At 43.2% G+C, this 72,089-nt stretch overlaps 2 protein-coding genes and 1 pseudogene across 9 annotated transcripts; 2 read left to right on the forward strand and 1 right to left on the reverse strand.

Moving 5' to 3' along the window:
* Window positions 1–13,076: 13,076 nt before the first annotated feature.
* On the forward strand, window positions 13,077–18,774 carry LOC124702091. 8 transcript variants are annotated; one of them, XR_007002330.1, is made up of 9 exons: window positions 14,680–14,726; window positions 14,954–15,073; window positions 15,156–15,260; window positions 15,364–15,415; window positions 15,488–15,580; window positions 17,141–17,635; window positions 17,834–17,901; window positions 17,994–18,095; window positions 18,523–18,774. XR_007002330.1 is itself a non-coding variant. In XM_047234200.1 (6 exons), the coding sequence occupies exons 1-5, from the start codon at window positions 13,224–13,226 to the stop codon at window positions 14,983–14,985; spliced, it is 360 nt and encodes a 119-aa protein (XP_047090156.1). In that variant the 5' UTR covers window positions 13,077–13,223; the 3' UTR covers window positions 14,986–15,073; window positions 15,156–15,278. The 8 variants fall into 8 exon arrangements, 1 of the variants encoding a protein (XP_047090156.1); XR_007002347.1 differs by having other exon boundaries at window positions 17,200–17,635; XR_007002325.1 differs by having other exon boundaries at window positions 15,502–15,580.
* A 3,888-nt stretch (window positions 18,775–22,662) lies between these two features.
* Window positions 22,663–24,457, forward strand: LOC124665407 (annotated as a pseudogene).
* Window positions 24,458–26,300: 1,843 nt separating this feature from the next.
* Window positions 26,301–29,097, reverse strand: LOC124684641 (oral-facial-digital syndrome 1 protein homolog). The gene is made up of 5 exons (XM_047218912.1): window positions 28,779–29,097; window positions 27,982–28,201; window positions 27,535–27,884; window positions 27,231–27,291; window positions 26,301–26,509 (listed from the first exon to the last, which is right to left on the reverse strand). Exons 2-4 carry the CDS (start codon window positions 28,187–28,189, stop codon window positions 27,241–27,243), a joined length of 609 nt encoding a protein of 202 aa, XP_047074868.1. The 5' UTR covers window positions 28,190–28,201; window positions 28,779–29,097; the 3' UTR covers window positions 26,301–26,509; window positions 27,231–27,240.
* Window positions 29,098–72,089: the final 42,992 nt, after the last annotated feature.

Consider the following 72,089-nt stretch of genomic DNA (forward strand, 5'->3'; position numbering starts at 1 on the left):
ATTTGTCCTTACAGATCTGAATCCGACCATCTCAAGTGCTACATGCAAATCGTGAACAAAAAGAATTCATAACTGAAAAATACTGAATCCATTTGTATTGCAATGAGCGAATCTTTTACATGGCCAGCCAAAATTTGAAAAGTTCAACCGTCATCTATGAGCTAAACCTGTCAGGGAATAATTCACTATGCAGTATAGCTTCACTTTTCATTGATAGACTTTGGTTATACATCTGAGGATCATCCACAGACTAAACGAAAAAATAATGTCATCAGAAGATTTATTTGTGCGGTTTGCTTTGAGAAAACAAACTCCATGCACCGCGTCTTAGATCCCTGCGGTGTGGTTTACTGCGTCCATGAGTTTGTATCTCTTCTCTTCAACGCCAGTGACGCCCATTTTTATCTCGATAATTGTATGAAGAGGTATCTACAAGAACAAATGATTTCAGTCACGATGAACAAATGCAGCAATGATATCATAAGATACACCACACGGCTTACCCGGTTAGCCAATTTTTAGATTCTCAAAATTCCAAATGAAAATACGAAAGCGAGGAAGATTTTAGTTTTTGCTATAAATTATGGATTTTATATTTTTTAAATTTTCCAAAAAAATAAAATTAATAATTGCATCGAGCATAAAGATTACTATTACTTTAACCCAAATTTTAGATTTTCAAATTTTTAGGTTTTGGCAAAAAAAAATATTTAAAAAAATAAAAAAAATAAAAATTGAAAAGTTAATGTTTATTTATTTATTCACGATTATTATTACATCATTATTTTTGTTTATGAAAAAAATTATTTGAAATTCAAACAATAAAAAATGTGACATCGACCAACATGTTAATAGGATTGATATGATACTAGTATCACATACATGTGCGCGTAGCACTTGGATGCGGGACGGAATGGAACTCGGAAGTTAAGCGTGCTAGAGGTGGAGTAGTGGGAGGATGGGTGACCGAGCGGGAAGTTTAACCACGAGTAAGTAATTTGACTAGAGATAAGTGTAGTTAGAGATAGAGACTAAGCTATGCAAATAACTGAAATAATAGAAATTCTGAAAAAAAAATAGAAAAAAAAACGGAGTGAAAAAAAATTAGAAACCCAAATGAATTAAAAAAAATTAACGAAATAGCCTTTAGTCGCGGTTGGGGACACCATTGCAAGCGGGGTGTGAGGCAAGGCGATCCTCTTTCGCCCTTACTTTTTGTGGCAGGTGCTGAGCTCTTGCAGAAAGTGATTAACCAAGAATATCAAAATGGCAGACTCAATTTACCTATACCTTGTGGTGGATACTTCCCGGTGATTCAATATGCCGATGACACAATTTTGGTTATGCAAGCATGTGGAAATCAACTAGCACATCTTAAGAATATTTTGGTCGACTATGCTATTTCTATCGGACTGAAGATAAATTTCCATAAGTCTAACTTAGTCCCAATTAATATCTCTCGCACAAAGAGCACAAGAATTGGCAGATATTTTTGGTTGTTCAAGTAGCTCAAATGCCATTTACCTATCTTGGTTTACCCATGGGAACAACAAAACCAACGATTACAGGATCTGATGCCGCTTGTAGATCGAATTGAAAGGAAAGTTACCACTTCAACTTTACTGCTATCTTATGCAGGGAAACTTGCTTATGTTAATGCCATTTTATCGTCAATAGCTATGTATACAATGTGCTCAATAGAAATTAATCCAAAGACAATGGAGCAGATTGAAAAAATAAGAAGAAGATGTTTATGGGCAAAAAAGTCAGATGATGGTGCCGACAAGTGCTTTTCATTAGCAGCCTGGGACATGGTCTGTAAGCCAAAAGACAAAGGTGGACTTGGGATAATTCATATGAAAACACAAAATCAAGCATTGCTTCTGAAATATTTGGACAAATTTTATAATAAGAAAGATTTGCAGTGGGTTGATTTGATTTGGTCTTCATACTATCAAAATTCTATTCCGCATGCCTCTGATAAATGTGGTTCTTTCTGGTGGAGGTCTATTATGAAGTTGTCACCACTGTACAGGGGAGTAGCCAAATGCACAGTTGGTCAAGGAACCTCAGCTCTATTCTGGAAAGATGATTGGAATCATGGTATCATGCAAAATAACTATCCCTGCTTATATTCATATGCTGTGAAGGAGGACAGTTCAGTGACGGAGTTTTGTTCAACTACAGATCTTATGGAATTATTTCATTTGCCTCTTTCACTCGAAGCATATAATGACTGGGAGCAATTACAAGATGTGATGAATGAAAACTTGCAGATTACTACCGAGAATGACACATGGAAATATAAATGGGGAGAAAAATTTACATCAAAAAAATTCTACAGATATTGTTTCCGAAACATAACACCACCAGTTCCTTTCTTGTGGATATGGAAATCAAAAATTTGGCCAAAACTAAAGTTTTTTGCATGGTTGCTACTAGCAGACAGATTGAATACTAGGAATATGCTAAGAAGGAGAGGTATTAATATTGATAATAATTTCTCATGCCCATTGTGTAATTCTGGAGAGGAAGAAACGTTGGTTCATCTATTCTTCAAATGTCCATTCAGCTCTAGTTGTTGGCCCAGATTAAACATTATTTGGCCTGCTGCAAATACCTCAATTGACATCATATCACAGGCTAGCTCGATGCATCAAGGAAAACTCTTTTTTGAAAAATTCATTATTGGTGCATGGGGAATCTGGAAAGAGAGAAACAATCTTATTTTTAGAGATATTAGACCAACCAGAGCTTCGTGGAGAGAAAGAGTTTGCTCTGACTTATTATTGCTTAGGTTCAGGGTTCCTCAAAACCTGGTAGAACACATCTTTACTGTTATAGACTCAGTTTAATTTTATTTTCTTGGTCTATGTAAAGGGTGCTTGCACCATCTTTGTAAATACTTGTGATAATGAATGAAAAACCACGGTAGGAGCCTCTCCTACTGTGTCTTGGTTCAAAAAAAACCGCGACTAAAGGTCCTTCGCCCAGGCGCACGCTAGCCGGAGTGGACATGGCCGCGAAGACGGCGGGGCACTGGGCCGAACTGGCGACCGAGAGGCTGCTTTGTCTGGTGTTCAGTGAAAAGAGGCTGCTTTGTTTGTGTACTGTGTTGTGGAGTGCCATGACGAACGGCTGCGCTTATAATGGAACTACGTACTGAACCCAGCTAGTCACTCAACTACAGCATCAACACATGTTTTCTAGTAAGAAACCATCTGTCATCTGTGGATGACCGACGATTATTCTACTAGTTCTGATGTGAAGGCCGTTTTGTGAGTAGCGTTCGGCTCCCGGCGTTGAGTGGAGAAGATTGGCATGCATATGGCATCCGAAATAAACTCCGCCTAGAAGAACCAGCCGACGACAAACAAAATTGCTAGTACCACATGATGTAATCTTACCACAAGTAACAAGATCATACACTACGGGTAGGGTATAACCTACAAGAATGCACGAGCCCCTCATGCCGTCTTTTTCAACCAAAATAGTAGAGATAAGAGTATCACTTGTTACACCGACTTCCCGATGTTCAGCGGTAAGATGCTTGCCGTTCGAGAGAATGACATGTGTTAGCTTTGATATCACCACCTATCTACACATGAACCAAGATTTATTGCCATACTCTCGGTAGGTGCCAACCTCTCAAACTTCCCATGCATATGATACATTCCATGTAAGACATTTTACATGCAACCAACTATTTTTAAAGGAATGCTCATTTGTCCTTACGGACTCGAATCCGACCATCTCAAGTGCTACATGCAAATCGTGAACAAAAAGAATTCATAACTCGAAAAATACTCGAATCCATTTGTATTGCAATGAGCGAATCTTTTACATGGCCAGCCAAAATTTGAAAAGTTCAACCGTCATCTATGAGCTAAACCTGTCGGGGAATAATTCACTATGCACTATAGCTTCACTTTTCATTGACGAGACTTTGGTTATACATCCGAGGATCATCCACAGACTAAACGAAAAAATAATGTCATCAGAAGATTTATTTGTGCGGTTTGCTTTGAGAAAACAAACTCCATGCACCGCGTCTTAGATCCCTGCGGTGTGGTTTACTGCGTCCATGAGTTTGTATCTCTTCTCTTCAACGCCAGTGACGCCCATTTTTATCTCGATAATTGTATGAAGAGGTATCTACAATAACAAATGATTTCAGTCACGATGAACAAATGCAGCAATGATATCATAAGATACACCACACGGCCTACCCGGTTAGCCAATTTTTAGATTCTCAAAATTCCAAATGAAAATACGAAAGCACGAAGATTTTAGTTTTTGCTATAAATTATGGATTTTATATTTTTTAAATTTTCCGAAAAAATAAAATTAATAATTGCATCGAGCATAAAGATTACTATTACTTTTACCCAAATTTTAGATTTTCAAATTTTTAGGTTTTGGCAAAAAAAAATATTTTAAAAAATAAAAAAAAATAAAAATTGAAAAGTTAATGTTTATTTATTTATTCACGATTATTATTACATCATTATTTTTGTTTATGAAAAAAATTATTTGAAATTCAAACAATAAAAAAATGTGACATCGACCAACATGTTAATAGGATTGATATGATACTAGTATCACATACATGTGCGCGTAGCACTTGGATGCGGGACGGAATGGAACTCGGAAGTTAAGCGTGCTAGAGGTGGAGTAGTGGGAGGATGGGTGACCGAGCGGGAAGTTTGAGCACGAGTAAGTAATTTGACTAGAGATAAGTGTAGTTAGAGATAGAGACTAAGCTATGCAAATAACTGAAATAATAGAAATTCTGAAAAAAAATAGAAAAAAACGGAGTGAAAAAAATTAGAAACCCAAATGAATTAAAAAAATTAACGAAATAGCCTTTAGTCGCGGTTGGGGACACCAACCGCGACTAAAGGTCCTTCGCCCAGGCGCACGCTAGCCGGAGTGGACATGGCCGCGAAGACGGCGGGGCACTGGGCCGAACTGGCGACCGAGAGGCTGCTTTGTCTGGTGTTCAGTGAAAAGAGGCTGCTTTGTTTGTGTACTGTGTTGTGGAGTGTCATGACGAACGGCCGCGCTTACAATGGAACTACGTACTGAACCCAGCTAGTCACTCAACTACAGCATCAACACATGTTTTCTAGTAAGAAACCATCTCGCCATCCGTGGATGACCGACGATTATTCTACTAGTTCTGATGTGAAGGCCGTTTTGTGAGTAGCGTTCTGACTCCCTAGCCTTGAGTGGAGAAGATTGGCATGCATATGGCATCTGAAATAAACTCCGCCTAGAAGAACCAGCCGACAGCAAACAAATTTGCTAGTACCACATGATGTAATCTTACCACAAGTAACAAGATCATACACTACAGGTAGGGTATAACCTACAAGAATGCACGAGCCCCTCATGCCGTCTTTTTCAACCAAAATAGTAGAGATAAGAGTATCACTTGTTACACCGACTTCCCGATGTTCGGCGGTAAGATGCTTGCCGTTCGAGAGAATGACATGTGTTAGCTTTGATATCACCACCTATCTACACATGAACCAAGATTTATTGCCATACTCTCAGTAGGTGCCAACCTCTCAAACTTCCCATGCATATGATACATTCCATGTAAGACATTTTACATGCAACCAACTATTTTTAAAGAATGCTCATTTGTCCTTACAGACTGAATCCGACCATCTCAAGTGCTACATGCAAATCGTGAACAAAAAGAATTCATAACTGAAAAATACTGAATCCATTTGTATTGCAATGAGCGAATCTTTTACATGGCCAGCCAAAATTTGAAAAGTTCAACCGTCATCTATGAGCTAAACCTGTCGGGGAATAATTCACTATGCAAGTATAGCTTCACTTTTCATTGATAGACTTTGGTTATACATCCGAGGATCATCCACAGACTAAACGAAAAATAATGTCATCGGAAGATTTATTTGTGCGGTTTGCTTTGAGAAAACAAACTCCATGCACCGCGTCTTAGATCCTCGCGGTGTGGTTTACTGCGTCCATGAGTTTGTATCTCTTCTCTTCAACGCCAGTGACGCCCATTTTTATCTCGATAATTGTATGAAGAGGTATCTACAAGAACAAATGATTTCAGTCACGATGAACAAATGCAGCAATGATATCATAAGATACACCACACGGCTTACCCGGTTAGCCAATTTTTAGATTCTCAAAATTCCAAATGAAAATACGAAAGCAGGAAGATTTTAGTTTTTGCTATAAATTATGGATTTTATATTTTTTAAATTTTCCAAAAAAATAAAATTAATAATTGCATCGAGCATAAAGATTACTATTACTTTAACCCAAATTTTAGATTTTCAAATTTTTAGGTTTTGGCAAAAAAAAATATTTAAAAAAATAAAAAAATAAAAATTAAAAAGTTAATGTTTATTTATTTATTCACGATTATTATTACATCATTATTTTTGTTTATGAAAAAAATTATTTGAAATTCAAACAATAAAAAATGTGACATCGACCAACATGTTAATAGGATTGATATGATACTAGTATCACATACATGTGCGCGTAGCACTTGGATGCGGGACGGAATGGAACTCGGAAGTTAAGCGTGTTAGAGGTGGAGTAGTGGGAGGATGGGTGATCGAGCGGGAAGTTTAACCACGAGTAAGTAATTTGACTAGACATAAGTGTAGTTAGAGATAGAGACTAAGCTATGCAAATAACTGAAATAATAGAAATTCTGAAAAAAAATAGAAAAAAAAACGGAGTGAAAAAAAATTAGAAACCCAAATGAATTAAAAAAAATTAACGAAATAGCCTTTAGTCGCGGTTGGGGACACCAACCGCGACTAAAGGTCCTTCGCCCAGGCGCACGCTAGCCGGAGTGGACATGGCCGCGAAGACGGCGGGGCACTGGGCCGAACTGGCGACCGAGAGGCTGCTTTGTCTGGTGTTCAGTGAAAAGAGGCTGCTTTGTTTGTGTACTGTGTTGTGGAGTGTCATGACGAACGGCTGCGCTTATAATGGAACTACGTATCGAACCCGACTAGTCACTCAACTACAGCATCAACACATGTTTTTTAGTAAGAAACCATCCGTCATCCGTGGATGACCGACGATTATTCTACTAGTTCGATGTGAAGGCCGTTTTGTGAGTAGCGTTCTGGCTCCCTGGCGTTGAGTGGAGAAGATTGGCATGCATATGGCATCTGAAATAAACTCCGCCTAGAAGAACCAGCCGACAGCAAACAAAATTGCTAGTACCACATGATGTAATCTTACCACAAGTAACAAGATCATACACTACAGGTAGGGTATAACCTACAAGAATGCACGAGCCCCTCATGCCGTCTTTTTCAACCAAAATAGTAGAGATAAGAGTATCACTTGTTACACAGACTTCCTGATGTTCAGCGGTAAGATGCTTGCCGTTCAGAGAATGACATGTGTTAGCTTTGATATCACCACCTATCTACACATGAACCAAGATTTATTGCCATACTCTCAGTAGGTGCCAACCTCTCAAACTTCCCATGCATATGATACATTCCATGTAAGACATTTTACATGCAACCAACTATTTTTAAAGGAATGCTCATTTGTCCTTACAGACTGAATCCGACCATCTCAAGTGCTACATGCAAATCGTGAACAAAAAGAATTCATAACTGAAAAATATTGAATCCATTTGTATTGCAATGAGCGAATCTTTTACATGGCCAGCCAAAATTTGAAAAGTTCAACCGTCATCTATGAGCTAAACCTGTCAGGGAATAATTCACTATGCACTATAGCTTCACTTTTCATTGACAGACTTTGGTTATACATCTGAGGATCATCCACAGACTAAACGAAAAATAATGTCATCGGAAGATTTATTTGTGCGGTTTTCTTTGAGAAAACAAACTCCATGCACCGCGTCTTAGATCCTCGCGGTGTGGTTTACTCGCGTCCATGAGTTTGTATCTCTTCTCTTCAACGCCAGTTACGCCCATTTTTATCTCGATAATTGTATGAAGAGGTATCTACAAGAACAAATGATTTCAGTCACGATGAACAAATGCAGCAATGATATCATAAGATACACCACACGGCCTACCCGGTTAGCCAATTTTTAGATTCTCAAAATTCCAAATGAAAATACGAAAGCACGAAGATTTTAGTTTTTGCTATAAATTATGGATTTTATATTTTTAAAATTTTCCGAAAAAATAAAATTAATAATTGCATCGAGCATAAAGATTACTATTACTTTTACCCAAATTTTAGATTTTCAAATTTTTAGGTTTTGGCAAAAAAAAAATATTTTAAAAAATAAAAAAAATAAAAATTGAAAAGTTAATGTTTATTTATTTATTCACGATTATTATTACATCATTATTTTTTTATGAAAAAAATTATTTGAAATTCAAACAATAAAAAAATGTGACATCGACCAACATGTTAATAGGATTGATATGATACTAGTATCACATACATGTGCGCGTAGCACTTGGATGCGGGACAGAATGGAACTCGGAAGTTAAGCGTGCTAGAGGTGGAGTAGTGGGAGGATGGGTGACCGAGCGGGAAGTTTGACCACGAGTAAGTAATTTGACTAGAGATAAGTGTAGTTAGAGATAGAGACTAAGCTATGCAAATAACTGAAATAATAGAAATTCTGAAAAAAAATAGAAAAAAAACGGAGTGAAAAAAATTAGAAACCCAAATGAATTAAAAAAATTAACGAAATAGCCTTTAGTCGCGGTTGGGGACACCAACCGCGACTAAAGGTCCTTCGCCCAGGCGCACGCTAGCCGGAGTGGACATGGCCGCGAAGACGGCGGGGCACTGGGCCGAACTGGCGACCGAGAGGCTGCTTTGTCTGGTGTTCAGTGAAAAGAGGCTGCTTTGTTTGTGTACTGTGTTGTGGAGTGTCATGACGAACGGCCGCGCTTATAATGGAACTACGTACTGAACCCAGCTAGTCACTCAACTACAGCATCAACACATGTTTTCTAGTAAGAAACCATCTGCCATCTGTGGATGACCGACGATTATTCTACTAGTTCTGATGTGAAGGCCGTTTTGTGAGTAGCGTTCTGACTCCCTAGCGTTGAGTGGAGAAGATTGGCATGCATATGGCATCTGAAATAAACTCCGCCTAGAAGAACCAGCCGACAACAAACAAATTTGCTAGTACCACATGATGTAATCTTACCACAAGTAACAAGATCATACACTACAGGTAGGGTATAACCTACAAGAATGCACAGGCCCCTCATGCCGTCTTTTTCAACCAAAATAGTAGAGATAAGAGTATCACTTGTTACACTGACTTCCTGATGTTCAGCGGTAAGATGCTTGCCGTTCAGAGAATGACATGTGTTAGCTTTGATATCACCACCTATCTACACATGAACCAAGATTTATTGCCATACTCTCAGTAGGTGCCAACCTCTCAAACTTCCCATGCATATGATACATTCCATGTAAGACATTTTACATGCAACCAACTATTTTTAAAGAATGCTCATTTATCCTTACAGACTGAATCCGACCATCTCAAGTGCTACATGCAAATCGTGAACAAAAAGAATTCATAACTGAAAAATACTGAATCCATTTGTATTGCAATGAGCGAATCTTTTACATGGCCAGCCAAAATTTGAAAAGTTCAACCGTCATCTATGAGCTAAACCTGTCAGGGAATAATTCACTATGCAGTATAGCTTCACTTTTCATTGATAGACTTTGGTTATACATCTGAGGATCATCCACAGACTAAACGAAAAAATAATGTCATCAGAAGATTTATTTGTGCGGTTTGCTTTGAGAAAACAAACTCCATGCACCGCGTCTTAGATCCCTGCGGTGTGGTTTACTGCGTCCATGAGTTTGTATCTCTTCTCTTCAACGCCAGTGACGCCCATTTTTATCTCGATAATTGTATGAAGAGGTATCTACAAGAAAAAATGATTTCAGTCACGATGAACAAATGCAGCAATGATATCATAAGATACACCACACGGTTTACCCGGTTAGCCAATTTTTAGATTCTCAAAATTCCAAATGAAAATACGAAAGCAGGAAGATTTTAGTTTTTGCTATAAATTATGGATTTTATATTTTTTAAATTTTCCAAAAAAATAAAATTAATAATTGCATCGAGCATAAAGATTACTATTACTTTTACCCAAATTTTAGATTTTCAAATTTTTAGGTTTTGGCAAAAAAAATATTTAAAAAAATAAAAAAAATAAAAATTGAAAAGTTAATGTTTATTTATTTATTCACGATTATTATTACATCATTATTTTTGTTTATGAAAAAAATTATTTGAAATTCAAACAATAAAAAAATGTGACATCGACCAACATGTTAATAGGATTGATATGATACTAGTATCACATACATGTGCGCGTAGCACTTGGATGCGGGACGGAATGGAACTCGGAAGTTAAGCGTGCTAGAGGTGGAGTAGTGGGAGGATGGGTGACCGAGCGGGAAGTTTGACCACGAGTAAGTAATTTGACTAGAGATATGTGTAGTTAGAGATAGAGACTAAGCTATGCAAATAACTGAAATAATAGAAATTCTGAAAAAAAATAGAAAAAAAACGGAGTGAAAAAAAAATTAGAAACCCAAATGAATTAAAAAAATTAACGAAATAGCCTTTAGTCGCGGTTGGGGACACCAACCACGACTAAAGGTCCTTCGCCCAGGCGCACGCTAGCCGGAGTGGACATGGCCGCGAAGACGGCGGGGCACTGGGCCGAACTGGCGACCGAGAGGCTGCTTTGTCTGGTGTTCAGTGAAAAGAGGCTGCTTTGTTTGTGTACTGTGTTGTGGAGTGTCATGACAAACGGCCGCGCTTATAATGGAACTACGTACTGAACCCAGCTAGTCACTCAACTACAGCATCAACACATGTTTTCTAGTAAGAAACCATCTGTCATCTGTGGATGACCGACGATTATTCTACTAGTTCTGATGTGAAGGCCGTTTTGTGAGTAGCGTTCTGGCTCCCTGGCGTTGAGTGGAGAAGATTGGCATGCATATGGCATCTGAAATAAACTCCGTCTAGAAGAACCAGCCGACAGCAAACAAAATTGCTAGTACCACATGATGTAATCTTACCACAAGTAACAAGATCATACACTATAGGTAGGGTATAACCTACAAGAATGCACAGGCCCCTCATGCCGTCTTTTCAACCAAAATAGTAGAGATAAGAGTATCACTTGTTACACTGACTTCCTGATGTTCAGCGGTAAGATGCTTGCCGTTCAGAGAATGACATGTGTTAGCTTTGATATCACCACCTATCTACACATGAACCAAGATTTATTGCCATACTCTCAGTAGGTGCCAACCTCTCAAACTTCCCATGCATATGATACATTCCATGTAAGACATTTTACATGCAACCAACTATTTTTAAAGAATGCTCATTTGTCCTTACAGACTGAATCCGACCATCTCAAGCGCTACATGCAAATCGTGAACAAAAAGAATTCATAACTGAAAAATACTAAATCCATTTGTATTGCAATGAGCGAATCTTTTACATGGCCAGCCAAAATTTGAAAAGTTCAACCGTCATCTATGAGCTAAACCTGTCAGGGAATAATTCACTATGCACTATAGCTTCACTTTTCATTGATAGACTTTGGTTATACATCTGAGGATCATCCACAGACTAAACGAAAAAATAATGTCATCAGAAGATTTATTTGTGCGGTTTGCTTTGAGAAAACAAACTCCATGCACCGCGTCTTAGATCCCTGCGGTGTGGTTTACTCGCGTCCATGAGTTTGTATCTCTTCTCTTCAACGCCGGTGACGCCCATTTTTATCTCGATAATTGTATGAAGAGGTATCTACAAGAACAAATGATTTCAATCACGATGAACAAATGCAGCAATGATATCATAAGATACACCACACGGCTTACCCGGTTAGCCAATTTTTAGATTCTCAAAATTCCAAATGAAAATACGAAAGCAGGAAGATTTTAGTTTTTGCTATAAATTATGGATTTTATATTTTTTAAATTTTCCAAAAAAATAAAATTAATAATTGCATCGAGCATAAAGATTACTATTACTTTTACCCAAATTTTAGATTTTTAAATTTTTAGGTTTTGGCAAAAAAAAAAATTTAAAAAAATAAAAAAAATAAAAATTGAAAAGTTAATGTTTATTTATTTATTCACGATTATTATTACATCATTATTTTTGTTTATGAAAAAAATTATTTGAAATTCAAACAATAAAAAAATGTGACATCGACCAACATGTTAATAGGATTGATATGATACTAGTATCACATACATGTGCGCGTAGCACTTGGATGCGGGACGGAATGGAACTCGGAAGTTAAGCGTGCTAGAGGTGGAGTAGTGGGAGGATGGGTGACCGAGCGGGAAGTTTGACCACGAGTAAGTAATTTGACTAGAGATAAGTGTAGTTAGAGATAGAGACTAAGCTATGCAAATAACTGAAATAATAGAAATTCTGAAAAAAAAAATAAAAAAAAACGGAGTGAAAAAAATTAGAAACCCAAATGAATTAAAAAAAATTAACGAAATAGCCTTTAGTCGCGGTTGGGGACACCAACCGCGACTAAAGGTCCTTCGCCCAGGCGCACGCTAGCCGCCCACGTGGTTGGGCCTTTAGTCGCGGTTCGTAAGCAACCGCGACTAAAGGGGGGCCTTTAGTCGCGGTTGCGCAACCGCGACTAATGGCAGTTGCGAACCGCGACTAAAGGCCATTTTTCTACCAGTGATATATACTTGTCGAAGAAACATAAGTAACTCGGGAACGGATACATGGTGGATCTTGCACATTTCATATTTTCTCTTGAAGAAAAACGGCTATAGCTATTTTCATGTGAAATATCAAAGCTATTGACAAGCAATCATATTATGCCAAGTGTTACATGATACACTTTGAGAACAAGCAAGTGCGTGGGTGTTTGCCCTATGCCTGGGCGCTCCACGATAGTCCCCTGGCGCGCGTCGACTGGGCCTCGCTTGGTCTCCACCGTCTGGCGAAAGATGAGCCCCGTCTGGCGGAAAACGCGTCGCTCTTGTTTCTCTCTCACACAGCCCACGCATCCTCCGAAACCCTACCCTCTCGCTACACATGTTTTGGCGGCGGCGGCGGCTCCCCACGCGCTCCTCTTCCCCACGTTCTCACCAAGCCTCTCCAGGCCACTAGCGGATCGGAGTCTCTCCAATACATGGCGTCTCTCCCCGCGAAGAAACCCTAGATGCGGCGGCGGTCTGATGCGGGAGGTGGGACAGGGATTCAGTGACATTCAAACAGCATGGCACGCTGTGCCATGATCTCCTATCCACCATACACTCTTCATCTAACGGCTGCTATCAACCGATCTGAAAATTTTGCCAAATTTATCTTTTTTGCTGCGCCCAAAATACAAAATATTTTTGATTGAAACTTTCCGTACTTACAACATGATTGGTTGGCAACATGTATATTTTTATTTTGAATTTTTTTGATGATTTTTTGTTTAAAAAAAAACATCATCAAAAAATTCAAAACAAAAAATGTAAGTATTACCAACGAATCATGTTGTAACTAGGGAAAGTTTCAATCAAAAATACTTTGTATTTTGGGCGTAGCAAAAAAGATAAATTTAGCAAAATTTTCAGATCGGTTGATTGCAGCCGTTAGATGAAGAATGTATGGTGGATAGGAGATCATGGCACAACGTGCCATGCTGTTTGAATGTCACTGAATCCCTGTCCCGGGAGGTGCTACGCCCGCCATGGTCATTGGCGGACGGAGCTCTAGAGGCAGCGGTAGCTCGACATCGACGGCGACGGCGGCCGGACAGGTAGGAACTCTCTCCTCCCTCTCTCCAGCTACTCAAACCCTAGCGTCGCCCCTCTTGGTCGTCTCCTCCGGCGCCGGTGACCGGGACTCGGTCAACGCCGTCCATCTCATCCCACTGGTGACCTCTCCCTGCTCCTTCTCCCCTCATAGCTTTTTCTTGAACAGGGAAGAAGGACGCGACCGAACTTAGAGAACGACCGGCGGAGAGAACATGCTCCATCCCATGACCCGCGCCGCTGCTCCAACCACTGCTTCGGCAGCTCCTGCTGGTTCATCTACTTGACCGGGCCGCTGCAGCTCCAACCCATGAAAACAAGGTAGATTTCTGCCCTCCTTTCCGTTCTTTGCTGTTTTTTCCTCATTAGCTATGGAATACAGCTAACTGAAGTTAATTTCTAGAAAAGGTTGAGATGATCTACATGACAGTCAGGCCTGCCAGTTCAACTTATTTTGTTATGCACTTTTTTTTGTCTTCTCTCACTGTTTTAGTTCCAGTTTAATTCGGTTCAGACCAAAGTAATAGTGACTCTTCTACATATATAGGTTAAAGTTATTATTTTTTGCTTCAAAAAAGTACTTTTTGCTGAAGGAAATAAAGCTTCTTCGGAGCCCATGAACTTGCCGCTGGTTGGCTTCTGAAGGTGCATCAAATTTTAAACGTACTGCGGTTCATGGAAGTTAATAGCGAAGTAAAATGTTTTGACATTATAAGCAATACAAATTCATCCTTGCTCACCAACGTCAGATCTTAATGCTCACATTAATCTATGCAATATGCACATAATTTAGAGTTCAGAACCTTATTAGACATTATTTTGAACACAAGGTATAATTTCTAACAATTACAGTGAACTATTATGCATTTACGGCGAAGTCAAAGGAGAAAGAAAAATCAGAGAAGGAGGCATCATTGCAGGTAAAATTATGTCATGTGTTTATTTTCTTCTTTTCAGAGATATTTTTTCTTGTCTGAGTCGACTATTCAGCAAGGTCAAATTACATAATACTATCTGAATTTTTAACATGTGGTGGTGTTTGCCTGCGCATAACATCGTTTATAATAATAAAGCTACTAAATTGATAAACAGATGTATGTTTTATCTTTCTCCTTTTCCTTCTGTCACTGATCTTTAGTTACTGCAGGTGGAGCAAGGAGGAACAATCAGCAGATCTAGCATTTATTTTGCTCAAGCTACAGGTTATTGTTATAATAAACAGTGTGCCTTCATTCAACAGGCTATCATGGAGCTCTTATTGGACATGGTACAGTAGCCTATTTAGCATTTAGTTATCTGGGTTGATGCATTTGAAATTGTTATCCAAAACTGGCTTCATGTATTTGCAGTTGCAGCTAGATGATGACAAAGTGGATCCTCAACAACACCCCATTGTATAGAGGTTTTTTGACGGCAAGAGCATTTGTGTATTTTGAAATGCTTGGTCATGACCTGTAAGCAACTTCCATCAGGCGTGTATTCACTAATACTTCTACAACTATTCCCTTTGTTAGTTGAATAATGAATAACGTGGTAACTTAAACTCCCACTTTATAGGTATGTGCTAGAGAAAGAATGGCTTCACAAGTTCACGACAAAACTTTGACAGGTTAGGTCTCATTTCCAGATGATGTTAAATTGCGTATGTATATGTCACCAACTTACGATATTATATCCACAGCGCACTCTGTTTAGATATTAGTGTATTGGTTGTCCATGAAGATGTTGGCATTGTTCACAGAAGCTAAAACCAAAATTATCCCGTGATTCCAAAGTGAGTTTCTTCCCCTCAAAATAAGCACTTGCTATGATTACCATTAGTATGCTATTACTTCTGGCCATGGTTATGCTTGATGGGTGAGGTGCTCATCATTTATTTGGTTTTAATTGGTTGTAACAATCAGTCGATGGTATTATGCATCACCATCATGTTTCTGGCTTATTGAAATATGCTTCATGTAGTTATCATTGTTCCTATAATTTCTCTTGATTTCTTGAACCATCATGTACTGGTAACTGGTGTGGTACTGGTATGTTCGTGTTTTCCCATAGCACATAGTTTCCTTCGTGCGGGATTTTCCTCTATTACCACTTGCCATTTCTCATAGAAAGAAATTCAAGGTTGATGCATTCCGTGTCAACTAAGCACCATGTTTTCCTCTTTTTGAGATAATTGGCTTGTTTGGTAGTCCTACTCTTGAGCCCTACTGATGGTTAGAAGTGATTTGTACATACAGAATGGTTCGAATGGTTAGGTAAATATCGTATTGTTGGTTAGAATCATGGGCATATGAATCAAAATTGTTGTTTCGGAAATGATACTTCATTGTATCCTATATGGTGATCCTTTTTACGAGATTATGTTGATTCTTTGGTTGGGGTAGTTTCTTCGGTTCCCTGTGGTTCAGCCGGTCTGCAATAGTGTTGATCATGGCTACAATAGCTCAAGGGAACTTCTTGGGCAAATATCTTTTTTGGCAGCTTGAGTTGTTCCAGGCTGTGGGGTTTCTCATGGCTTACTTGTAGCTACAATTTTGCTCCATCGTGTTGTATGGCTCAAGTTGGACGCTTAGCCTGGTTACCATTTTTTTGTGCACCAAATTGTAGCTCCATTTTGGTCTTCTTGTATCTTGAATGACTGACAAACTTATACCCGGAAGATATATGCACTTGACAGTGTAAGCTGAGATCTTACGAGTTGCTATAGTCTGGGTCCTAGAAGTTGTACATGTGTTCTAATTTATTTTGGATTTTTTTTGAGTGCTAAGATTACGTACTAAATATCGCTAGCCTTTTCTCTTCTCAAGTTACATATATAGTTGAATATAGAGGTGGTTATTCTGCAGATCAGCAATATAGTGGTTCTTCATGAATATGAGTTTCTCACAAGCAGTGTGAATTAACTACTGGTGTCGTAGCATTTTGTGTAGGATTATAGGTACAATGGTTCATGTTCTACATAAATTAGCATTTTGTGTAGCATTTTTTCATATTGTTCATGAATATGAGTTTCTCACAAGCAGGGTGAGTTCCTCACAATGCCCACTGGTTCCATACTTCGTATTTCCTGTCTCCATCAAATTTATGTATATCTTTCTCTGAATTCAATCTCTGTTTGCCTATATTGTTGACTCTATAGATACAATGTACATACATGATTGTGCAGTTTTACCTATTTAATATATTATTGGAAATCATGGATCTAAATAAAGGTTACATTGGCGATTGATCATTTGTAGAATGCTTCCACTGAGATAATGTGACTACATATTTACTTGTGGTTTTGTTGTTAATGCTAAGTAATCGATATAACAAACTTGCATTCATTCTTCAGTTGTGGTATCACTCACACCTTGGTTATGGATGGTGGTTGGCATACATGATGGACGACAGTCGGAGTGAGGCAAACTGCATACTGGAAAACAGCCGGAGCAAGGCCTCGAGGACTAGGCCAACTGCCATGGACTACAATCAGGACAGCACCGCCGCCAAGCAGCCACTGACACATGCTGAAGCATCTCTGCAGTACACTACAATTGCCTGCGAAGCATGAGATATTTAAGCTAACAAATGGTTAATTGGTTTCAGCGCATAGGGTGACCTTGGTGAGGGCATACAGGAGGAACACCTTCCATGCAGCAGTAGCAGCCAAGAAGGCTGAGAAGCTATTTCTGAAGGTGAGGATTGATGGGGTGCCATACATTAGTAAGGTCGCCCTCCGGATGTACAAGGGGTATAGGGAGCTTAGAGAGGCGCTAGATTTGCTCTTCTCTGCCCAGTCCTTCTGACCAGCTCGCCGTTGCTTGCTTGTGGAAAATGTGCCATGTGAGTAAGTACCATATCTCCCCCATCTTGTCCTGCTTGAGTGCTCAGTGATATTTCTGCTTATTATAGTCTTGAATGGGTGTATTATTTTCACCTGATCTCTGAATTGTAGGTTGTTAATGCACTTCTTTGGAGAGAGGAAACTGTTGCTTCTGTTGGTTAATTTATAAGCGTTACATCTTTCATGTTGGTCATTTTACAGGTTTTGCCAAGTTGATGAGATTTGGAGACATGAGCTCTATAAGAACTCTGTAGGAACTCAAAGTCCATGTAAGGAACAATGCCTGAATAATTTGAAGCATGCCACTTCTTTTGATATCCATTTTAAAATTTACTGTTATATTGGTTCTTTTGCTGTGCAGGGTTAAGCTGTACTTGCTTCCAGAAATCTTCAATCAATTCAAAAATCACATTCGAAGCAAAGCACCAAAGTCACTTGATGACTCCCATCAGATAAAGTCAAGGTAAACATCCTACTTTAGGTGATATATATATTCTCTTATAGTTGGCAGAAAGTTTTGATATAAAGGAGATTAACTTGACAGTTTCCCTTGCAATTAACTAATTCAAATATGTGATGTGATATATATTCTCTCACTACCATCATTCTCAGAATATATATGTAGCTCCTGCTAATCAGGTTAATGTATATATCAAGGATCTGTGAAGATATATGTAACTCTTGCTAATCAGAATATTGTATATAACAAGAAGATAACCTTTCCTGCTTAGACTGTGAGTCAATTGGATTTCCTTTATGGACAACATACTGTATATTCCTTTTTGCTACAAAATCTATTATTTTTCTAGGGCATGTAAAAACAAGTTAGGTATGTATTTCCAAAGTTCTCACGAGGTTAGTTTGCCCACTGTTTTTTTTTTGGTTTCCAGATATTGAGCAAAGGATCGAACCATGCATTGGTCAAATTCCCTAATATTTGTTCAGATTGTATGATTGTGTGGATCTACCATTTGTAATAATCAAATTCCCTAATATTTGTTCAGATTGTATGATTGTGTGGATCTACCATTTGTAATAATGTATTATATTCCACATCGGTGGGACTACCTTTGCGAGATGCATGTATCCGTGCTCTGATGTAATCTTGGATCCTATATAAATGCAATTACAACTATTTTTTATGTCCCCATGTTTCATTTATCCAAGTGACCAACACGATAGTACTATATTTTATTATAAGTTTGTTTTAGTTGACCATCACAATATTCAGATTGGGTTGCCCCTGACTGGCGAGGAGGCGCCCCATGGGGCACCCCAACCACTAGTGACATTAATTTGCATGAGTAGTTCGTGGCATTGAAGAATATCTAGAAAAAACATTTAATACGTATATTTCTTTTAATGGGAGAAGATTTGGAAAAATCATATAGTGAAATTAATGAGTGAATCAAACAAATCAACTTTATTTGGCAGCATATCAGTAAATCTTTGAGATATCAAATATACATTTGAGCCAGCTATTACTTAATGCAACTCATTAAATCGCGCTCATCATATAGGATTGTATGTGGCTGGAAGCACGAGTGACATTTTTTTTTCTTGGGCAATTTTTTTTCCTTAAAAACAAAATTGAAAAAAATGGAGATGCATGTAGGCGTGTACCTAGTTTGATATTTTCTTAAGAAAGAAAGGAAGTTCCGTATAAGAAAGAACAAGACGGAATTTAGCAAGCGACCACAGATAATATATGTACGTGATGTCTATATGGAAAGTTTGGGGTTACATTTATATGAGATATATGTTTGTATGTGTGTTTGTAAACTCATTGGGTCAGATCCACAAAGTGCAAAATATATATATGTCAATTTATTGATCGGACAATCTCGGTATAACACCTTGAATCTATTCAAGTAATAGTTTCGTTTGGAAAAAGGAAAAAAAATATTTTAACCAATCAGAGTGGCGTATGTTGAACACCTAGCTGTTTTCAAATTCGTGAACACACATTTTCGTAGCTAAAAATAATATGGGAGCTATATGACTCAGAACAAATAAAAAAGAGTGCGAAAAACTATTTGTTCTCAAATTAGAAAATAGAAACATTTCCGTCAGCCCCAAAAACATTGAGTTCTAACACCTCTTTTTGTCTCTCATTCTGACTCCAATGTTGAGTTACCATCCTACACCAAATGAGAAACCACACTAAAACACCGACACAAAAACCTTAACAAAAAATTAGACCATCTTCAAAAGCAAAAACCTGAAGCCATCCTCCAACTCCGCCCAAGCCGGCGTTGAGCCCATAGTGGGATAGACCAAAAAAAAAGGGAAAAGAGAGTCAGAATTAGCGAGAAATAAGGACGAACAAGTTCAAGGAGCTAACCTGTTTGAAATTAGAGAAATTCTGCAGTCCCAAGTAGACCGCTGAACTTTATGTAACCTGTAGCATGAAGGGTGTCATATCAAGGTATTATCATATATAAACTAGTGTAGAAAGATGTAATGAAAAATTACCTTCAGAGAGGGGGTTATACCTAGGGATGATCATTCAATCCATCCACAACCAAGAAAAGGAAAAGAAACCTCACAACAATGATCACTTAGAGAAGAACATAAAGAAAACAGTAGTGCTTCAGGACCTACATCATCCATTGATAAATCAAATCAAAGTTCGCAAACCACTGCAGGGAAATAATAAGAATTACAAGTGAACATGTTTTTTCTTTTGGTGAAGATATCAATTAAATCCAACCTCTGCAACAACGCAATACCCTAATGGTAGAACGGATGCACATAACCAAAAAAAAAGAAACAAAAAAAAGTCTCACTACAGTGTTAGAACCCTTGTAGCAGCAGCACTAACACCACCAATACAATACCCGAAGTCCAAGTTCTCCAAAAGCGACGCATGAAGGAAACAATGCACAAACGCCATCGTCCCCTGATCATAGATCAAAGGTTTCGTCCTAATAAATGTCCCCGCTCTCAAAATAATGCCTTCAACAAGAACATTGCTAGACTACCCAGGTTTAGAGGTTAGAAACGAGATGAATAGATGTGTGCATTGCATTCATGAATAGAAAATCCTGGTAATTCCACGCTTATGGAATTGAAGTAGACCGACGCCATAAACTTCATTGTGACCTTTACTAAAACCTTGTTTTGGTAGATGTGAATTGATCTATGGGTTAGATGAAATGGAACTAGAACAATTACAACAACAATTTAAGTGAGGATCAAATACCAGATCATATAAAGGACCAGAATATGGTATTCCTTGCAACAACATGTGTATACCTATTTATCTACAAATCAAAGAACACGAAAATGGAGAAACTATTTTCGACTTATGTTTTCCATGCCTTTAACTAATCCATGTTCCTACCATGATCTTCATGGTATATCTTCAACTAAATTCTTGAATTCGTGAGAAGAAAACCAACAATACTTGTCTTATCGAACCTTGATCATTGCATTCTTCTTTATCTCAATTCCTCTACACTAAACCCTAGAGAAGGGGGTGCATCAGACAAAAAGATCAACACTTGAGATAAAACCTTAGGATATTATTAAAGTCATTGCCAAGTGAGAGAAGTCATTGGTACTAACCTAGCCATGTGCATCCAAGAAAGTACAAGAGAAAAGTTATAACCCTAGTTGTCCAAGCCAGGTGATAACCCTATTTCACTAGTGATACCTAGGAAGCCAATACCATGATACTCATAATTTGGTAATGATCATAAAACCTAAGAACTTGAAGAAAAGTATCTACTGAGGAATAAGTTGATAATGTTCAATGCATGATTATGCTTTGAGAGGTAAAGGAGAATAAGTTAAACCCTAATATGATAAGAAAATATCATCCATCACAGAGAATCAAGGGAGACCACTAGTAAGCAACCCTAGACCATTCTTAAACATTTTAAATAGTAAAGCAATTGAAGGAAACAAAATCTTGCCTAGTCCAGCCGTTATGGTAATCCTAACCATATTTTGATGTAACCATCATCGATGGTTAAAAAGAACAAGCCTAGTCCACTCAACCTATATTCTACACACCTAAAATCCAATACCATATCTCAACCTAGACTTGTGTAATACTTAGCTGCCACAAGTAAATGTCAAGTTTAAATAAAAATATAACAGTATGTAACCTACACAAAAAAAAGTCTAAATGCACTATTCACAATATAAAGGAGCAGACGATAGTATGACAAAGTTCAGTTTTCTCTTTATTTTGTAGATCAGATACGACCATAGTTTTTCTTGAAAATTTGCACGAGTAAGTATGAAGGTGATAGGTACGTGCGTGAATTGTCTAATTTTTTTCCAAAACATTTGAATAAAGTTGTTCGATTTTTAAAATATCAGGTACAACTACATCTAGATGCTCCATCGTAATACTCGACCAATAGGCCATACCAAGTAACACCTGAACCCGGAATACAAATTTTGCCATCGAGCTAATAGTTTCTGTCAAGCCCATTTTAAAGAACATCTTTTGCTTAGTCCTACTTAGGTTAAAACAGAAAATAGTTTCAAAATAAGTTTCTTGTTAAAACTTAAAATATAACCACATTTTACATATATTTACCATATAATACCTCTTACATAAAATTCCAACACACTTGCATAACATTCTGCATATATTCTCCTTCATTTCTTTCTCATCTTACGGTCTTCTATTGATGAACAAATTAATCTGTCAAAAATGTTTCACCGTTGTGCTACTTATCATCATCATTTCTCTCAAGAGCTTACCTCACAGCCAGCCATTTATGCAGAATCTGCCACCACCAATCAACCATTGCCTTTTTCATCTCTTCTCACTAACACGAGCAATTCAACAAATTAAATTGCAAAGATTGATTGATTTGGGAGCTGAGCTCATCACAAGTTGATTTAATTCCCTGATGCATGAGTCTTGTTTCTATGAGAGACACTTCCGGGCAAGCTGAATCAAAGAGTTGGCCTTCCTCTGCGCTCTAATTGTGCCTCTATTAGAATCAAGATAATGTAAATATTTTCATATTATATGAATTCAGTATTATAGATATTAATATTTGGAGATGGTGTTTTGGCTTGTAGGTCTAAATGCACATATTAAGAAAAATGCATTTTAAATTTATTCTAAAATGTTGAAAAATTATGAAAACAAATCTCCGATGTACATTTGGATATTCTACGTTCACTCACAAAAGTTTGTAGAAAAAAGATATTTTGTGTGGCCTATGTAGAAAAGATAAAAAGTAAAAATGCTCATTTGTGGTTGCTTTTTCAGGAGTCTACAGAGGTTGCTCAGGAGGTAGTAGTTCCACATGGAACCCAGGAATTCATGTTCGCGGAGATAATGGCTTCCACCAATAACTTTTCACGTGACAACCTGATTGCTCATTGTGGCTTTGGAAAAGTGTACCGTGGCAGGCTTCACGATGGGCGAGAGGTGGCTGTGAAGCGCATGGATTACATACAGACGACCAGTTTACAGGAGGAATTCGACGCGGAGCTTGCCATCCTGTCACGGCTGCGACACAAACACATCATCCGCCTCCTTGGATCGTGTGTGACTCTGAGCAAGGACAAGCGCCTGCAAGCCCCCACACTAAAGAAGAAAAAGGGCCTGCTAAAAAGGTGGAGAAAGGAACCGGATGAGTCGGAAGAGCCGGATGAGCCGGAAGTGCTGGAGAGGCATATATCGTCTATGAGTACATGGAGAACAGGACGTTCTTCGACCACCTGCACTCTGACCATGGCTCATCCGACCTGTCTCCTGTGACTTTGTCGTGGAAGATGCGCATCGATGTGCTCCTCGGCATGTCACGTGCCATGGAGCACCTACAGTGTCATGCCAACCCACCTATCATCCACCGTGATATCAAATCGGATAACATCCTTTTCGATGCCAATTGGGTTCCGCATTTGTCAGACTTTGGCTTGTCGGTCGCCTGGGACATAGCGAGTCATGAGTCAGACATGGAAGTCTCCCACATTGCAGGCACATATGGGTACATGGCCCCTGAGTACGTAATGAATGGTCGTCTAAGTCTGGCGAGCGACGTGTACAGCTTAGGCATGGTGATGCTCGAGGTTCTTACAGGGAAGAAGGCATATTCTGAAGAGGTGACATTTGCAGATCTCCCCACCGTACCGTGTCATTTGGACATGCGACCTGTACCGGAGCCAACACCATGGCAGCTGCAGGCGCTGAAGCGTGTGGCATGGACTGCACGATGTTGTGTGAAGTTGGATGCAAAGGACCGGATGGCCATTTCAGAGGTCGTTGCCAACCTTGAGAAGGCACATGAGTTGATCTGCAGAGACGAGCCAGGTTCAGTAGATGAACCAGATTTGTTTGACGAGTTGCCAGACTCACCACGTGCCAGCAGCGTGTCATCGGAAGGCTACCGGTCCGATCTGGTACACTATAAACCAATTCATGTCTATTCATATTAATGAATTCGATACTGTTCGTAGACTGATGAAGGGGCTCACTACTCATCTTGTGATAGGAACCTGAGGTGTTGGAGGAGGAGCGTTGACACCAATCCTTGAAGGCGGTCTCTGGCTTCAATCACCTGATGAGCATCCACATTTTGGTAATCAACATGCGCTTGTTGGCATGGGCGGTTTAGCACATCCACATAACAAGCAAGGCACCGTTTATAGCACATATTTGTATGGAAGATAGCAGGACAATATGTATGTACTTCAGAACTGAGATAGGAGAAGTAAACCTAAATAAATTCAGAGAGTGCACTTAGAAGACAACATATCAAGATGAGAATATGAACAATTTGAGCAAGACAACATGACAGTTCATCATGTCTAGTGTTTGAGCAAGATAGTAAAGAATGCAGCTCATAACACACTGTCTTTCTTTAGCAGATGATGTTGCCATACACAATCACACAGAGCACAAGACTATGCATAGGCTAGAGTATAATAGTTATGCACACGATGATTAAAGCATAAAAATAGGAGAAGCTAAATAAATTCAGAGGTGACATGGATAACAGTATGCATAGGAGAAAAAATAAACTAATCGAATGTACTCAGAATGAAACAAATCTGAGACATTCTCACATGCTAATGCAACACTAATTCCAACAAATTCTCATTTCCTGCTATATAACAAGCATGTCACGATTTATGTATGGCTAGTACATACCTTCTAATCCGATTCGAGAAATTGATCTCCCAAACTTGTGACAGGCTGTCAAATAATTTAGTTCTTTCCTCTGCGAACATAGCCACTCTCCTCTCCTTTATTGCTTTTTATGCAAGTCGATTAGCTTCTAGTACCAATGATAACTTAAAGAAATAACGATGTAAAAACATGCTAAAATGCACTCATCAGTTGGCTTGGCCATATAAGTTGGAAACGCATGAAGAAGCTCCGTGATGATGGTCTTGTAAGTTCGTTCGACTTGGAGTCAATCGAGACGCGAGTCGTGCCTTCTTGGGAAGATGACCAAGACACCTTTTGCACAGAGTTGCGAGAGGTCGTCTGACTTACTTGAGCTGGTACATAGTTATGTATGTGGCCCAATTAGCACGATATCTATAGGTGGTTATGAGTTTTTCATTACCTTCACTGATGATTTGAGTAGATATGAATATATCTACTTGATGAAACATTAATCGAAAGCCTTTCAAAAGTTCAAAGAATTCAAAAATAAAATACAAAATCAACTCGGCAAGAATATAAAGCTTCTGCGGTTGGACCGTGGAGGTGAGTACATGAGCCATGTGTTTGATGACCATCTAAAGAGTTGTGGAATAGTTTCTCAACTCACACCGATAGGAACTCCACGGAGAAATGGTGTGTCAGAGAGGCCGAATCGGATCTTGTTGGAATGGTACGATCGATCTTTAGTCAGACAGATCTACCTTTGTCATTTTAGGGTTATTGTATGGAAGCTGCAGCTTTCACGCTAAACAGATTACCATCAAAGTCAGTAGAGAAGACATGAGCTGTGGACTGACAAGAAGCTAAGTTTGTCTTTTTTAAAGATTCGAGGTTATGAAGCATTTGTTAAGGGACTTCAATAGGACAAGCTTACACCCAAGTCGGATTGGTTTTCCAAACCTACAATGCAAGTCTAGCTTGTGCAGACTTGGTGTTCCACCGTTCCGTCACTGAACATTTGGAGGTACGTCAGGATACGAATGATGAATGTGTAGACGCTGACTTCAGTCTTGATGCAGCTTTTGATTTTATTGAGAATATTTGATGTTTATGCTCGTTTATATTACTTACATATATTGTACTTTTGGCAATGGATCAATTAACTAGGGTCCTTCTTTTAGAACTATTTCAAACATGTATTCATTCGAAACTGATGAATCCCAGATTAAACCTCGTTGACCTCATTCTTCAGATAGCTACAAGAACATTGACGTGTCCCTAGTTCCTTGCTGAAACCATCCATTGGGCAGTATGAACCTACTGAAATCTGTAGCTACAGCAGTTGCCAGTCTAAAGACAACCAAAAGAACAGGTCGATCTATCAGGCATCTGCAATCTAACACGAGAACGGCATACCACTACATGCAAATAAAGCAATAAAGCTAATGATCTTCATTCTTCTGGCATCAAACAGATAGATAAGTGAGGCGAGCACTGGATAACCGAATTATGAGAGTTAAATGAAGGTAGCATATAAAGTCATAGCGTACTCATGGGACTGCTTGTTAGAAGCACGAATCAAAGTGAGATCATATCTTTACACCAGGGTTCTAAATAGATGCACGAAATGGTTGCTTAAAGATGTGGCTAAATGGAGGTAACATCAGTTTCATAACACAATTCGACAAGAGTGTCATAGCCTGCTAATGCTAGTGTCAGACTCAGACATCATGATCATAGACAGCTAAGATGATGACTTCCTTCCTTGCTACTGTCAGACTGTCAATCTGCGCAACAACAAAGCATAAGCATGAGTTCAAAACAAAAAAACTCGTTTGAAAAAGGCCTAATATGTTGTCTTGTTTAGATAATGAAAGAGAAACCCCACCTGGCCTCCGCATAAGGCTAAATCTGTAGCAACATAAGGGATTTAACATATAAAGGTAATCGCAGCATACACAGATACACTAAGTAGATGCATCAGTTTCCCAGGGCATTTTGGAATTATCTTCTCTCGGTCTCAGGGTTAATTTACAATACAAGGCTATAGGGAAAACAAAGTTCAAATACATAAACAGGCGCTGGCAGTCCGTTTTTTCATGGAGATAATCATTACTACTACTGTACATGGGATATAGCTAGAAAGAGACAACGGGATTTTTTAGCTAGAAAAAGGAATATCTGGGGCTATAGAAATGAGTAAAGTTTCAAATGAATTTTGAAAAGTCTGTACAGATTCCGTGGAACTTTCAAAGAGGAATTGGAATTTGTATTCTCCTGAGGCAACAGAAAATCATATAGTTTTTCTTTAACTGTCACCGGGGGAAGGGAGGGGAGAACACCCCTCCACCTGAGTTTTGGAAATCATATAGTGGGCTACTGGCTGAGAAGTTTTAGGGTACCGTAAAAGAACATTGATTTTCTTTCTCATGCTTTCTAGATTATTATTTTTTAATAAATTGCGTTAGGTCTGTAACCTACTGGTTTAAATAAAGTTGCAAACAGTACCTCTGTTTATTTAGATGATTTCTGTCAGCAGCTTTTCCCGTTGATAAGTTGATCTTGTTACCTGCATACACACATAGAGACTTCTATAATCACAATACAGCCCAACAAGAAAACAAAAAAATACTGATGATAAATTAATGGTTTTAAAGGAAGAGAATCAGGTCAGAAGTTTGGTATGTAAAGATAGATAAGAATTTCATTATATGACACAAAGAATTAAGTTTGAAGCTCCAAAATGTAGATATTTTTCATTTTGACTGGGTGATAATGTTGAAAGCAAAAGGCTGCATGCAATAGTTTTTACCCGTATGGATTGTGCAGGCTCAGGACCAGGAGCACTTCTTTTCTGCTGCTGAATCTGAGTGTGCATAGCTTCACTCTCCTCAAGCCTCTTCCTAAGAACCTCCAGCTCTTCGTTTCTTTGAGCAAGTTCCGCATTTGCCACCACAAGCTTCTCCTTTGTAATAACATGTTCATGTTTTTCCGCAACATTTTCATGTTTCGCCGCCATAAGCTCCTCATTTGCCACCACATGTTCATGTTTTGTCGCCTCATTTTCATGTTTCGCTGCCACAAGTTGCTCTTTTGCCAAGGCCAGCTCCTTCTTTACAGTTTCAAGCTGCTCCTCCATTGGTGCCACTTGCTCTTTGATTTCTGGGTTACCAAATAGATGAGTACAGCATTGCAAATCAGGATCCAAATTAAGAAAATAACTTAGGTACAAAATTATGCAATATAAAAGATCAGGAACCTTCATAATCATGCTGCAAATTCTCCTTCTCTTCTATGACAGCGTTAATCATATCCAGGTATTGCCTTTTCTCAGCCCTTAACTCTTTGTTCTCTTCTACCAGTTTATCAACCATATCCTTGATTTCCAAGTAGTCGATATTAGCATCCCTATGGTAGCATATCTTTGACTGAAGCTTTAAAGCCAGTGCATCAATAATGTTAGCCATATAGCCTGCACCCTGAAGGTTCAGTGCTAACAGGATATGAGAAACATAGAATAGGCTATTTAGAACTGAAAATTAGCAGAATGGACATGAAGCATATACAATTATTTTTATCGACAGAAATGGAAACATACATACTAATAATAGAATTGGGGACTAGTTGTGTTTATCTATTTACTTATAGTGGAAACACAGTAATCAATGTCATATGATGTTCCCAAAGTTACGTGTACAAAAACTCATAGTAGCCGGGACAACAACACTGATCAGAACAATTGTAGGGCTACAAGCTAAAATTATTGTTGCCACAGAAACAGAGCTGCCCATTTATTCCATCCAAGTAATGCGACCCAACAACCATCCGCATCAAGACTAAATGGTGGAGAAGTACCCAGAAGAAACCCACGAATCAAAGCAAGAACACATTTGCTCCAACATCTTTAATTTTGCAAAAAAACAAAAAGCTGCCGAGCAATGAAACAAAACGAGAGTCGCAAGATCTGAAGTTGCTATTTCTGAGGAGCATGCCAAAAACAAAGCCTAGGGTTTCTAGAAGAAAAAACACAAGTTAGAACAAATATTTCCTACTGACCTTCAAAGAGCAACCCAAATTGCACAGGAGAAGAAATCGTGGATGGAGAATTCTTCCTTTTTTGGCCGCTGAAGAAAGGGAAATAGCAGAAGAATGGGGATAAATTTCACAAACCGAAAGCACAGGCTGAAACACAAACAAGAACGCTCTCTTTTACCCTGTCTAAAAACAGAGGCCAATCTATGCCCTCTAGGATCGGAACAGCTTACTAGTGAAAGTATTAATTATCTAGAAAACACTCTCAAGAATCGGGGGCTGTCATGGTCCCCTAACCAACACAATAGTCAGAAACTAGCACAAAATAGCATTAGCGTAGTGAGAAATCTGAACCTTTGGCGACCCGCAAGAACTCTGCTGCAAGAACAAATGCACGAGACAAGAACGGCAAAAGAAGAGGTACTAAATGTGGCACTAGAGCTCAGTGGTTTCTCGCAGGCAGGAGGAAGATGAAGAGAGCACTCACCGAGCAGGACAGCCAGTAGAAGCACTGCATGTCTAAGGTGTGATGGCTACTTTATTTGTGTGAATAATGGTGTCAACAACCGTGAGATTGACACAGTGGCATGTTTTCTTTTGAGATCCAACCGTGTGAATAACCGTGTAATAGTTTTAGATTTAGTCTTTTCGTTTTATAAAACTAGGAAATATGCCCGTGCGTTGCACCGGGTTATTCCATTTTCATGAGTGACTGAAATCCGGCTCTCGGTCTAAAATCTTGTTTTATCCATAATATTTTGGACAGTTTCATGATAAGAATTTGTTTTCTATGTGCTAGAAATTGTTTTTCAATGTTTGAGTAGCATCCATCTCTGCTAATTATAGTTGGTTCATACTTCCGCTTATCACCTTGTGGTCATTCTTTTATTTTGAAGAGGCAAATATTTTTTAAATATTATATAATTTTAGGGTGCCCATAAACATGAGAGTGATTTAGATTAACAGTACAAGCAAAAAAACAGGAGTATCATGCAATAGTAAATAAACAACAACAACAACACCAAGCAGATAGGAACATAAACTAATTTGGATGCGTGTGTGTGGGCAGGGGGAGGGGTGGGAGGAGGGGGCACCTCCCTTTAATTGAAAATAATTGTTGACAATAACATCGAGAAATATTACCAATAACGAAGTTCATAAATCCACGCATAAAGGTAAAAAAAATAATCTACTTTTAGTTCACATTTGCTAGCACAATCTCTGTTCCATAAGTAGGTCGGTACATGTGAATCTTGATAAATGTGCGATATTTAATATGAAATAATCTGCTTTTAGTTCACATTTGCTAGATCTCACGAGGCTGATATCAAGCATGTCTCATGATGCGAAGTTGCATGCCGGCAATCCCATCGAGAGTTTGGGAGATTATTTTTTTCTGGCCCCGATTGACAGGCTCGAGATGAGCTCGTTGTATATAAGCTGGCAATCCCACCCAGATTCGGGAGCGTTCAGGTTGAATTTTGTCATAGCGAGCCACCAGGCAAGCCCCACTCTGGCACGCAGCCCATCCCAATTCCCATTAGCAGCTAGCTGGTCTCTGCTGCGTCGAGGTCCTCCCACCGATCGACTCTTTGCTTCCTTTCATCTCTTAGATATCTGATGCTTCCCTCTCGCTGTCCTTCATCAGCTTGTTGACATCCAAGGAACCTGCGTATATAAACATGAGAGTTTCTGTGTAATAAAGCGAGGTGGGACTAATTAAGCCATACATTTCACGTAGCTAGCTCGTACTGGTACGGAGCTGACCCAGTAACGGCCCACAATGACTCGTACTGAGGCCCATGCCTACCGATCGTCAAGGAAAGATCATGGGTCGTGCTTTCTCGTCGCCGGCGCTGCTAGCTCTGCTTCCGGCCAACTCCACTGACCCGCGCTCCGCCGTTCGTCGACGTACCTATCGATCTAGCGCTACATCTAACGTATCCTGCTCCGCCCTGGCCGCGCCCGACCCTCGCCGCTATGCTCCATAGGTCGCGCCGCCACGGCCCTACCGGCTGCTCTTTTACCCGGCATCTCTCCGACGTCCTCCTCGACGTCTCTATCCCTGCGGATGTGCTCCCACGCCTGAGCATGTACTAACGGGGGGTTTGGGGATAGCCTACCTGAAGAATTGCGGGACACCCGACAGGGTAGGGGAGGATAAAATGAACCAGCTAGCAGCCGCTTTGCCCCGGCGGAGAAAGGGTGAGCAGTGTGAGGTCTCAGGCGTTGGGAGAAGGTGGCGAGAGGTCAGGCGGCGCTGTAATAGGGGCCTAAAATGGGGTGTCACGTCGGTCAACAAACAAGACCGAGCATAGAGATGAACACGATGGGGCAGACGAAAATACGGTTGCACGGGTGCGTTATATGTGATTTTGTGGAAAGGTAAATCGGTCCCAAAAAATATAATTTTGCAGAAATGAAATGAAGCAACATATTAGTAATGGTCTTAATCCATGCTCCATAGGTCACGCCGCCACTGCCCTACCGGCTGCTCTTTTACCCGGCGTCTCTCCGACGTCCTCCTCGACATCTCTATCCCTGCGGATGTGCTCCCACGCCTGAGCATGTACTAACGGGGGGTTTGGGGATAGCCTACCTGAAGAATTGCGAGACACCCGACAGGGTAGGGGAGGATAAAATGAACCAGCTAGCAGCTGCTTTGCCCCGGCGGCGAAAGGGTGAGCAGTGTGAGGTCTCAGGCGTTGGGAGAAGGTGGCGAGAGGTCAGGCGGCGCTGTAATAGGGGCCCAAAATGGGGTGTCGCGTCGGTCAACAAACAAGACCGGACGTAGAGATGAACTCGATGGGGCAGACGAAAAAACGGTGGCACGGGTGCGTTATATGTGATTTTGTGGAAAGGTAAATCGGTCCCAAAAAAATATAATTTTGCAGAAATGAAATGAAGCAATATATTAGTAATGGTCTTAATTTCTGAATTGGAACATAATTGCCATATGTATTATTTTAGAATTTGCACTGACCATTTCATAATGTAACAACTAATGGTATGAGTTATTGTACTAAATTGCTTGAAGAAATCTCGGAAAACATTTTGCAGCAATACATGCCCATGTACGAATCTGGACCCTGATGCATGAAGAGAGAGAGATGGCTCCAAGAAAAAAAATCAGTAGCGATATCAAATTCCCCAGATCTGCCAACGAATTGCTAACTCCACTACTGATTCGTTAATTCACCGCCTGCAGCGGCTCGCGGCCAGAGGATGGCAGCCTCAAGAGCTAGCTCTAGCCTCTAGCTCGCGCCTCTAGGAGAAGGCGACCCAGCTAGCGCCATCCTGAGCTGCTCCTCGACAAGCCGCGGAGGAGATCGTGCTGTGGCAGGAGGTGAGCATCAACGACCCGGCCAGCTATAACGATGAGCTTGAGATCCTCGAGCGAGAGATGGGCTGGAGGAGGTAGGCATGACGGCCATGTGCGTCCTCTTCACTGCGAAAGAGATTGGAGCAGGCGGACGAAAGAACCGTAGCAGGCGCGTCAGGGAAAACAGGCAGCGGCCGCACGCGATGTAGAGCAGCGGATGCGGCGGCCGCGCGCGATATGCAGCCGGAGGCCGGCATGGAAGGGGAAGAAGGCTGGGCATCACGATGGGGAAAACAGGTCGGGCTCGGAGCGAGGGGCGGACGCGGTCTCCTCGCTCCCTCGCGGAGTTTGGGCATAGGCTCGGGGGTTCGGCAGAGAAAAGAAAAAGAACTAAACGAAACGGTATTGTGGCATTCTGTGTACTATGCGATTTTGTGGGAGGGCAAAACGGTCCTAAAATTTGTTGGACGAAAATTTTGGCAGCACCTTAGCTCCTTTATTATTAGGTATAGAAATAGACTCCGTTAAGATCTTGCTAAAGGGCGATCTTCACAAAGGAAAAAAACCAACGTAAATTTTCTTATGAAATATAGTTTAAATTTAACGCAATGTAACTGACTTTTAACAATGACCGACATTGCACTTTATAACGAATTACATTGCACTTGCTAATTAGCAATGTTGTTTATGATATAAAATATATACCCATTAAAAGTTTATGCGTAGAGAATTTGTATTATTAAATTGGGTCCAGTTGATAGTGCGATTTTTCCTATGAGTCAAACCTATAAAAAGAACGTCTTGAAAGTGCCTTGCTTCAAGTTTTCTGGTATGCAAGATTCACTTGATTCTTCAAGTTGGAATCCACCACACCTTTGTTGGATAATTAGGCACAATTTTCATGATTAATTTTAGAATATTAAACATGACCAGAGCAACTACTAACATGTGAAACTCAAACATACTAGATGCATTAATCAACATGAATAGTAGCAGGACAAACAGCAGAACATCCATCGTGCAGTCGCGCAGAGCGCTTCCCAAAAACCTAATTCGTCCTCTCCCGTACAGGATCGCAAAGGCGAGCGGTTCCGGAGACCTGCTCTCCCGTTCACCGGTGCACGCCGGCGGGCGGGATGGAGTAGACTACGATGGTGGCGCAAGCAGAGAGAGGTGGAAACCCTAACTCGTGTATTAGTTGTCTTTCTGGGGTAGCCAGGCAAGGGATTATATAGGCTCAGGAAACCCTAGGCAACATGGGGCACGCCCACGGCGCGCGCACGTTTCGAGTCGGTTACAGATAGCCACGGTCCGGGAACAACCCGAACCGACTAACTGTGACGCGTCCGTCTAGGACTCTATTCATTTTTCTGAACTGCAAAAGGAAAGGAAAGTCTCTTCTCGAGACTCAATCCACTCACCACGAGCGCGGCGTGCGTCGTAACGTGTCGAGTCGAGTCGAACAGCTTACTAGTGAAAGTATTAATATCTAGAAGGTATGATGGCTACTTTATTTAAGTGAATAATGGCGTAAAAAACCGTGAGATTGACACAGTGGCATGTTTTCTTTTGAGATCCAACCGTGTGAATAACCATGCAATAGTTTTAGATTTACTCTTTTCGTCTTATAAAATGGACTCCGTTAAGATCTTGCTAAAGGGCGATCTTCACAAAGGAAAAACCAATTTAGATTTTCTTATGAAATATAGTTTAAATTTAACGCAATGTAACTGACTTTTAACAATGACCGACATTGCACTTTGTAACGAATTACATTGCACTAGCTATTTAGCAATGTTGTTTATGATATAAAATATATACCCATTAAAATTTTATGCGCGGAAAATTTGTATTATTAAATTGGAACCCGTTGATAGTGCGGTTTTTTCCTATGAGTGAAACCTATAAAAAAAACCGTCTTGAAAGTGCTGGGTTGAGGAACGCTGAGCTCTTGGAGGTCTTCGGCCCTTGCTCGCATGTCTGCCGTCCATGCGACTCCTCTCCTCTTCGCTTCGACGTCTTTCGCATGCCTCCTGAGTGTTGCTCCAGTCTTGCTCCTTTGCTGCCGGATGTGATTGTTCAAAAGATTGCTTCCTATAAGGGTCTACAGAGCCCAATCTCTGATGATGTCGAGGGCTTTGGCCGGGTTGGTTGAGCTTTTTGTTGAAGCTCATGTCACTCTTTCGGTTGAGCTCTCGAGGCTTGAGGCGTCTGTGGTTGAACATGATGATGTGGTTGATGTGGTGGCTGCACCCTTGGTGCCTTTTGTTGAAGATTCTGAGGTGGCCGACTCCACCAAGCTTTGCGATTTCTTAACCAACTTGGGATTGAAAAAGCTGGCGCTCATGGTGCCCTTGTGTGATCCTTTGGAGGAGATCCCTGCTGCCAGCCAGTGTCGTTGCTCCTGAAACCGTGCCTGCGGAGGACATCCAAGTTGATCTCGGGTATCCCGCTACCAACAAGCTCAATGCCTTCTTGTCATCGGTTTTTCGGCCAGTGTCTCCGCCTATCCTTGCTTCGCCGCCCTGTAGGCGGGCCCGTGCTCCTAAGGAGGTGACCACCACGTCTCGCCGGAGTGGTCGCATCAAGAAGAAACAAACGCGAAAGGATGCTTCAACTCAAGAGTTGCTTGCGCGTGTTTTGGATGTCTTGAAAGAGAACGCTGAGTTCGTGTTGCGGTCAGAAACCCACCGGCGAGCAGCGACGGGCAACACAGTAGAGCCGGGAGGCTCCCAGGATTGCGGTGGACCCTGGTCCCTCGGGCGACGGCCCGCAATGCCTTCTGGCACACGTCCTGGTGCTTACGAGGGTGTGCCACCTGACCTATACCTGGTCAGGAAGGTGATGGTTTGCTTCAACTAGTTTCCTGCGTGGCAAACACGTAAACATTAAATACGAGCCCCGATCGGCTCTTAAGTTGTTCTGTGGATCGGCTCAAAGAGCCGATTGCCCCATGGTTCATGTTAGATTTATAAGGACATGGGGATCATGTTTTATCAATATCAAGCTAAACTAATCTACGATAGTCTAGGGTTTTCACCGTATAATCGGAACATCCTATGCGTAATTGAGCCTAGCAGATACGTAAGATGATGGAAAACCAGCCCTAAAGAGGCCTAAAAACCAACGTGAAGTTGATCCCCGGAACAATCCCTCTAGAGCATAATGAACCACACCTTACGCACTACCGGATCCTTCAACCCGTTTATAAGGCCTAACCATACGGATATCAAACCAATCCTTGAAGAACAAGGAGCAACTATAACGGATTAGATCTACTAAATAAAGAATCAAGCAAGATGCTACCCTTACACCTAAAATAGGTGTAAGGGCAGCTAGATATCGAGGGGTAGCGTAGATAAACAAGTGCATCGTGAAAGCATTGTCATCAACCCCAAAACACCTAAGATAAGGGTGTTGCTCGCCATCAAAAAGGCTTCAGCACGAGCAACACCAACAACGAATAAACTGATACTGCCTAGATCGCAAGATGCGATCTAGGCAGCATGTTGCTTACCCGGAAGAAACCCTCGAAACAAGGGGTGGCGATGCGCCTAGATTGATTTGTTGTGAACGTGATCGTCCTCCTTCTCAATAACCCTAGATACATATTTATAGTCCGTAGACTCTCTAACTTGAGAATAAACCCAACCGTGTACGAGCTAAACTCTATCTCTTAATTCTAACCGACACGTAACCTACTATAATTTACAGATACACGGGCAATCTTGCCCAAACTTCTTGTATAAGGCCGGTTCGGGAAAATTTTCCATGTATATCTTATAAGCCCATTTAATCACGGCCCATCTCCAGACTTGGTTAAATTCTGGTGATAACACATGCCCCCCTGGTTTTGGCAATGATAATTTCAAAATCACTCTGTTTTTTCTGCTTCGTAGGGTCACGTCGTGGCAGAGCAGAACCGTCGCAGAATCTTTCATCATGATGCCTTGCCTTCTCAGCTTCTCTGCACGACTTGACAGATTCGGCACCATGTCCTCGAAAACAGTCACAGTATTAAAACTCCACTATATCCCCTTTTATTTAACCGCGTCGAGCAACTCGCTTCTTCATCCTCTTGCTCCGTACTAGCCATCGGCAAAAAACCCCCTTCCTCTGTAGCCATGTCTTCTTCCTCCTCCTCCTGCTCTGCCTCCTCAGGCCTCTCCTACGAATCCTCCCCCTTCCGTGAGCCCACGCCGGAGTGGTACTCGCTGGCGGCGTACGACCTCCGCGCCCCGCAGAAGTGGGACATCAAGTCCCACGATTCCTCCGTCTGGTCCGAGGACGACAAGTCCTTGACTGACGGAGAAGACGACTTCCAGTTCCTCGTCGACGGGGAGCTGGAGGCGGGGAGCGAAGACGATCGCTTCTCGTGGGACGGCTACACCTCCTCCGACGAGGAGGACGAAGAGGAGGATGACGAGTCCTCCGACGAATATCCGCCGGCGAAGCGCTTCCGCGCCGGGTCGGACGACGACGACGACGACGACGAGGAGGAGGACGAGGCTCCCGTAGAGGGCTACGGGAGCAGCGAAGAGGAGCCCGCCAGCAGCTCCGCCGGCGGCAGCGATGACGACGACGAGGGCAGCAACGGCCCGTAGATTACTAGTATAGGACTAGTAGTAGTAGTAATCGGCTTTTGTTCTTTCTTCCTTGAGCAATCGGCTCTTCTCTGTAAAAGCCCTTTTATTAATGAAGAAAATATTTCTCAGCCGATTTTGCCTTTCTACCAATTTTGCCGATTGTCAAAGCAAGTCAACACACCAAGAGCCGATAGCAGCGTATCGGTCTTCCCCCAATAGACGCTCATACGGCCCAGATCAATGGCCTAATTAGACAGATTCAAGTAAACATTCCTCATTCAGATTGTAACTTGATACCTGCTCATAATATTTGTAGCTCTAGAGTCGATGGCGGCGCATCGGCTGTTTTATTCTTAAGTCGATGACTGCGCATCGGCTCTTGCTCTGCTCAATTTAATAAAAAAAAATTTACTGGCCGATTTCAAATCGGCCCCCGTATCTCACTGCCCATCATCCCACATACTTGGGAAATACTTCTTGAGATGCTGGCCATTGACGGCCACTGGGAATTTCACACCATCCAACTGCTCGAGCATGTATGCATTGCCCTTTAGGACTTGGTCAACCACGTACGGCCCGTGCCAATTTGGAGACCATTTACCATACGCCTTGTCCTTAGTCCCCAACGGCAATACGGCTTCCCATACCGAGATCACCAACGTGGAACTCCTTTGGCTTCACCTTCTTATTATATGCACGAGCCACCTTGGCCTTGTTCTCCTTAATTTTCTCAAGTGACCAAAGTCTAAGTTCCGTCAGATCCTCAACGCTATCACTCATCAGGGCTGCATACTCTTCAGTTGTCAAGTCATTCTGAAACGTGACACGTCTCGACCCAGCCGTGATCTCCCAAGGTAACACGGCTTCTTGTCCATAGACCAGATGGTATGGCGAGGTCTTTACCGCCCCATGACATGACATGCGATAAGCCCATAAAGCCTCCGACAAAACCTCGTGCCAACGCCTAGGGTACTCGTCGATTTTTCTCTTAATCAGCTTGATAAGGCTCTTGTTGGACGCTTCAGCCTGCCCATTTGCTTGAGCATAGTATGGAGATGATCGGATCAACTTAATTCCCATGCTCTCGCAGAAATCTCTGAACTCGCGAGAAACGAAAACCGAACCTCCATCGGTCGTGATGGTCTGGGGAATCCCAAATCTGTGGATGACATGCTCTTTCACGAAGCTGATGACGTCCTTCGATGCCACAGACTTCATAGGGACGGCCTCCACCCATTTAGTGAAATAATCTGTAATGGCCAAGATCCACTCGTGGCCTTTGCTCGATGCACGATGGATTTTGCCGATCATGTCCATGCCCCATCCTCGAAATGGCCAAGGCTTGATGATAGGGTTCATTGCTGATGCGGGTACCATCTGAATGCTCCCAAACTTCTGACATGCTTGACACCCTTTATAGTAATTGAAACAGTCCTCAAGTATGGTGGGCCAATAAAACCCTGATCGCCTGATCAACCACTTCATCTTATGAGCCGATTGATGAGTTCCACAGGCGCCTTCATGTACCTCGTGTAAGAGCCGATTTGCCTCGGTTGTTCCCAAACATTTGAGAAGTAACCCTTCCAAAGTCCTGTAGAACATGTCATCTCCAATCAGGACATACTTCATGGCTTTGTACCTTATCCATTTAGGTGCCCCCCGAGCCGGATCTTTCAAGTAATTGAAGATATCGGCTCTCCAATCATCTGGCTCCATGAAATGTATCTGGACATCGGCTCCTTCCACTGTCTCCTTATAGCCTGACGCCATCTGCGCGAGATCGTTCGCCTCCGTATTCTGTGCCCTCGGGACCCAGTTGAAGTTTATGTACCTAAACTGTGTCATCAGCTCGCGGCAATGCATCCATAATGGGAAGAGCGACTCGCTCTCACACTTGTATTCTTCCGTGAGCTGGGAGATCACCAACTTTGAGTCTCCAAAGAGTTCCACTGCTTCTGCCCCGGCTTCAATTAGCAACTCCATCCCCTTACGTACTGCTTCATACTCAGCAACATTATTGGTGCAAGGGGTAGATAGCCTGATGGAGAAGGTGTAGGTTGCCCCCCGGGGCGACACGAGTAGGATACCGATGCCGCAACCATCATCGCAAACTGACCCATCGAAGAACATGGCCCATGCACGTATAGACAGTGCTGCTATATTAGTGTTGATTCGTTCAGCGATTAGATCGGCCAAGGCCTGTCCTTTGACTGCTTTCGCAGGTTGATATCGGAGATCCAATTCCGATAACGCGAACATCCATTTACCGAGTCGGCCTTTCAAAACAGGAGCCGACAGCATGTGCTTGATTACGTCTGATTTGCAAATAATGATGATTTCTGCCGTCAGAAAGATGTGCCGAAGCTTGGTGCAGGTAAAAGATAGGCAGAGGCACAACTTCTCGATCTCTGGGTACCTCGTCTCTGCATCCAACATCCTTCTGCTGAGGTAGAAAGCAACTCTTTCCATGCCATCATAGATTTGCACTACCACTGAGGCGATAGAAGTATCGGCTATCGACGAGTCAATATAAAATGGCCTCGTCTTGCCGGAGCGGAACTAACACGGGCGGCTTCGTTAGATACTCTTTAATCTCATCAAACGCTCGCTTGTTGCTCGCCCCCGGTGAAACTCCTCATCAGGTTTGATTTTTACCAATCCCATGAACGGCTCAATTCGTCCTGACAGATTAGAGATGAACCTTCTGACGAAATTGATTTTGCCGATGAGACTTTGGAGTTCCTTCTTGGTGGTAGGTGGCTTCATTGTTCGCATTGCCTCTTGACTTTTCAGGCCGATCTCAATTCCACGTTCATGAACTAGGAAGCCCAGGAATTGACCGGCCGTCACACCAAAAGCACACTTCTTTGGATTCATTCTAAGTCCGAACTTTCTAGTTCGGTCCAGGATACGTCGCAAATCCTTCAGGTGTCCTTCCACTGAGACAGACTTGACCACCACGTCGTCAATGTAGATCTCTACCAGCTTGCCGATCAGATCGTGGAAGATGTAATTCATGGCTCGTTGGTACGTTGCACCGGCATTCTTCAACCCAAATGTCATGACCACATACTCGAACAAGCCCACCGAACCCGGTACTCTGAAGGCAGTCTTGTGTATATCTTCCGGAGCCATGAAAATCTGGTTGTAACCGGCGTTGCCATCCATGAAGCTTAAAACCTTATGGCCAGCCGCTGCATTGATCAACGTCTCAGCTACCGGCATAGGGTACTCATCCTTCGGAGTGGCTCTGTTGAGATCGCGAAAATCTATGGCGACGCGCCATCGGCCGTCCTTCTTCTCCACAGGTACGATACTAGATATCCACTCAGCATACCTGCATGGCCTGATGAACCCGGCGCTCAACATCTTCTCAATCTCCTTCTTGACTTCTTCTAGGATTTCGGCCTTCATCTGCCGTGCTCGTTGCTGGAACGGCCGAAATCCTTTCTTAAGAGGTAGTCGATGCTCAATGATGCTCATGTCTAGCCCGGGCATCTCTGTATAATCCCAGGCAAAACAATCTGGGTATTCTTTCAACAAAGCTATCATTAGGCCCCTCAGATGCGGATCTAACTTTTTGCTGATAAATGTTGGTCGTGGCTTATCCCCAGGACCAATGTCGATCTCTTCTAGCTCATCAGCTGACGTAAACCCATATCCTAGCTTTCCGTCGCCTGTTAGATCGACGTTGAACACAGGCAGAACGTATGGCGAGGATAATTTTGGCCGATTGCTGGAATCGGCCTCCAGGTTGATTGAATTGCTCAATGAAGGTTTACAACTTGCATGTGCTCCCTTACGGGAGGAAGCCTCCCTACCACGACTACGTGACATGTTTGAAGTGAGATCCTTGCTTTTTATTTTTTGGGGCCGATCGCAGGGATCGGCCTTGCCACGTGTGTCGATGGATGTTGCTTTTGCTACTCTATCAGGCCGGTGGATAAGACCAGCCTCACCCTGTTTTTTGTCACCTCGATGCGATCACAGCCGTCCAAACTGATTCCAGAGAGCGGCTCTTGGTCTTCCGAGTCCCAAATGTTCATGCCTGCTATTGAGACGTCGATCGAGTCATCTGCATGTACGACTTCTACGTCGTCTCCATCCCACTGTATCAGGCATTGGTGCATTGTGGATGGAATGCAGCAGCTGGCGTGGATCCAATCCCTTCCTAGCAGGGCAGCGTAGGTGCTCTTGCTGTCGACGATGAAGAATGTCGTTGGGATCGTCTTTCGGCCTATGGTTAGATCCACGTTCAGGACACCTTGTGTCCCTGATGCTTGGCCGTTGAAGTCGTTTAATGTGATGTTGGTCTTGATCAGATCGGCACTGGAGCGTCCCAGACGCCGTAGCGTGGAATATGGCATTATATTGACCGCTGCTCCCGTGTCAACCAACATCCTGCCGACGGGCTGCCCATTGATATAACCTTTTAGGTACAGGGCCTTCATGTGTTTGTAGCCCTTCTCCCGTGGTTTTTCGAAGATGACGGGCTGTGGACCGCAGTCAAACTGTGCTATCGGCACTTCTTCGGTCCTCGGGGCACGAAACTCGATGGAAGGAAGAACACCATGTTTGTGCCAGCCGATGTACCCACATCGGCTTTTTCTTGCTTGGGACACCAAACTTTCTTTGGTGGACGAGTCTCTTCGTCCAAAGTCTCGCTGAATTTTCACGGCCGGATCGGGCCGCGCTTTCCTCAACGTGTGCAAGTATCGCGCTTCGGCTTGCTCCAAGCTACGTAGCCGCTGAACCCTACGCTTTTGGGAGTGGCTCGAGTCCATCGGGGCACCACCTTGGCCGGTGGTACCTATCCTCTTCTTCATCTTCTGACTCCTCAAAGTCTTCATCTTGAGAGGACTCAGCACGTTTGTTCTGTGGCGGGAGAGGCCCTAGACGCTTGAAAACTGAAACTTCCCCTGCATCCTTCTTACGACGTCTACACTCCGGGCAGTTGTCGATTGTGGGCAATCGGCTCATCCCTGAATCCCAGCAGTGCTTAAAGAAGGGACAGTCCCAGTGTCTGTCCATGTCTTCCTGCTCCCTTGACCTCTCCTTAGCGCGGTGCTCACGTCCTCCGTCGTCTCTGTCGTGCCGACGGTACCTTCCTTTATCTTCATCGGACCGATTGTATCTCTCGTCGTTTCTGTCGTATTGCCGACGTCGGTCATACTGATACTCATACTTGTTGAGGAGATGCGTGGAAAGTGGCTTTTGGTATCGCACGCTTCTCACTTGTTCCTTGGTGAGGTACCGCTTATCATCATATCGGGGCCGGTCGCGTGGATCGGTCTCCTCCTTTTCCTTTCCGCGGGAGTGACTGCTTTCTTCTTTATCCTTGCCATGGTGGCGCACAGGCCCTGCCATGTTAACATCAAACGAGAAATCCAGTCGACGCCTTGCGGAGTGGCTAGGTTCCACCATGTTGACGCCAGGGAACGGATGTGTGTCCACTTTCATGGCAAACTTCCCAAAGAGCAATCGGCCTTGTTCTATCGCCATTTGGATCTGCTGACGAAACACCTTGCAGTCATTGGTGGTATGGGTGAACGAGTGATGCCATTTGCAGTACGGCCTCCCGTTCATTTCTTGTGCTGTAGGGATTTTATGGCCTTCGGGTAACTTCAGTTGTTTTTCCTTGAGCAATAGATCGAAAATCTGCTCAGCTTTGCTCAAATCGAAGTCAAACCCTTTTGCAGGCCCTTGTGGTTTTACCCATTTACAGGACACGGGGTTTGCCCCCCGAGCCCATTCAGCTACAGCCACCTCTAGGTCTGGTGCAGGATCTTCAGTTTCTTCCATCTCAACCAGGCCTACCGGACGCTTGAATTTGTCTTGGTACAATTCAGGGTGCCGCTGCTCATACGATGTGAGTTTCTGCACCATGTGCGACAATGAACTGTACTCTGCTTGGGAAGTAAGATCCTTGATCGGCGTTGCGAGGCCCAGTACTGCCAGATCGATTGCTTCCTTCTCAGATAAACGAACCGAATAACATCGGTTCCTGACAGTCCTGAAACGTTGGATGTATTCAGAACTGTTTCTCCCCGCTTCTGCCGCACCTGTGCTAGATCGGCAATGCCAGCTTCGGTAGCATCTGAGTGATATTGCACATGAAACTGCTCCTCTAGCTGCTTCCATGTGCGGACTGAGTTTGGTGGCAACGAGGTGTACCAACCAAAGGCTGATCCCGTAAGAGATTGTGCGAAAAACCTCACACGTAAAGGGTCTGATACTGAAATCAAGCCCAGCTGTGCCAAATATCGGCTTACGTGCTCTATTGAGCTAGCTCCTTCTGCTCCATTGAATTTTGAGAATTCAGGGAGCCGATACTTGGGTGGCAGCGGGATCAGATCATACTCGTCAGGGTACGGCTTGGAATAGCCGATTGTCTTCCTCTTCGGCAGGATGCCGAACTGGTCTCTCAAGATGGTGCTGATCTGTTCCATGGTATTAGCTGTAGGGACCGAGCCTTCATGACTCGTTCCAGTAGCATATTTAGCCAGCCATGCTTGTTTGTCAGCGTCTGCTCAAGAAATCCCTGTTGGCGCAATCTGGCTAGTGCGCGCCAAGGCATTGCAGTCCGGCACGTACGTGCACACGTATCCATGTGGGATCTCTTTAGGCGGCTCATATAAGAACTGGCAATCGCTAGGATCGCCTCCAACCTTGTAGACGACGTACGCCGGTGAACCCGGTGGCTCTGGTGCTGCGAGCGCGAATGGTAGCGGCGGTTTGATTTGGAGCGGTATCTCTCCCTGGTGAGTCCCTAGAGTAGGTCCTGACGGGGAGTACTGATGCTTCATGATTTCCTGCACCACACGGACTGCGACGCGCTCGAGAGTATTCACCAGGCTCTCAGAATAGCGGTGTAGAGAATGAGCCGCCATGTAATTGATTTCCTGGCGCGAGCTCTGGTACGTTCCTCCGAAGGGGTAGACAGGTCCACTCCGTCAAGAACACCTTCAGGGGAGAACCCCTTCCACCTTACACCATGTGAACGGGTCCTCACGAAAGAGCCGATGAGATCGGCTTCCAAGATGGCCTTCATCTCATCGTACTTCTTCTTCTGCTCTTCGGGCAGATCTGCGTACGTGACTGGTTCGCCAACCACCTCATCCGCAGCTTTTGACATGGTTGCTGCAGATGTCGATGTTGTTGTTGTTGCAGAATGTCCCACCGGGCGTGCCAGAATGTGTTGCGGTCAGAAACCCACCGGCGAGCAGCGACGGGCGACACAGTAGAGCCGGGAGGCTCCCAGGATTGCGGTGGACCCTGGTCCCTCGGGCGACGGCCCGCAATGCCTTCTGGCACACGTCCTGGTGCTTACGAGGGCGTGCCACCTGACCTATACCTGGTCAGGAAGGTGATGGTTTGCTTCAACTAGTTTCCTGCGTGGCAAACACGTAAACATTAAATACGAGGCCCGATCGGCTCTTAAGTTGTTCTGTGGATCGGCTCAAAGAGCCGATTGCCCCATGGTTCATGTTAGATTTATAAGGACATGGGGATCATGCTTTATCAATATCAAGCTAAACTAATCTACGATAGTCTAGGGTTTTCACCGTATAATCGGAACATCCTATGCGTAATTGAGCCTAGCGGATACGTAAGATGATGGAAAACCAGCCCTAAAGAGGCCTAAAAACCAACGTGAAGTTGATCCCCGGAACAATCCCTCTAGAGCTTAATGAACCACACCTTACGCACTACCGGATCCTTCAACCCGTTTATAAGGCCTAACCATACGGATATCAAACCAATCCTTGAAGAACAAGGAGCAACTATAACAGATTAGATCTACTAAATAAAGAATCAAGTAAGATGCTGCCCTTACACCTAAAATAGGTGTAAGGGCAGCTAGATATCGAGGGGTAGCGTAGCTAAACAAGTGCATCGTGAAAGCATTGTCATCAACCCCAAAACACCTAAGATAAGGGTGTTGCTCGCCATCAAAAAGGCTTCAGCACGAGCAACACCAACAACGAATAAACTGATACTGCCTAGATCGCAAGATGCGATCTAGGCAGCATGTTGTTTACCCGGGAGAAACCCTCGAAACAAGGGGTGGCGATGCGCCTAGATTGATTTGTTGTGAACGTGACCGTCCTCCTTCTCAATAACCCTAGATACATATTTATAGTCCGTAGACTCTCTAACTTGGGAATAAACCCAACCGTGTACGAGCTAAACTCTATCTCTTAATTCTAACCGACACGTAACCTACTATAATTTACAGATACACGGGCAATCTTGCCCAAACTTCTTGTACAAGGCCGGTTCGGGAAAATTTTCCATGTATATCTTCTAAGCCCATTTAATCACGGCCCATCTCCAGACTTGGTTAAATTCTGGTGATAACAGTTCGATGACAACACCCCTGCTGCCTTTAGTGACAAGTTTAATACACCTTTGTCGCCTCGCTCCATCATGATGCATGGCTTCCTTGTGAAGAATGTGGAGATGGTGAAAAAGCCCAAGGGCAACAAGGTCGGCGCCAAGAAGAAGGCGGTTGAGTTTACATGATGGATGCAGTTTATGCAACCTTCGTGTCGAATTATCGTATATGTAGCACTTTGTTGTTGACAGGTTATTCAATCTTGTTGTGTTGTTGTTTTAGAATTTTGGAGTAGTCCGTTTGTATGGTTTTCGATCTGGTTTTCCTCATAAACTAGATGATTTTTTTTTTGGGAGTGGTGTTTTGGAACATGGGAGCATATGCTCCCTACATTTTGAAATGCATTTTACACATATTTAAAATTTAAAAAAAAATTGAAATAAAAAATTTGCACGTACATCTTCAACGTACTACACGCTTACAAAGTCGTTTCATAAAAAATGAACTTATCATGTGACGTGTGTAAAAAAGACAAAATTCAGTGCTAAAAATAATGATTTTCACAGGATAAATTTTCTCTTTTTTACATAGACCACATAAAAAATTATTTTTTCGTCAAACTTGACGAACACACATATATTATGGAGATGTACATGTAGAATTTTTTGTCAAAATTTTTCCACACTTAAAAATATGTTTTATTGCTAGAGGGAGCATACGCACCCGGGAGCCAAATTGAATTTCCGATTTTCCTTTCTTCTTATTGAATAGCCAGCGTTTGCTCCAAAAAAAAAGTGTCTTGCTTCAAGTCTTCTGGTATGCAAGATCCACTTGATTCTTCAAGTTGGAATCCGCGCCTTCAAGTCTTTAGTCTTCAAGTTTTCAGTCGTATATCCTTCTTCTTTTGCGATGATTTTTTAGGTTGCGTAAATACACTCGGTGGGAGGTAGTGTGTTGTTCTAGGAAAAACACACTAGTGTACGAAGGCATTATGCATGCATATACGGATTAATAGATTGCATTTTCATTTCGCCTTCACTAAGCCAGTAATTCAATCAATAAAAAGTTGTGTCGTTATGGATAAATTCGGATTCTACATGCATATGATTCCCTCTTTTAAAAAGATTGCCACTTTTGCTGATTAATGTAAATATATTTTATTTTCCTTCAAAAAAAAATTGCCTACCTTTTTTAATTGAAGGCCATTGATGTTAACATGTGTCAGTATCAGAAGGCAATCTCCACTTATTAACGCTGGGCTTCAATTAGATGGGCCAAGATAGTAGATTTTATAAGCTGTGACGTCGTGCCTTCATTTCGAAAGGGGGGACGCGCCGCCAGCCACCGAACCAAGATTCATTCATCAGGTACTTCTCCAATGCCTAGGTTTTGAAAACCATGATTTTCCTCTCCTTTTCCATGATCTACGAATTAAATTAACCCTCACAGCCCCTTTTGATTCGTCCCTGGTGAGACACGGCAGACTTGTAGGGATTCCACAAAAGTATGTATATGTAGATCCGCGTTTTGTATATGTGTTTTCTTTTGGCAGATCGATGGCTGGGTGTTGTTGGAGTATAATAATCTGTCATTTTCCGTTTCAGGTAGATCAGATTTGATCCTAGAATGCTGCGGCGTGGCAAGCCTGCTCGGCCGCCGCCCGCTGGCGGCGGTCCTATTACGAGGCGGAGGCGGCTGGAGCAGCTCGAACCGCTGCAAGCAGATCACATCAGCACCCTTCCCGACGACCTCCTTGGCGAGATCATCTCCCTCCTCCCCGTCAAGGATGGCGGCCGCACCCAGGTCCTCGCGTCCAGGTGGCGCCATCTTTGGCGCTCCGCCCCTATCAACCTCGACGCTATTGTCTCCCCACTAAACGTCCCGCGCATCCTGGATGCCCACCTGGGTCCCGTCCGCCGCTTCCGTGTCAGGACGCTCAGCAGCTGTGCCGAGGTCGGAGCCTGGTTCCGCTCCGCTGCTCTGGACGGCCTACAGGAGCTGGACTTCGCCCGCTATATGATGCAGCGGGTGCCGGCGTCAATCTTCCGCAGTTCGCATACCCTCTGCACCGTCACCCTTGCAAGATGCAAGCTCCTCGACCCTGCCATGTTCCAAGGGCTCCATTTCCCCCTCCTCAAGATTCTGGGGCTTGAACGTGTCATCATTCGGGACCTCTCGCTGCAGAGATTGGTCGACGGATGTACCGCTCTGGAGTTCCTGCTGGTTCACACCAACCCTAGATTCCGTCGCCTCCGGATCAACTCACTCACCCTTGCAAGCATATGTGTGCACATCGATGATCCTAACAGATTAGCCGAGCCCCACTCGGAGGAGCTCACCATCGAAAGTGCGCCTCGCCTCCAGAGGGTGATCCATCGGTATGCAACTTTCAACCTTGATGTGTCGGTATTCTCCTCGCCTGAAGTGGAGACCTCCGGCATCCTTGCTGATTGGCACAACATCTATACAGGAATAGTGTCCTTCTCTGGAGTTATTCGGGTAATTGATTCTGGCTTTTATACTCCTTGTCTTCACCGTACCGGGCATATAATCAACCTTCGTTTTATGTGTGATGCTCTTTATATATGCCCTGATTTTTGTCTTTTATGCTCAACTATAAGGAATTGCCCGTTAATACCCCGACAAAGGCGGTACGCAGTGTCAAGAGTTTATCTCTCAATCTCGACCTTAGTTTGGATAGTCTTGTTGACTTGATGAGATTATTTCCATGCTTGGAGAAACTGCATGCGAAGGTGGTTATTCTATCACTGATAATTTCCCTTCTCCTATGATTATGGTATTCTTACTATTACCATTTATATTTGTTTTTTCAGTCAAGTAGATGCCCGGAAAACAAATGTTGGCGTGGTGAACCCCGGAATATCCCTGATATCCGTCTAAAGACGGTAGTGTTGGAACCATATGTGGGCACCATGACAAACATTAAATTTGCCAAATTCTTTGTACTAAACGCAGGAGTGCTGGAGTCGATGACATTTCATATTGAGGCCAAGTTTAACAATGGAAAGTTCTTGAGAGAACAACGTCGTAAGCTTCATCTCGAGAACAAGGCTTCGAGAGATGCTCGATTTCATTTTACCACTGCTAGTTGTCAACACACTGCTTGGAACACCAAGCAACTCGTTGATATGGGTTTAGATGACCCCTTCGTGTGTAGATGTTGAAACTGGGCATCATACGTTTAGCACTTGTCGCTGCATACCCCTATCGTGTTTCATCCTAAGTGGATTAGTTCATTTGTTTGAGGTTTTCTCATATTTATTTTATCATGCAAAGGATCCTGGAACATTTTAATAAGCACTACTCTGGTTACTTTTCCGAAATTATTTTGTTTTGACGCTGGAATGCACTATCTGATTTATGGTATGGTTGATATACAGTGTGAGATTTAGTTTCGTCTCATTGTAAATATTGATGTGTAGGGTGTAGCCTTGTGCAACAAAAGGACACGTCCGATCCATATTTCTGCTATTTAGTTGAGCAAGTTCGAAGTGTATCAGTGTTGAGTTGAGACGAGACAACTACAGGGTTTGAATAGTCCGTACTGTTTCTCTAATCTGGAATTTTAGTGCTCTTGCATCACACCTTGATATATTCCTTCGATATTTACTCTTATATGTGGACTGTGCTTGGGTGATCGTCGGTTTCTATAAAATCTCAGTTCTTGCTAATGATGTCTTATGGTACTGATATTGTATACTAAACACAATTTACTCACAGGTATATACAAAAGTATTTGCGAAGAGCTAATAAGATTGTGATGTGAAATCATTACCTGGAACTGGTACCAAAAAGAAAGAAAAAAAAAAGACATTTTGGAACATAGATCTGCTCATATTATGTTTCTACAATAAATTAAATATTAACAAAAAGAGCTAAAGTTAGTGAAGTACTTCCAGAAAACTGTAACACTGATTTTAACAATGTTATTTTTGGGGTACACCTTCACCTTCTGGTATAGTACAACGGAGATAATATAAAGAGGATGAGCTCTGGAGTTTCTATCTAGTTCTAATTGGTTCCTCTCTACCCTTTTACACATAAGACCCTAAAGACTACATACCTGCAACCTAGTCCAACAGTCTCCATCAAGATGGGGCAAATACATCATAAAGACCCATTTTGCTACAAAATGTGGAGAATAACCTTTCAGGCCGGTAACCCTTTTGTAAGTAATCTGCCACTTCACTAGCTCATGTAATATATGGTAAGCATATTACCCCACTATCTAAGTTTTCTTTGATAAAGCATCTATCAATTTCACCGCACGTCGAGTGCTCCAACAAAGGATAGGTATCCGGCGATGCTCACCACACTTTCCACCGGCTGCGTGGCCAGCTAGGCAGCGACACCTTCTCGCAGCCGAAGCCAATAAAACTGTCGGCCCTGCCGAACAGCCGAGTCACCACACCCGATGTCAAAGCCTCGGCTAAGAGTGTGATTGATGACGTCGCTAGAGTCTGCGTGAAGCACCATGTGGCCGTCAATCTACATACACGACCGACCTTGCAGTAAGTGTTGTTCAATCAAGACCAGTTCCACGAGGAATTGAGCCCATAGCAGTGGAACTCCAGCACGGCGCAGGGTTACGACAACAACTAGTTCCATAAGGAGTCGAGCTCCTAGAGTAGGTCAATGACCATTCCAGGTCGAATATGGGTCCTTCTGTTCGTTGCTGAACAAGCACGGTGTGCAATACAAGCATGCATGGTAGCTCTTGGCGATGTCGAAAATGAACTGAAGTTAGGTCCCCTGGAGTAACATGTCCAACCAACACGACATAGTTGACATAATGATGGGCATGCGGCATCCGAGTCCACGGACTTACTGGTTGAGGACTTGATCAGCTGAAAGCTGCGCGGCGCGTGTTGATGGTGCAGCGCTGGAGTTTATCTAGTTTCATAAACGCTGAGGAAGAAGACATTGAGCTCGCTCCGCCTATGGAAATAGGAGGTTGCATGTGGTTCGTTCGATGAAATTCAATGGTTGATTAAGTTCATTACTGTACCGCTGCGGTAACTGCTCTACTGCATACGAGCTACGCCTGAGATATAGATACCTGGTGTGTGCTTCCACCGACCCTCCATGCTAGTTGTATACGTCGGTCAATTTCGAGGGCATTTGTTCTGTGCGCCCAGTGGCGGAGGCAGCAATCTGGCATGGTTTGGCCTCCGCCACACCTAATTTTTTTTCAACTTCACCCTATACATGTGTTGCCACTCACAAAAACTTTAACTTAAATGTTGTTGTGTACGTTGTTCTTGGGTTGGCCATACCTAAGTAAAATTGCTGCCTCCGCTACTGTCTGTGCCGATGGGTTTTGGGCAATGTTTAAAATAGCGAGCTATTTCATTTAGAGACCTATACAAGTTATAGCATGCTATAGCGTGTGGTAGGCACAATCAACCATTTACGCGTTTTGCAAAAAAAAAGATAGGCATTAAGGATTTTACCAGCTAATTTTTTTGTCCGGAAGAATACATGCTTGACCCAGCTTGTTTTAAATAGTTCCCCAATTTTTTACGAGAACCAAATCCATGTCATAAACATATACATGAGGCATAAATTCGTAACCATTGTAAAAAACGAAAGACAACATTTTTAAGACTGTGTAGCATAACATCAAGGGCTAACGGGGCAACAACAACATAGGAGAAAATACTTATTCAGATGAACTAGATTGAATGGCTCAGAACAAGAACCCGAATGTTAGAGCTCATCTCATTGCGACAAATAGGAAGCCAATGAAGTAGCCTATTGGACACTTGGACTATGTGAGGAACTGTAGTACTAGGAGTAGTCTAGGATTTTGTCTAGGTTAGAATAGATGCAGTGGAGCAGGCGTACAAATTAAATTGGACACTTAAAAAAAATTAATTGAACACTTGGATTCGGACTGATGGACCGACCAGACGATGCTGCTGGTTTTTCGTGAAACAAAATAGCATCGATATACGCTACCGCAGATAGCGTGGTTTAGTGCCGATGAAACACGATTAGCATCATAGCGAGCATATCTGAGAAACTTGGCGTCAGCTCTCAGGGCATGTACAATTGTAGAGAATGCACGCATTCCCTTATACCGCCACATCATCTAGAGATGACGATATATATAAGTCATACAATGTGTTATCTCTTATAGCCTTTCCTAGCAATTAATGGTAATCAATTAAAATTAGTAGGAAATTATGTTGCTAAGGGAAGGCATGTCGTACAATGGAGAAACTGCCTTCCCTTATTTTCTAAGAGATGATCTCTTAGCTAAGGAAAGACAACCTTCTTTCTCTTCATTCTCTCTCCTCCAACTAAACAAAAATCCGACGTGGCACCTCTAAGAAAAGGCTGACGTCATCACATTGTACGTGCCCTCAAATACGCTATGTCGACGCTATTTCGGTGAAATAGTTTAGTTACGGGGAAGCGGCGGGCGGGCGGGTGGATCGGGAAGCTTGTTGTAGATTTTTTTTCTTTCAGTTGGGCCGACACATGGTCTCTAGCGTGGTTCGCTTCGACTAGTGGGTCCATCTGATCAGAATTGATGTTAATTCGCAATCTATACGAGTTTACTGTTTTCCGCATCAGCATAAGAATACTACTCTGGTATATGTTTATCAGCAAAAACGGTAGTAATACCAAAGTTGGCGGGTTTTCTTTGAACATAATATATATTAAGCTAGCAAGCCGTCTCATTAAAAACCTTCCAGTCCCCTTCGGTATTCTGGAAGGAAAAGAGTGCGTCTGAAACTTGTCTGCTAAGATCACGAGTACGGTTACATCGTTTATAAGACAGCTCAAAAGAAAACTAGGAGGGTCATCAGCCCAGTTACAAGTTTGCTCATTATCAAAACTAAACTTAGCTAATTCATGAGCGACCTTGTTTGCATTCCTTGCACAATGCTTGAAGATAACTTTATCCAAACTTGAAGAAATGTCCACTATATCAGCAAAAACTCCCGCCGACTCATTCCACCAGATTTCCTTCCCTGAGCAAGAATCAATGACTTCAACAGAATCAGACTCAACAATCACGTCATTGCAACCCAGGCTTACAGAAAATTTTATTCCTTCTCGCATTGCCAATGCTTCCGCAGCCATCGCCGAGCCCACATGCGATATGAAGACACACTTTGCACCTAGAAGATTGCCTTTGTAGTCTCTAAGGACAGCCGCCACTGACCCCGTCCTTGCCTCAATATGGAACGCCGCATCCACATTCAACTTTACCCGTCGCGGCTCTGGCTTGGACCATTTGTCGTCTCGGATCCCCCCCTTTAGTCTTATGAGCTGCAGCTGCATTTGAGGTTATAGAGAGAATTGAGTTAACACTTTTAAAAAGGGGAGGAACCTCTTCATCATGTGTACGTCGTCTACGTAGCCACCATAAATACCAACATGTAACAGAGATAAGCTCCCTCAGATTAACGTGATCAAAACCAGGGACCGACCGGTCCTTCTTCAGAAGAAGATGTTCAAGAACAACCGAGCCATCTCTGTCACTGTGAAGGGCATCCTCAATTTCTTCAGAAATCCCGAGCTCTGTCCAAGTCTCCTGCGCCTTAGTGCATGTAAATAAAAGATGAAGCACGTCTTCCGCCCCTAGACCAAAAATCGGACAAGAGCCAACATTACCAATGTCTCGATTTGCTAGAATTTCTTTAAGAGGGAGGATTCCATGAAGGGCCCTCCAAATAAAGATTTTAACTTTGCTTGGAATATGTAACTTCCAAACATTTTTCCATATTGGATTTGAAGCTGATCTACCCGGCAAAGCCAATTGACTAGCCCTTGGTCCAAACTTGTGCCGCCATTGTAAGTGATACCCTGATCTGACAGCATAACAACCATGCTTTGTATAATGCCATGCCAAAAAAATCAGAGAAACCTTGGTTATTTATTGGGATTTGAAGGATACGCCCAACATCAATAGAAAAGAAGATATTGTACAGTAGCTGGTCGTCCCAAGTCCCTGTTATAGGGCTGATTAGATCACAAACCTTTGTTAAAATAGTAGTACCTCTTGGGGTTACAATTTTCCTATCCGCACTTGAAGGAATCCAAGGATCATTCCAGATATTTATAGATTCACCATCACCGACTCTCCAAATTAAACCCCTCTTCAAAGTTGGGATTCCTGCAAGAATACTTTGCCAAGTAAAAGAGGCTCCCGCCTTAGGACCAGCTTTAAGAATATCACCATCCGGGTAGTATTTTGCCCGAAGAACTCGAGCACATAGAGAATTTGGCTCGTTAATAAGCCTCCAAGTTTGTTTCGCCAGCATAGCCAAATTGAATGAGTGGAAATCTTTGAACCCCATGCCCCCTTCACTCTTTGGGTAACATAGTTTCCACCATGCATACCAATGCATTTTATTGCTGTTTGCATCGTCACCCCACCAAAACTGGGAGATTGCATCCATCATCCTTTTACAGACACCATTAGGGATTTGGAAGACCGACATCGCATATACAGGAATAGCCTGAGCAACGGCTTTGAGCAAAATTTCCTTCCCTCCTATAGAAAGGAGTTTTTTTTCCTTCCATCCGTTAATCCGCTGAATTGTTCTTTCAACAAAGTGGAGGAAACAGTCACTCCTATCAGCCCCCACAATAGCAGGAAGACCAAGATATTGGTCTGAAATGGCCTCTGTATCAATATGAAGGGCTTGACAAACTTCAGCCCTAATTAGCACATTTGTATTGGGAGAAAAGAAAATGCTTGATTTTGCCAGACTCACTATTTGTCCAGAATTTGCACAATAGGTATCCAAAACTTGTTGCAAGGAAGTTAAATTATTCATGTCTGCCTTCATGAGAATAAGGGAATCATCAGCAAATAAAAGGTGTGAAACTGATGGTGCATTTCTGCACACCCTAACCCCATCGATGCCACCAACTTCTTCTTCATACAACAATATACTTGGAAAGCCGTTCTGCACAAAGAAGGAACAAGTAGGGAGAAAGAGGGTCTTCTTGTCTCAACCCTCTCGTCGGAGTGAATATATCCGTCTATCCTGAATTAAATCGGACTTGGTACCGCACAGATCTCACACATGCCATAATCAGAGAAACCCACCTTTCAGCAAAACCCAACTTACTCATCATTTTTTCCAAGAAGATCCACTCAACACGATCATAAGCCTTATGCATATCCAGTTTCACAACACATTACCCATTAGAACCACTCCTCTTATTCTTAATTGTATGAACGCATTCATAAGCCACAAGAACATTATAAGTAATAAGACGGCCAGGGACAAAAGCACGCTGCATAGGAGAAATCACCTCGGGAAGAATTTCCTTAAAGCGAAGAGACAACATCTTCGAGATTATCTTGTAGATAACATTACAGAGGCTTATTGGCCTAAATTGGGTGACCACTTCAGGATCATCATTCTTCGGGATAAGAACCACTGTAGTATCGTTCCAACCATCAGGGATAATTCTAGTATTAAGAGCATTCAAAATTTCTTGAGTAATTTCCTCCCCGCATATGCCCCAGAACTTTTTATAAAAGACCGCATGCAAACCATCCGGCCCAGGTGCTTTGTAATCACCTATGCTGAACACTGCTTTTTTCACATCCTCTGCAGTAAACGCACTCAGGAGTTTTTCATTCAAGTCTTGAGAAACTTTGGGTTGGATCTTGTCCAGTAACGCCTCATCGACAACCTGAACTTCTGAAGTAAAGAGATTAACAAAATAATCATAGATAAGGGGCTTTAGCGGATCCGTACCTTCCACCCAATCACCTTCATTGTTCTTAAATTTCTTTATATAGTTCTTTTTACGATGAGCCGAGGCAAAATTATGAAAAAAGAAGTGTTGCGGTCACCCATTTGGAGCCAATTGGCCCTCGATCTTTGTAGCCAATGAACCTCCTCTTGATCAAGCAATATCTCAATCAGATTCGCTGATTCTTTTGCTTTTTTATCGTTTTCATCAGTCATAGGTCCCGTCATAGCTTTATCAAATTCCGACTGTGCCTTACGGAGACGACGCGTGGGCTGTTTTTGTTGGCAGCCAAAAATGGTTTGTACTCAGTATCAAGTAAAATGGGACGATGATCAGAGCGCGTATATTCCAGGTGTGTCAAGACCGCCCCAGGATTCATGGTCAACCACGCACCATTCGCCACAACGCGATCAAGACGCTCCCTTATTCTTCCTCGTTTCCAGGTGAAAGTATCTCCCGTATAGCCAATATCCTCCAGCTCACAATCGAGTCATGGCGTCTCTAAATGCCTCCATGCACCTTTGCGGGCGAGGGTTACCACTTACCACCCTCTTTTTCATTAGAAAAGAGCAATTCATTAAAATCACCAATAATCACCCAAGGAAGATTCGAGTTGTTCTTAAGCTCTCTTAATTTATCCCACGTTTTGTACTTATCCTCCCAACGAGACTCACCATAAATTCCTGTAAGCCTCCAAATTTTTCCAGGATTCTCAACCACTTCTACATCAATGTACTTAGGGGCAGAGAAAATCCTCTTTATAGTCACTTCCTTCTTCCACAGTAAGAGTAATCCTCCGCTTCGGCCATCACTTGGATTAATAATTTTGAAATCCATATTTAATCTTTTCCGTAGACATTCCGCCGGATATTCATCAAGGTGAGTCTCCGACAAAAACATCACCTCGGGGTTACATCGCCTTTTTACATCGACGATAGCACGAACTGTCGGGGCGTTACCCAAACCCTGATAGTTCAAACCTAGGATCCTCATTGCGACCGGATGGGAACCTCAAGGGAACCCGCCGATCCTGTTGAAGGGGATATAGCTTCATCCTTCGTTGTCCTTTTACGGTCATTTGCAGATTTCTCATTCTCATCGGTGACTTCCTCGGTCGCCAAACCCTCAACCTCCAGGGCCTCTCGATTAGCCTCATATTCAGAGCCTTGTTGTTCTTTATCAATATCAACTGTAGTCAGATCTAAGGATCTCTTAGCCCCTCCATCCCCACTTTTTGTAAGATTGTCAACATCCATATTATTATCTTTAATTGGACTCGAACCAGTATCCATGAGATCCTTTTCTAAATGTCCCCCATCATTTGGGATCACACAACCATTACCAGCTCCCTGAACTATCCCATTAACATAAGGCAATGCATTGCTCCTCCACGCATGCAGAGCACCTTGTCCACTCGGAAACCCTTCTCTTCCCCTTCCTAATGCACCACCATGACCACCACGAGAATCCCCAAAACCTCGGCCCGTCCGAGCCCCACCTCTCCCAAAACCAGCGCCACGGCCTCTCCAGGTTTCCCACTTAGCCTTTAGAAAATCGCCCCATTTAAGATTGGCTTCATCATGTTCACCCGAGCCACATTCTAAGTGCGAGTGTCCAAAAAATCCACATGCACCACAAAATATCAGAATCTTCTCATACTGAATCTGGTAGAACTCCCTCTTCTTATCTCGAGATACAGTGACCACCCGGGCCACCTTTTTCCTGACATCCAATTTTACTTTAACCCGGACAAAGTTTCCCATACCATTAACATCAGTTTCCACCTTGCTAGCTTTCCCCATGTTCCTCTCAGTAAGGTTCTTGATCAGAGCAACGTTTCTGTAACCCACCGGGAGCTTATGAATCTGAATCCAAGTCTCAAAGTGGTTCAAGTCAATGGTATCCGGATCAACCAATCCATCATAATCTTCTATGCAAACTTCATTCTGTCGAAACAACCAGGGGCCTCCCTTAGTAACCTTCAACCAATCTCCAAGACAGAAGCATTGCACCGTAAACATATTTCCTTCAAGATGATTGAAATCAATCTGTTGGGCTGGTGACCATGCGTTCCTCATATGTTGTTCGAAAGTCATGGGACTGAATTGATTATTAGTATGAACCTTAACCAAAGCCATCCACTTTATACCTTGTTTAGGTGCAGAGTCCTCTTCTTCAAAAACTAGGTCATCCAATTCATCTTCCTCCAATCCCAGACGTAGCAGCAGATTGCCAATGGCCTCATCCTTTGTACCCCCAGATCCTTGTAATATCCCAGGTTTAGAGACAATCGAGGGGTAGAATTTAGAAAGGGATGTGCACTGCATCGCAAATTCTGGGGAAATTTCGCGCTTTTAAAAGAAAACTGCATCGGAGGGGAACAAGTTTCTCTCTCGACACCTTACAGGGTTAGGGTTTCGAGAGTGCGACAAACTTGCTTCTCATTCAACTAAGTTAGGGTTTTGAGAAGAGAGGAGAGAAGTGCATTACAACTTTAAGTTGCATGATTGAATTCAAACCACTTGTGTTTGAATTTCAAATTCAAACACCACATGATTATTTCATAATTCAAATTGAGGTAATTCATTAAACAAATATGACGCTGGAATGCACTATCTGATTTATGGTATGGTTGATATACAGTGTGAGATTTAGTTTCGTCTCATTGTAAATATTGATGTGTAGGGTGTAGCCTTGTGCAACAAAAGGACACGTCCGATCCATATTTCTGCTATTTAGTTGAGCAAGTTCGAAGTGTATCAGTGTTGAGTTGAGACGAGACAACTACAGGGTTTGAATAGTCCGTACTGTTTCTCTAATCTGGAATTTTAGTGCTCTTGCATCACACCTTGATATATTCCTTCGATATTTACTCTTATATGTGGACTGTGCTTGGGTGATCGTCGGTTTCTATACAATCTCAGTTCTTGCTAATGATGTCTTATGGTACTGATATTGTATACTAAACACAATTTACTCACAGGTATATACAAAAGTATTTGCGAAGAGCTAATAAGATTGTGATGTGAAATCATTACCTGGAACTGGTATCAAAAAGAAAGAAAAAAAAAGACATTTTGGAACATAGATCTGATCATATTATGTTTCTACAATAAATTAAATATTAACAAAAAGAGCTAAAGTTAGTGAAGTACTTCCAGAAAACTGTAACACTGATTTTAACAATGTTATTTTTGGGGTACACCTTCACCTTCTGGTATAGTACAACGGAGATAATATAAAGAGGATGAGCTCTGGAGTTTCTATCTAGTTCTAATTGGTTCCTCTCTACCCTTTTACACATAAGACCCTAAAGACTACATACCTGCAACCTAGTCCAACAGTCTCCATCAAGATGGGGCAAATACATCATAAAGACCCATTTTGCTACAAAATGTGGAGAATAACCTTTCAGGCCGGTAACCCTTTTGTAAGTAATCTGCCACTTCACTAGCTCATGTAATATATGGTAAGCATATTACCCCACTATCTAAGTTTTCTTTGATAAAGCATCTATCAATTTCACCGCACGTCGAGTGCTCCAACAAAGGATAGGTATCCGGCGATGCTCACCACACTTTCCACCGGCTGCGTGGCCAGCTAGGCAGCGACACCTTCTCGCAGCCGAAGCCAATAAAACTGTCGGCCCTGCCGAACAGCCGAGTCACCACACCCGATGTCAAAGCCTCGGCTAAGAGTGTGATTGATGACGTCGCTAGAGTCTGCGTGAAGCACCATGTGGCCGTCAATCTACATACACGACCGACCTTGCAGTAAGTGTTGTTCAATCAAGACCAGTTCCAGGAGGAATTGAGCCCATAGCAGTGGAACTCCAGCACGGCGCAGGTTACGACAACAACTAGTTCCATAAGGAGTCGAGCTCCTAGAGTAGGTCAATGACCATTCCAGGTCGAATATGGGTCCTTCTGTTCGTTGCTGAACAAGCACGGTGTGCAATACAAGCATGCATGGTAGCTCTTGGCGATGTCGAAAATGAACTGAAGTTAGGTCCCCGGAGTAACATGTCCAACCAACACGACATAGTTGACATAATGATGGGCATGCGGCATCCGAGTCCACGGACTTACTGGTTGAGGACTTGATCAGCTGAAAGCTGCGCGGCGCGTGTTGATGGTGCAGCGCTGGAGTTTATCTAGTTTCATAAACGCTGAGGAAGAAGACATTGAGCTCGCTCCGCCTATGGAAATAGGAGGTTGCATGTGGTTCGTTCGATGAAATTCAATGGTTGATTAAGTTCATTACTGTACCGCTGCGGTCACTGCTCTACTGCATACGAGCTACGCCTGAGCTATAGATACCTGGTGTGTGCTTCCACCGACCCTCCATGCTAGTTGTATGCGTCGGTCAATTTCGAGGGCATTTGTTCTGTGCGCCCGGTGGCGGAGGCAGCAATCTGGCATGGTTTGGCCTCCGCCACACCTAATTTTTTTTCAACTTCACCCTATACATGTGTTGCCACTCACAAAAACTTTAACTTAAATGTTGTTGTGTACGTTGTTCTTGGGTTGGCCATACCTAAGTAAAATTGCTGCCTCCGCTACTGTCTGTGCCGATGGGTTTTGGGCAATGTTTAAAATAGCGAGCTATTTCATTTAGAGACCTATACAAGTTATAGCATGCTATAGCGTGTGGTAGGCACAATCAACCATTTACGCGTTTTGCAAAAAAAAAGATAGGCATTAAGGATTTTACCAGCTAATTTTTTTGTCCAGAAGAATACATGCTTGACCCAGCTTGTTTTAAATAGTTCCCCAATTTTTTACGAGAACCAAATCCATGTCATAAACATATACATGAGGCATAAATTCGTAACCATTGTAAAAAACGAAAGACAACATTTTTAAGACTGTGTAGCATAACATCAAGGGCTAACGGGGCAACAACAACATAGGAGAAAATACTTATTCAGATGAACTAGATTGAATGGCTCAGAACAAGAACCCGAATGTTAGAGCTCATCTCATTGCGACAAATAGGAAGCCAATGAAGTAGCCTATTGGACACTTGGACTATGTGAGGAACTGTAGTACTAGGAGTAGTCTAGGATTTTGTCTAGGTTAGAATAGATGCAGTGGAGCAGGCGTACAAATTAAATTGGACACTTAAAAAAAATTAATTGAACACTTGGATTCGGACTGATGGACCGACTCAGTACGATGCTGCTGGTTTTTCGTGAAACAAAATAGCATCGATATACGCTACCGCAGTATAGCGTGGTTTAGTGCCGATGAAACACGATTAGCATCATAGCGAGCATATCCGAGAAACTTGGCGTCAGCTCTCGTGGCATGTACAATTGTAGAGAATGCACGCATTCCCTTATACCGCCACATCATCTAGAGATGACGATATATATAAGTCATACAATGTGTTATCTCTTATAGCCTTTCCTAGCAATTAATGGTAATCAATTAAAATTAGTAGGAAATTATGTTGCTAAGGGAAGGCATGTCGTACAATGGAGAAACTGCCTTCCCTTATTTTCTAAGAGATGATCTCTTAGCTAAGGAAAGACAACCTTCTTCTCTTCATTCTCTCTCCTCCAACTAAACAAAAATCCGACGTGGCACCTCTAAGAAAAGGCTGACGTCATCACATTGTACGTGCCCTCAAATACGCTATGTCGACGCTATTTCGGTGAAATAGTTTAGTTACGGGGAAGCGGCGGGCGGGCGGGTGGATCGGGAAGCTTGTTGTAGATTTTTTTCTTTCAGCTTGGGCCGACACATGGTCTCTAGCGTGGTTCGCTTCGACTAGTGGGTCCATCTGATCAGAATTGATGTTAATTCGCAATCTATACGAGTTTATCGTTTTCCGCATCAGCATAAGAATACTACTCTGGTATATGTTTATCAGCAAAAACGGTAGTAATACCAAAGTTGGCGGGTTTTCTTTGAACATAATATATATTAAGCTAGCAAGCCGTCTCATTAAAAACCTTCCAGTCCCCTTCGGTATTCTGGAAGGAAAAGAGTGCGTCTGAAACTTGCTGCTAAGATCACAGTACAGTTACATCGTTTATAAGACAGCTCAAAAGAAAACTAGGAGGGTCATCAGCCCAGTTACAAGTTTGCTCATTATCAAAACTAAACTTAGCTAATTCATGAGCGACCTTGTTTGCATTCCTTGCACAATGCTTGAAGATAACTTTATCCAAACTTGAAGAAATGTCCACTATATCAGCAAAAACTCCCGCCGACTCATTCCACCAGATTTCCTTCCCCGAGCAAGAATCAATGACTTCAACAGAATCAGACTCAACAATCACGTCATTGCAACCCAGGCTTACGATAAAATTTTATTCCTTCTCGCATTGCCAATGCTTCCGCAGCCATCGCCGAGCCCACATGCGATATGAAGACACACTTTGCACCTAGAAGATTGCCTTTGTAGTCTCTAAGGACAGCCGCCATCGACCCCGTCCTTGCCTCAATATGGAACGCCGCATCCACATTCAACTTTACCCGTCGCGGCTCTGGCTTGGACCATTTGTCGTCTCGGATCCCCCCCTTTAGTCTTATGAGCTGCAGCTGCATTTGAGGTTATAGAGAGAATTGAGTTAACACTTTTAAAAAGGGGAGGAACCTCTTCATCATGTGTACGTCGTCTACGTAGCCACCATAAATACCAACATGTAACAGAGATAAGCTCCCTCGCATTAACGTGATCAAAACCAGGGACCGACCGGTCCTTCTTCGAAGAAGATGTTCAAGAACAACCGAGCCATCTCTCGTCACCGTGAAGGGCATCCTCAATTTCTTCGTAAATCCCGAGCTCGTCCAAGTCTCCTCGCGCCTTAGTGCATGTAAATAAAAGATGAAGCACGTCTTCCGCCCCTAGACCAAAAATCGGACAAGAGCCAACATTACCAATGTCTCGATTTGCTAGAATTTCTTTAAGAGGGAGGATTCCATGAAGGGCCCTCCAAATAAAGATTTTAACTTTGCTTGGAATATGTAACTTCCAAACATTTTTCCATATTGGATTTGAAGCTGATCTACCCGGCAAAGCCAATTGACTAGCCCTTGGTCCAAACTTGTGCCGCCATTGTAAGTGATACCTCGATCCGACGACGATAACAACCATGCTTTGTATAATGCCATGCCAAAAAAATCGGAGAAACCTTGGTTATTTATTGGGATTTGAAGGATACGCCCAACATCAATAGAAAAGAAGATATTGTACAGTAGCTGGTCGTCCCAAGTCCCCGTTATAGGGCTGATTAGATCACAAACCTTTGTTAAAATAGTAGTACCTCTTGGGGTTACAATTTTCCTATCCGCACTTGAAGGAATCCAAGGATCATTCCAGATATTTATAGATTCACCATCACCGACTCTCCAAATTAAACCCCTCTTCAAAGTTGGGATTCCTGCAAGAATACTTTGCCAAGTAAAAGAGGCTCCCACCTTAGGACCAGCTTTAAGAATATCACCATCCGGGTAGTATTTTGCCCGGAGAACTCGAGCACATGGAGAATTTGGCTCGTTAATAAGCCTCCAAGTTTGTTTCGCCAGCATAGCCAAATTGAATGAGTGGAAATCTTTGAACCCCATGCCCCCTTCACTCTTTGGGTAACATAGTTTCCACCATGCATACCAATGCATTTTATTGCTGTTTGCATGGTCACCCCACCAAAACTGGGAGATTGCATCCATCATCCTTTTACAGACACCATTAGGGATTTGGAAGACCGACATCGCATATACAGGAATAGCCTGAGCAACGGCTTTGAGCAAAATTTCCTTCCCTCCTATAGAAAGGAGTTTTTTTCCTTCCATCCGTTAATCCGCTGAATTGTTCTTTCAACAAAGTGGAGGAAACAGTCACTCCTATCAGCCCCCACAATAGCAGGAAGACCAAGATATTGGTCTGAAATGGCCTCTGTATCAATATGAAGGGCTTGACAAACTTCAGCCCTAATTAGCACATTTGTATTGGGAGAAAAGAAAATGCTTGATTTTGCCAGACTCACTATTTGTCCAGAATTTGCACAATAGGTATCCAAAACTTGTTGCAAGGAAGTTAAATTATTCATGTCTGCCTTCATGAGAATAAGGGAATCATCAGCAAATAAAAGGTGTGAAACTGATGGTGCATTTCTGCACACCCTAACCCCATCGATGCCACCAACTTCTTCTTCATACAACAATATACTGGAAAGCCGTTCTGCACAAAGAAGGAACAAGTAGGGAGAAAGAGGGTCTTCTTGTCTCAACCCTCTCGTCGGAGTGAATATATCCGTCTATCCTGAATTAAATCGGACTTGGTACCGCACAGATCTCACACATGCCATAATCAGAGAAACCCACCTTTCAGCAGAAACCCAACTTACTCATCATTTTTTCCAAGAAGATCCACTCAACACGATCATAAGCCTTATGCATATCCAGTTTCACAACACATTACCCATTAGAACCACTCCTCTTATTCTTAATTGTATGAACGCATTCATAAGCCACAAGAATAGTAATAAGACGGCCAGGGACAAAAGCACGCTGCATAGGAGAAATCACCTCGGGAAGAATTTCCTTAAAGCGAAGAGACAACATCTTCGAGATTATCTTGTAGATAACATTACAGAGGCTTATTGGCCTAAATTGGGTGACCACTTCAGGATCATCATTCTTCGGGATAAGAACCACTGTAGTATCGTTCCAACCATCAGGGATAATTCTAGTATTAAGAGCATTCAAAATTTCTTGAGTAATTTCCTCCCCGCATATGCCCTGGAACTTTTTATAAAAGACCGCATGCAAACCATCCGGCCCGGGTGCTTTGTAATCACCTATGCCGAACACTCGCTTTTTTCACATCCTCTGCAGTAAACGCACTCAGGAGTTTTTCATTCATGTCTTGAGAAACTTTGGGTTGGATCTTGTCCAGTAACGCCTCATCGACAACCTGGACTTCTGAAGTAAAGAGATTAACAAAATAATCATAGATAAGGGGCTTTAGCGGATCCGTACCTTCCACCCAATCACCTTCATTGTTCTTAAATTTCTTTATATAGTTCTTTTTACGATGAGCCGAGGCAAAATTATGAAAAAAGAAGTGTTGCGGTCACCCATTTGGAGCCAATTGGCCCTCGATCTTTGTAGCCAATGAACCTCCTCTTGATCAAGCAATATCTCAATCGGATTCGCCGATTCTTTTGCTTTTTTATCGTTTTCATCAGTCATAGGTCCCGTCATAGCTTTATCAAATTCCGACTGTGCCTTACGGAGACGACGCGTGGGCTGTTTTTGTTGGCAGCCAAAAATGGTTTGTACTCAGTATCAAGTAAAATGGGACGATGATCGTAGCGCGTATATTCCAGGTGTGTCAAGACCGCCCCAGGATTCATGGTCAACCACGCACCATTCGCCACAACGCGATCAAGACGCTCCCTTATTCTTCCTCGTTTCCAGGTGAAAGTATCTCCCGTATAGCCAATATCCTCCAGCTCACAATCAGTCATGGCGTCTCTAAATGCCTCCATGCACCTTTGCGGGCGAGGGTTACCACTTACCACCCTCTTTTTCATTAGAAAAGAGCAATTCATTAAAATCACCAATAATCACCCAAGGCAGATTCGAGTTGTTCTTAAGCTCTCTTAATTTATCCCACGTTTTGTACTTATCCTCCCAACGAGACTCACCATAAATTCCTGTAAGCCTCCAAATTTTTCCAGGATTCTCAACCACTTCTACATCAATGTACTTAGGGGCAGAGAAAATCCTCTTTATAGTCACTTCCTTCTTCCACAGTAAGAGTAATCCTCCGCTTCGGCCATCACTTGGATTAATAATTTTGAAATCCATATTTAATCTTTTCCGTAGACATTCCGCCGGATATTCATCAAGGTGAGTCTCCGACAAAAACATCACCTCGGGGTTACATCGCCTTTTTACATCGACGATAGCACGAACTGTCGGGGCGTTACCCAAACCCTGACAGTTCAAACCTAGGATCCTCATTGCGACCGGATGGGAACCTCAAGGGAACCCGCTGATCCTGTTGAAGGGGAGATAGCTCCATCCTTCTTTGGCCTGTTACGGTCATTTGCAGATTTCTCATTCTCATCGGTGACTTCCTCGGTCGCCAAACCCTCAACCTCCAGGGCCTCTCGATTAGCCTCATATTCAGAGCCTTGTTGTTCTTTATCAATATCAACTGTAGTCAGATCTAAGGATCTCTTAGCCCCTCCATCCCCACTTTTTGTAAGATTGTCAACATCCATATTATTATCTTTAATTGGACTCGAACCAGTATCCATGAGATCCTTTTCTAAATGTCCCCCATCATTTGGGATCACACAACCATTACCAGCTCCCTGAACTATCCCATTAACATAAGGCAATGCATTGCTCCTCCACGCATGCAGAGCACCTTGTCCACTCGGAAACCCTTCTCTTCCCCTTCCTAATGCACCACCATGACCACCACGAGAATCCCCAAAACCTCGGCCCGTCCGAGCCCCACCTCTCCCAAAACCAGCGCCACGGCCTCTCCAGGTTTCCCACTTAGCCTTTAGAAAATCGCCCCATTTAAGATTGGCTTCATCATGTTCACCCGAGCCACATTCTAAGTGCGAGTGTCCAAAAAATCCACATGCACCACAAAATATCAGAATCTTCTCATACCGAATCTGGTAGAACTCCCTCTTCTTATCTCGAGATACAGTGACCACCCGGGCCACCTTTTTCCTGACATCCAATTTTACTTTAACCCGGACAAAGTTTCCCATACCATTAACATCAGTTTCCACCTTGCTAGCTTTCCCCATGTTCCTCTCAGTAAGGTTCTTGATCAGAGCAACGTTTCTGTAACCCACCGGGAGCTTATGAATCTGAATCCAAGTCTCAAAGTGGTTCAAGTCAATGGTATCCGGATCAACCAATCCATCATAATCTTCTATGCAAACTTCATTCTGTCGAAACAACCAGGGGCCTCCCTTAGTAACCTTCAACCAATCTCCAAGACGAAGCATTGCACCGTAAACATATTTCCTTCAAGATGATTGAAATCAATCTGTTGGGCTGGTGACCATGCGTTCCTCATATGTTGTTCGAAAGTCATGGGACTGAATTGATTATTAGTATGAACCTTAACCAAAGCCATCCACTTTATACCTTGTTTAGGTGCGTAGTCCTCTTCTTCAAAAACTAGGTCATCCAATTCATCTTCCTCCAATCCCGGACGTAGCAGCAGATTGCCAATGGCCTCATCCTTTGTACCCCCGGATCCTTGTAATGTCCCGGGTTTAGAGACAATCGAGGGGTAGAATTTAGAAAGGGATGTGCACTGCATCGCAAATTCCGGGGAAATTTCGCGCTTTTAAAAGAAAACTGCATCGGAGGGGAACAAGTTTCTCTCTCGACACCTTACAGGGTTAGGGTTTCGAGAGTGCGACAAACTTGCTTCTCATTCAACTAAGTTAGGGTTTTGAGAAGAGAGGAGAGAAGTGCATTACAACTTTAAGTTGCATGATTGAATTCAAACCACTTGTGTTTGAATTTCAAATTCAAACACCACATGATTATTTCATAATTCAAATTGAGGTAATTCATTAAACAAATATGAATAATCAAGGATATTATATTATAAAACATATAATTAGAAGCTCATTAGAGAAAATTTGAGCTTTATTGATAATCACACAAGATACAATGTCTTTACAATATTCAGATTTGGAATATAAAATATTACAACACATTACAAGAATTGACAAAATGGAAAAAGAAAAAAAAGAAAATTACAATGAAATGATCTATCCTAAACTACAAGTTGATCTTCATGAGATCTTGGATCAAGATGATCTTGCACTTCATCTTGATCATCACCTTGATCCCTGTAATCACACACAAAGCAACACAAGTTATGCCAAGTGGCATTGCCACTTGGCAGGTTAGCAAAGAAATAATGAACTGGAGAGGATATTATCAAGATCAACCGAGCTGATCCACCAAATGGACCAAGTCCCAACAGGGAACCACACAGGCAGCTCACCAGGCTATGTGCATGCACAACAGCACACACAAGCCAGGGGAGTCACCAAAATGGTGCCAGGCTCAGCTGTCGACCAGGAGAGCAAAGAGAGGAGGATATAAAACCTTTTTCCATCCAAACCCTAACCATTCCATCGGCACAAGCTCCTGGGTAAGTTCTGTTGCGGTCAGAAACCCACCGGCGGGCAGCGACGGGCAACACCGTAGAGCCGGGAATCTCCCAGGACTGCGGCTGGCCCTGGTCCCTCCGAGCGACGGCCCGCAAAGCCTTCTGGTCACACGTCCGATGCTGTCGCAAGGGCGTGCCACCTGACCTATACCTGGTCAGGAAGGTGTTGGATGATGCCTCGTTTAGTTTCCTGCATGGCATACACGTAAACGTTAAATACGAGCCTCGATCGGCTCTCAGGTTGTCCTGTGAATCGGCTCAAAGAGTCGATCCACCCATGATACGTACGAGGTGTACGATCGGATGGTGGTCCTGCTTGATCAAGATAAAGCTGAAGCGACCTACTACGATTTGGGGTTCTCACCGCACAATCGGAACATCCTACTCGTGATTGGGCCTCGCGCTCGCATACGGTGATCGTAAGCCGATCCTAGACAGGGCCTAAAAACCAACACGAGGTTGATCCTCGGAACGTCCTGTCTAGGACTAGCAAACGCCACCCTACACGCCGCTGGATCCTCCAACCCTTTGTAAGGCCTAACAATGCAGATATTAAACTAATCCTTGAAGAACAAGGAGCAATCATAGCGGATCGGATCTACTAAATAATGATCAAGCGGGGTGCCGCCCTTACACCCGTGACAGGCGTAAGGGCGGCTAGATGCCTAAGGGTTGCACAACGATAGCATGTGATACGAAGAACAATGCTAACCCTAAAAACACCTATGATAACCACGTTGCTCGCCATCAAAAAGGCTTCAGTACGAGCAACGCATGGATGACGAATAAACGTGTGCTGCCTAGATCGCAAGATGCGATCTAGGCAGCATGGTGCTTACCCGGAAGAAACCCTCGAGACGGGGGAGTTGGCGATGCGCCGAGATTGGTTTGTGTTGAACGTTGGTTGTTTATTTCATAAACCCTAGATACATATTTATAGTCCGGGGGACTTTCTAATTCAGGCGTGCACCTAACCGTGCACGGGTAAAACTCTAACTTCTAACCTAAGATGCGATCTACTATGGTACAGATACACGGGCAATTTAGCCCAAACTTGGTACACAAGGCCGATTCATGTATTTCTTCTATATATATTCTTCAAGCCCATCTCCAATCGCGGCCCACCTCTGATCCGGTCAAATTCTGGTGATAACACATGCCCCCTGGTTTTGGAAATGACATTTCCAAAATCATTATGCCTATCCCTTGTCGGGTCATGTCGTGGCGTCTTGCCTCCTTGACTTTATCACCAATCTAAAAAATCCATCTTAAAATGAAGGAATGTCTTCACTTAACCTCGCCGATAGCCAGAATCAAGCACTCCCCAAAAGAGCCGATGGTATCACCCCAACCTCTATGATAAAACAGGAGTAAGGCCAACCTAACTGCCCCTCCAAACGGTAACCTGTGCCCTCCGTCTGAGAAACTCAGATCCCCAAATCGCCGCCCCGGCAGCTCCACGAATCTCAGATCTCAACCGCGACGTCCCGATTCCTCAGCGCATCCAATGGCGGAATCATCCAACGCCAACGCCATGGTCTCCGGTCTGAAGGTAATCCTCAACAGCCCCCTTGTCATGTGCATCAATGCTAAGAGTACAGCAAACACCTGAATTAATGTTCTATTCCATTATCAATTTTAGGTTTCAGACATCCTGCTGCCACATCCTTCTCTCGCAAATTCCATGTGCCTCGGTCCTCGTTCTTCCGAGAGTCCCGCCCTCTTAATTTCATGCGAAGCTAACAGAATCCCCTTCGTGAATCAGAACTTAGATCTGACCTCCTGGGCCGACTGCCTGCGAGCCTGGCCTAATCCTCCTGAGGGTTGGGTGACATGGTACAATAGAGTATCCAAAACCCATTATGCCACCTGGGAAGCTATAGGGATAGCCGATGCCCAGTCATTATCATTGTCCCCTCTTGAGAAGAATGAAAATATTCTGAAAACCATCGGCTACTTCTGGTCTGACGCACTGAACTGCTTCATGTTTGGCCATGGCCCTATGACACCAACCCTGCTGGATGTGGCCATGATCACAGGCCTAGACATTGCATCACCAAGCCCTTCCGCATTCAAACCGCCGAAAGTCCCTTTCACCCTTTCTTCTAAAAAGAGTGTACCAGCTCGGGGCGCCTACCTCAATCGTTATATGAAGACCAAAGGCCCCGTGACGAGAGAGAACACACAGCCTTCCTGAACTTTTGGTTGGAACACTTCATATTCTGTGGCCCATCACTTGCCCCTACAAAAAATTACCTTTCCCTAGCCTATGAACTGGCCAAAGGCACCCAACTTGGCCTAGGCAAACTGTTTCTTGGAGAGGTCTATCGATCTCTTCAACCGATGTCTCATCAAACCGTTCTCTCAAAAGACAGCTTAAAACCGGCGGTCCCCGGTGGTTTATTCAGTTATGGGCGCAGCTATACTTTCGAACCAGATCCCGGACTTCCCACCTTTGACCTCCTCGCACCTTTCCGGATGTTAACGTAAAGGATATCCGATGCACCAGCTATGGCCAAGCTTTGTATGGTCTCCTGTGCAGCAGGCTGATCCCTAAGGAAGCAGCAGGGTGGTTCAAGATCTTCTTCCAAGGTTTGGACAACCCCCTATTCTTTCCTTATACTGAACCGGAGAACTTCGAAAACCCAGTCTCCTTTCGATTGGATAACTTTGCCGATGACGCTAGCACCCAGCATCTGTATTCCATCATGATCTGTCCTTGCTTCCTCCCTGTTGGCATGAGTACCTCGAACCGGATCATCAAGCCTGGTTATGAGTGTTACCAACCGGTAGTGGTAGCCCGACAGCTTGGTCTTGGGCATGTGCCTCCACACTTCTTCTTACACCACCTGACAGCAAGCAGAGCTGAACTGCCTGACATCCTTATCGGCCAAAGGTGTTATACCTTCTTTGATGCTTTGGCCATTCCAATTCCCCACGACCTCCGTTTCTCCTTCACTACCGATGGTTTCGAGACTTGGTGGTCCATGTGGAAGACCCATGTCTTCAGAAGGGCTTTAGGACCGCTGTTGAGACAACTTGATGCCGAGTATGACGTCCCCGCAGACCAGGTACCATCGCTCAAATATTTCTTGTAACCGCTTACGGCGATTGTCTGTGATCTGACTCTATCTCCTGGCAGCAACAAGATGGCCCAGTTCCCATGCAAGCCGATGGCTCCCCCTTCGTATTCCTTCCTCCGGCCCCAGTGGTTCTCTTCTGCCAGAGCTCGCCACCTCTCGAAGAAAATCATAATGCGGAGTCAGCCGATTTCACCGAAATCGGCTCCCGCAGTAAAGCATCTTCGGGGCCGGTTGCCCCCGAGCCTCGACTCGGGCGAGGACGGCGGTGAGGAAGGTGGCTGCCGGAAGACCCTGAAGCGCAAAGCTCCTGCCCAAGAAAGCTTGCACGTAAGTTGATTCGTGTCTTGACCGAACACATTTGCCTTCCCAACCTTTGTAACATGGTTGTACCTCTTCTTTCAGACTTCTACTGAAGAGAACTCCAGTGAGGGAGCACAGTCCAGTCCAAGGGACTCCTCCCCGGGCGATACAGAGAGATCGACCACACAGAGCCAGACGGACTCGCCAACATCGGCTTCTAGGAAAAGGTCGACTCCCGAGCCTGCTGTCCTTCAAGCTCCGATCAAAACGGGGTCACGCCTGAAGCGTCGATGCGTCAAAAGGGCTCGCAAAGGCCCACAAGTTTCCTCGCCGAGCCAGGAAGTTTCGAATGTAATTACCTCAACCGCTCGTATTCCACACCATCCCGTTACTAGTTGGATTGCCTCACCATTTCCCTTGCAGACTAATGGGACCTCTAGCGAGGACGTTGAAGAGGTACCGATGCCATCTGCTACACTCGGCCTATCCAACTCGCCGAGCGTGGCTGACCAAGCAGCTAACCTGGCCCAGACTACCGCAAAGCCGATTGTCACAACATCGGCTGCCCTTCCTTTCTTGGGAGAGGTAAGTTCCACTCTCTCGGGCCTACCCTTTCCTTTTGCTCTGTGCTCATGCAGCTCTTGTTCGTCTGTCAGGGCTGCGATCCTTCAAGCTTGCTGACGTTCGATCCCGACTCCATCGAGCCAGCCTCTTCCAAAGCAGGTGAAGAACCAAACCCTAGCGCGGTCCATGGCCCGCTCCAGCGTCTCAAGGTTTTGCTCTCCTCCCCGGTCGAAACCCTGGTCGAGAACCCCGAGGCAATCAAAGGCATCCTCGAAGACATTCAGCCACGTCTCCCAGTGGCGCTGCAGGTTAAGCTTTGGCCGGCTGTGACTTTGTCGGTTTTCAGGTCAAGGGTGCAGTCGGCTCGTCAAAGAATTACTCTCCGCCGCGCCCAGCTCCCGTTGAGAGCCGATATTGCAGATAAATGTCAACGGCTCAACGAGAAGAAAGCAGCTTTAGACGCCAAGACCGCCACTTCTACCCATAGTGTCGAACTCGAGACCTTGCGCAAGGAACTGGAGGACCTTGAAAAGAGGGTCAGGGAGACCAAACAACTTATCCAAGACAAGGAAACCCTCATTGCTCGCTTTCAAGAGGAAGCAGAAGGTCTCACAGCCGATCTGAAGACCGATCTGGCTGAAATTCGTGCCCTGGGCAGCCAGCTGGTGATGGGGAGGGACGAGGACGACGAGGCCGAGATCGCCGATGTGGATCGGATCCGTGCCGATGCTCTTCACGCCCTTAACGCTTTTCTTCAGTATGGCCTTTGTGTAAACTGATGTATGCTTTACTGAACTTGTCTAAAGTTGATGGACGTGTATCGGCTTTCTTAACATTCTGAAATCAATGTCTGAGCATCGGCTCCGTAACCGCCGATATCGGACGTGCATGCCCTTTTTTTTACCGGCCGATTTCCCTATCGGCCACCAATATTTCTCCGCACATGGATCGGTGTCGCGCATGTTCATCCGACTAGGTGCCCCCGAGCCGATTCTCGCTGTGTAACCGCTGATATCGGCTCTATGGTTAGCCAAGGTACTACGATGTGAACGTCGGCTTTGTTAGGAACAATGTGGATTTCTTCCAGTGCATCAGCCGACGCAACCCATTGCCCATTAGATCGACGTTGAACCCAGGCCGAATGCATGGTGAGGATGATTTTGGCCGATTTCTGGAATCGGCCTCCATGTTAGTAGGTCCATGAAGGTC

The sequence above is a fragment of the Lolium rigidum genome, chromosome 1, assembly GCF_022539505.1.
Source record: "Lolium rigidum isolate FL_2022 chromosome 1, APGP_CSIRO_Lrig_0.1, whole genome shotgun sequence".
In the NCBI taxonomy this organism is placed as follows: domain Eukaryota; kingdom Viridiplantae; phylum Streptophyta; class Magnoliopsida; order Poales; family Poaceae; genus Lolium; species Lolium rigidum.

Excerpts from the sequence above, each read along its gene's own strand:
- LOC124702091 (XM_047234200.1), top strand. The coding sequence starts at position 13,224 with ATGCGGCGGCGGTCTGATGCGGGAG. Across the intron at positions 13,249-13,728 it reads GCGGCGGTCTGATGCGGGAG|GTGCTACGCCCGCCATGGTC; the intron begins GTGGGACAGGGA and ends CTGTCCCGGGAG. Across the intron at positions 13,812-13,960 it reads CGGCGACGGCGGCCGGACAG|CTTTTTCTTGAACAGGGAAG; the intron begins GTAGGAACTCTC and ends CTCCCCTCATAG.
- LOC124684641 (XM_047218912.1), bottom strand. The coding sequence starts at position 28,189 with ATGGCTAACATTATTGATGCACTGGCTTTAAAGCTTCAGTCAAAGATA. Across the intron at positions 27,885-27,981 it reads TTTGCAGCATGATTATGAAG|AAATCAAAGAGCAAGTGGCA; the intron begins GTTCCTGATCTT and ends TTGGTAACCCAG. Across the intron at positions 27,292-27,534 it reads AGCCTGCACAATCCATACGG|GTAACAAGATCAACTTATCA; the intron begins GTAAAAACTATT and ends GTGTGTATGCAG.